This window comes from Mytilus edulis, chromosome 3 (assembly GCF_963676685.1).
Source record: "Mytilus edulis chromosome 3, xbMytEdul2.2, whole genome shotgun sequence".
NCBI lineage: Eukaryota > Metazoa > Mollusca > Bivalvia > Mytilida > Mytilidae > Mytilus > Mytilus edulis.
Genome location: NC_092346.1, coordinates 64,735,973 through 64,808,061, shown reverse-complemented (window position 1 = coordinate 64,808,061; position 72,089 = coordinate 64,735,973). Strand labels below are relative to the sequence as shown.

At 32.2% G+C, this 72,089-nt stretch overlaps 1 protein-coding gene across 1 annotated transcript; it reads right to left on the bottom strand.

Annotated features, from left to right (window-relative positions):
* Positions 1-17,314: 17,314 nt before the first annotated feature.
* On the bottom strand, positions 17,315-48,939 carry LOC139517122 (protein Wnt-11-like). The gene is made up of 5 exons (XM_071307829.1): positions 48,506-48,939; positions 25,709-25,941; positions 21,619-21,899; positions 19,752-20,044; positions 17,315-18,731 (listed from the first exon to the last, which is right to left on the bottom strand). The coding sequence occupies exons 1-5, from the start codon at positions 48,604-48,606 to the stop codon at positions 18,557-18,559; spliced, it is 1,083 nt and encodes a 360-aa protein (XP_071163930.1). The 5' UTR covers positions 48,607-48,939; the 3' UTR covers positions 17,315-18,556.
* Between the last annotated feature and the right edge of the window lie 23,150 nt (positions 48,940-72,089).

The window sequence follows — 72,089 nt, the reverse complement described above, 5'->3', positions numbered from 1 at the left end:
GATCCGGTGTCTGACTTGCAAAAAACATATCTGGACTTTATTTTAACCCTTCAGAATTTTTTTCCACAGCTATTCTAGTGATGCGTATTTTTGACATTAAATAAAAATGGCTAAATAGGTCAGTTTTATTTAATTTGTTCTAACGTCTTTAAAAAGCGACGTTGAATATGTTTTAAATATATCAAGTTGTAGTAGTGTTGTTGTTCTAAATATAGAAACAGAAAAACATGCCACAATGTACGCGTATGCAGTCGAAACCGACGAAATGTGGTTGATACGAAAACATATGACATACGAAAACATATGACACGACGATAATTATATTGATGTGCCATTTGTATGCAAGAGTGACATTCCGTTGTATTATGTGCCAATTCGAAAAAGTTATGCGAGTATTGTCTCCCTTTAACAAGTTCATTATTTTTTAATTAAGTTTAGGTTTCTGATATAAATTGGAATAGTTACAAAATGTATCAATTCAATATATTTCAGTTTTTGTTATTGGTGTATCAAAAACATTGATGTACGAATATAATTTCATAAATTTGAAACGTTTAAAATGATTACATACCAATATAAAGAACCGTTCATCATTTTTGAAAAAGACTATGATTGTAAATCGGCCGTGCATGGGCTGTATAGCCAGTCGAGGTCGTTAAACACTTCCATTTGTATTAATTATCTTCCATTAATGATAGATTGATTGGGAAATGAACCAAAGGTAATCACAGAGAGGGACTAGAAAACAATTTTTAATACAGTAGTTCAGGGAAAGCTTGTTCGCGACCTAGAATTCTGAGTGTGTCAAGCGTTTAATTAAAACTCATGCGAGAATATACGAGATTTGGTTGAACTGGGGGCAAAGTCATATATGGTACACATCAATATTCGGTGTTTAATATTTCCCGTTTACCTGTGAAGTCGTTGAGTGTCATCTGTTTATTGTTTGTTTATGTTTATGTGTAATAAAGTAAAATAAGTAATATTTTGAAAAATTTCGGGACATAGTGTTTAAAAATTACGGGAGAAAATTGGAAAAGAAAATTGAAATTACTCAGCTTGCAAAAAAACAAAACGAAATGTTTGATAAAGAAGGAACGAGGTCCTTCAAGTCCCTGGAAGCTGTTAAGAACTTTGAAGAAGTTTATGTGCAGAAATATAATTTTTTGTTGATTGAGAATAATTTTCAGAAACATGCTGGCGTAATGGCATTAATTGCCAAAACAGTATAGCATACAATGGTGACACTACATAATTTATTCTCTTTAGCCTTTTTTCGGGAGAATATAGATAAACAATCTAAACCATATGATTGTCATGTAAGACGGAGTTTTTTGAAAAGTTTTTGCTGGTCATAACACATAGTCGTAATGAATGATATTATGCGATGTATTCAATAAAAAATAAACATCATGGCTTCATAAATGTTATGTTTTCAATATTGTATAAATAATCTGACCGTTAAACCTTGGTACAGTATATACGTTCCTTGTTCAAACCATAATAAAAATATAAAGTTCCCATAAAATCAACTTGAACAGCTACAGATCGTCATATTGAATTAAAATCTTAGCAAAAAGCCGCACCCACTTATAAGATATATAAATGTCTTTACTCTGACTGTAGTGCATTTTGAACACACGAGTGAAAGTCCAGCGCAATATAGAACAAAATAGTTTCAACATTCATATATCATTATCATGATCTTGACCTGCATGAATATGCATTTAACTTGCAACTGGACGATTAAACAAAACGGTTATTGACGACTGCAAGAAAACCTTTACTTCAGACAAAACATGAAATTAACTGTTCATGAAAAACGAAGTCCATCTAGTAGTAAACTACGGAAAAATGAAAATAAATATTTGCAAAATTTTGCCCTGGATACTGTATTTTGGACAGAAAGAAGCTCCAAATTTCCCGAAATTCCATTATGTTTGACAACGATTTTGATGTAAAACAAAACTTTAACCACAGACTGAACCTAAATGCTGAATTAGTCGGCGTGAATGCTGACGACGGGACCTAGCATCGCTAAGTATCGCTTTCGTGAAACTTGTCAAAAAGAAGGATGTTTGTCAAAATATCCAAGTAGGCAGCTATTTCACTCATAAATCTTAAAGACCTCCTTGCTTTCGACAAGACGACAATAATTGTTTTCTTTTTGTCTAAGGGGGGGGTGGTATTTTACCTACTTAGTACTAACGTGAATTTTCTGACACAAAGATAAATATACGACAGTACTGTGCATTAAAAGTATGTAATCAAATGCCAAACTATATATATATATATATATATAATATTATATATATAAGTGTCTAAGAATGTAACTTTAACACACTAATGAGTGTTATAAAATTAGTTTGTTATATTTTATATATTATTCACGCAATATTTCACTAAACAAATTATATTATTAGTTTCATTGGGCGTGTGCATCTATCTAGGTGAAATCGGATGCATGACAAAAAATATCTTTGTAGCTTGACGGCTACACAAAATTTGTGTAAAAGTTTAACATATTGATTGATGGGGTATATAAAACATATTTTTGCCGTTTATTGTACATAACAATTTTTAAATCTAAACAAATAGTTGTTTTAGTTAAATAGAATGAAATTCATGATTCCTTTGTTTTTGGGTAGAACTCTCACATTAAGTACGTAGCTGATGCATTCAGAACCTTTCTCTCTGTTTACTCCTTTCGGAGTCCCAATTTTGATTTACCTCAATTATTTGAAAGGTGATATTATCAAAAGTATGTCCTATTCTTAAGAGGTGTCTCGTAATTGGACAGTTTCTTCCTTTTGTATAGAACGACCGGTGATTGTTAAGTCTGATGTTGAATATAGTTTCTGTTTCACCAACATACTGCAGCTTACAAGTTCCACAAGTAAGAATATAAATACTATTTTCTGTTTTGCAATTAGATGTAACATAGATGTTGTATCGCTGCTTTGTTACTGTGCTGCTGAAAGAGTGGTCAGTGTTGGCGGCTTTACAGCACTTACAATTGCTTCTACCGCATTGTTTGTAACACCCAAATTTAGAAGTTTCTTGTTTCTTTACTTTTGATGTCACAAGTATGTCTTTGAGATTTTTGGGTCTGCGATAGGCAATAACAGGAGGTGATGGAAAAATTTCTTTTAAGGAAGAGTCATTTTCGATAAGACGCCAGTGCTTTCGGATAGTAGATGAAATATTTGTCAAATCGGGATGGAAGGTTACAACAAACGGAATTCTATCTGCACGGGTCGTCTTATCTTTGTATTCCATGAGGCTAGCTCGATCTTTTTTTTGGGCTTTATCAAAAGCGTCTGTGATGTTTTTGGTTTTATATCCTCTTGATTTCAGCTGTGTTTTTAGTTGTCCCAAACGATAGTTCAGTTTGGATTCCGAGGAGCAAAATGCTATTTTTAGACTATATATTATTACAGTCTCCGTTTCTATTTCTTTACCTTACTCATCTCTAAAATAAATCTGTTGAATATAACAATTTAAATTGCTTAATTTTTTGAGGCATGTATAAGTACCAAGCCACGTCCAACTATTTTACTTTAGTCAAAATTTGTTATTATATTTTAACGGCCGTTTGTTTTAAACATCGCAGACTCTAATGTAACTACACTACAGTTGTCAAATCTGAAATATTTAGAAATTTAGACCGTTCAGTGCTGTTTATTTGGAATTCTTATTGACGCAATCTTTCTTGTAACATCTTAATATCGACACCGTTAAAGCTTTAAAATTGTGCTAGTTCACATCGCACATTATTATTTTTATTTAAAGCATATATGTGAACTCTCTGATGTAATTAGTCATATAACCTATGTCATATTCAACAAATTTTTAGAATGGTGCAAGCGTCTTAACTGATGTTCGGTTTGCATTTTTTATTGTATAAATTTCAAGATTTAGTAAAAGTTTAATCTAAGAAGACTTAAAGATGATTCATTTAACATCAGAATCTGACTGACGAAGGATATCTGTTATCCGAAATATTTATAAATAATAACATTTATAGTTCCTTTTTATATCATTGGTGTTGTTATGTACACTTTTTAGGCGTTTATATAATTTATTTTATTGTGTACATGTATCGTTACTTGTAACGATCCAGCTCCCACGTGGGAAAAATCGTTGACTATTATTCAGACGTTTGATATATATTTATATATACATTATGTACACAGCCATGTATCACCATCATTGATGGCGATCCGATGGATACATCTGTTGTAGGGTTGTCACTGACTCAGACGTACTTATGAATATAATTATTTTCTGTGACTGTATCTTACATTAATTTGTAGGATCCTTTACTATAGATAATTTAGCTGATCTGTAACAATAACATCTTCATGCCTTATATATCATGTACTGTAGTACGCCGCTAGATTAAAACTGACGTGGAAAGGTAACACATGCCCACCGAAAGCTCTTTTTTTGAGAGCCCAGGTGGTCGTGTGGTCTAGCGGGACGGCTGCAGTGCAGGCGATTTGGTGTCACGATATCACAGTAGCATGGGTTCGAATCCCGGCGAGGGAAGAACCAAAAATTTGCGAAAGCAAATTTACAGATCTAACATTGTTGGGTTGATGTTTAGACGAGTTGTATATACATTATGTACACAGCCATGTATCACCATCATTGATGGCGATCCGATGGATACATCTGTTGTAGGGTTGTCACTGACTCAGACGTACTTATGAATATAATTATTTTCTGTGACTGTATCTTACATTAATTTGTAGGATCCTTTACTATAGATAATTTAGCTGATCTGTAACAATAACATCTTCATGCCTTATATATCATGTACTGTAGTACGCCGCTAGATTAAAACTGACGTGGAAAGGTAACACATGCCCACCGAAAGCTCTTTTTTTGAGAGCCCAGGTGGTCGTGTGGTCTAGCGGGACGGCTGCAGTGCAGGCGATTTGGTGTCACGATATCACAGTAGCATGGGTTCGAATCCCGGCGAGGGAAGAACCAAAAATTTGCGAAAGCAAATTTACAGATCTAACATTGTTGGGTTGATGTTTAGACGAGTTATATATATATATATATATATATATATATATATATATATATATATATATTATGTACACAGCCATGTATCACCATCATTGATGGCGATCCGATGGATACATCTGTTGTAGAGTTGTCACTGACTCAGACGTACTTATATATATATATATTGAAATTAACTAGATTTTCTGTATACAATATTATGTATGCTTCACAATATATCAAAATAAAATGCTGAACGACCCATCTCCCCCTCCTTTCAAAAATTGTCAATATCCGATGCATTTGAATTAAGCACAAAACATTTATGTAAATACACGCATGCAATCAGGGCTAGCATTTTGAACATATATTTTAATGGTACCTAACTGTCAGAACATGATTACGATATATCAGGCTGAACCCAAGCAACTCCTCCTTGATATACTTCTCTTTTGATGTGCTCTGGAAAAGAACCTCTTGTAGGCGGAATTGCATCACAATGCCGCTGCTTCCTGGCAAACAATTCACATCGTGCCTCGCTCCATACTTAGGCCTAAAAATCATCCTTTACATCTGGAAAACCTTCCATTGTTAGCCAAGCTGACCTTTTGCCTTTCTCATGACAATTCGACAAAGTGCCACATCCACTAAATGCATGGACGAAAGGAAAAGCAGCAACACAAGGACCAAACGCATTTGATATGTCACGTGCAGGAAGTCATCAAAAGTCGTTATTCCTTGCATAACCTATACACCATTTGTTCTACCTAATTTTGCGATTGCTGCAATTCTTGATACTATTACATCTGTGTCAGTACTACCTAAAATTACATTTTACAACGCTTTTCATAATCATGCCGAACATGGACAAACATTCGTGTATCTGCTTCTTCATGATTACAAGGGGATAGATAGCAAGTATCTTTATTGAAATTGCAAAGAATATTTTCACCATGAGTAACATACACATTTGTATTAGTCTCTTAAGAAGCAATTTTGTCAGAAAGAAACTTGAACAATTTCGTTTTGTTGTCATCTTCACAGAGAAAACTACTCCATACCTTTGGTGTTCTACCAGAACCAACACCTTTCCATCTGGCACAAGAACATTGCATTTGTCTTGTCACAGCCTTTAAATAATTCATTTAGTAAACATCAAATACAATGTCTACTTTTGAATACTTATCGATGCAAGATTTTACATAAGGCAGTATGACATCATTAGCATAATCATCAAATATTTTTGCCCAACTTTGTGACCTGGAAATAACCATTGCTGCCCCACCAACGATAAATGCGTCCGAATTCGGATCAGCAAATCGCAGAATGTTTCAAGTAAACCCATTTGCAGCGATTTAATACCACTATTTCAAGTGACATCCTGATGATAAAGACGGAGGAGCAGTTTGGTTTCAATGGATAACGAAATATTCCAAGTAGAACTGTCTACTGTGACAAGAAATGGAAAGTCTGGAAAAGATATCGCAATCATTTTTAAGGTTCTCTAGCTTTGTTTTTGACAAAGACGTGTCCAGTTTCATTTTGCGGCCAAAATAGGAAGTTGTTCTTTTTTATTTGGTTATAAAAAGCAGGTTTTCCTTCGTTTTGCATTTGCTTCAAAAGATCTTCGTATTGTTTGGACCAATATCTTGGAGTTTATTTACATATCTTACCTGTTTCCGAATCAACAATTTCCTAAATGAAGTATTTTTTTTACAAATCTGACGACTCTTCTAGAAATGAATTTCCAAACTCGTTCATACTTGCAAAACCTTTAAAGCTGTTTAAAGAAATCTTTTTGTGTTTTCGTAGAGTCTTCATTATGTCGGTCGTCTGTTTTAGAATGACCCAAACCACTGGATCTTTCAAATTAATCTTCTAGTATACTGACACCTGGTCCAGCTACCACTCTATTTGTCAAAATGGGATCTTCGGTTAATCCTATGGCACCAATATCGCCCTTCACAATTGCATTATTCTGTTTTTGTGCCTGATCAATTGTGTTACAAGAAAGAAATTTACGTACAGTGAAATTATCATTTTCAAATTCCATTGCCACCTGTGGGTGATGTTCGGGAAGGGAAGTCATATCTCGGAGATGAGTCGGTAACGATCGAGCATAATTTACACGATCAAGACCTTTAACAATACGCGATCATGCTTTATATGGACTGTCTAACTCATGAAATGAGCATAATACCAAAATCATAGAAGAAGTTCTTAATTCATAATTGAACGCAAGGAATTAAACTGTGGTCGAGATGACTCTATTTCCTTACAGCAGTAGTCTTTGAAATCATTGAACGTCACAGAGTCATGACATAATTATATATTCTGAATTTAGCTTTCATAATCTGAAATTAACAATTTTTAAGCAAAATACATGCAGTTGTCTGATGCGCCTGTCTAGTCCTAGGTACATTTGAACATACATAAAAAGAATCTGCCGTTCTTGGTGTTGCAATATTGGCTTCAGTAAGACAACATGTCTATCCCCTATCACGCAATATATCACCCGCGGAGTTTTATAACAAGTCATTTCAATGTGCAATCCACCAAACATGACGATACACTTATATTTTCCTTACAAATCAGGCCATTCCCACTGAATTTGCTTAGGCATTTCCAAAAGGGGCTGATCTACAGTTACATTCTATGTTTCTCCAGATTAACTACATTTTCGCCTTAACCATCGAATACCTGAGAATTGCCTGGTAGAGCTTACAAATTGCTCTTGATGTCTATAAATAGTTTGCACATACGCAAAAGTATGAAACACATGTGTATCATAACCTTGAAAAATGTTATTAAACCAATTCATAATATCATTAAAAATCCAAAAACACTAAATATATAGTAAATAGTTCAAATGTTTTTGAAAGAATTTTGTTACATTTTCGCGCATGTGCAAATACTGGATATGTCAAATATTCATTTTTAATAAATACGTGATGTAAGGAAGGTAGCCACCGAACCTGGTAATTGGTTTTTACTAAAAGAAGTTCAAAGAAAAGTTTTCCAGAAAAATCAGTATTTTCAAACTAAAGAAAACAGCCATTTTAGAAAATGGCCGTGGCCATCTTGAAAAAAAAAATTGTTTTTAATGGTCAGCAGTTATTTCTTACAAAGTATATGATAATGATGCTGTGTGGTAATTTCCATGCTTGTATCATCATTTGCACAATTCCCTCGATTTTGCTTGCTAATATCTTCCACTATATGTGAAAGAAAATTAAACGAAAAAACTAATGGTCTATTTTACAAACAAAAAAAATATGACACATATGTATACAACGACAACAATTGAACTTCATGCTCCTGACTTGGGGCAGGTACATAAAGAAAGTGCACGTGGCGGAGTTTAACATGTATGTGAGCGAACATCGGACTGTAACAGTAGTGTAACAGCACAACACAGGAAAAAATGTAAACTAGACAAAGTGATGCCCCCGCACTCAACTCATTTAACCGCTTATACCCCAAAAAGGACAAAGTTCAATACATCAAAAGAAAAAACCCTTACCACATGCACACCTTCAACACATGTACAAACAGCTAGCAGAGTGATAAACTCCTAGCATTCAAACTGTAGGAGTTTTGTTTTAGTTAAATAAAACCGAATTAAACTGTTTTGACATGATAAATTTATTATCTCCATGAAGTGTTTTAAAACTTGTATAGGAGTTTTTCCTCAATATCAAGAAAAAGCATCTACAGAAAAACATTTTTTATTATTTTTTTTGACCGATGAATGTACAGCCGATCAATATTACGCTTTTACACAGAAAGTAGCAATATCAGGCGAGACACAGCGTTCCGTGGACTATTTTACAAATTTATTATAATACTGCTTCTATTTGAGAACTTCGGATCAAATAACAGGACCAAGTGGTTTGGGGATATCCCAATTATGTCCGAAATACTGTAAAATTTTTAGGATCTTATTTTTGTATTATTTTCTGCCGTTTCCCTTTTTCATACCAAATAACTCTGAACAACCACTCGAACTTTAATTTGAACTTTAATACCGGCGTCACACATCGGCGTATAGCTCCGACGTACACCGGGCGTGTTAAAAAATCTTATACGCTGCCAACATGCTAGTAATTGTGGATGCATTCAACCTGTCAATCATATCTGTAACATGTGCACAAGCACAACGAGCTTTAAGCGTGTATTTGGCGAACGATAAGCGTACCTAAGCGTTTATCGGGCGTTCATGAAACGTATGTTGGCGTATGTCTGGCGTTTGTCTAACGTAGATGGAATACACGCTACGAAGCAAAAAAGTTCCTTGAACGTATTTGAGTCGCGTCCCGGTCGTATCTTGGACATTATAGAGTGTTTGTTACAAACACACCCGCATACGTTTTAGTTGAAGTCGAACGACTTTGAAGCGTATACAACGTGCCCTAAACGTGTCTCAAACTTATCTGTAGCGTTTTCAACGCGCTTGTATCGTATGTATTACGTGCGTGTAGCGTACAGGTATACGCTAGACACACGCTTGGGTTGGATGAACATTGTTATGCTGCTTAAAAAGTTCCTCGAGTTGTAGCGTTCATCAAGCGTACAACTTTGTATTTCGACGTATTTAAACTTAAGCAACGCGCGATTGCTTAGCGTTCCTCTGGCGTGCAACTAATGTATACCGATTTTGTCAATTTTCTCTGTACGTTTGGTGCACGCCGGTCTATACGCCAATGTGTGACGCCGGCATAACTTTGGCGATACCCATCCAAAGCACATTAAACAAACGACATATTGAAATCTGTTAAAAAATAGATTTTTTTTTCACATAGTGCATGATGGCCTTTGTAGCTGACTATACGGAGTGTTGAAGGCTGTACGGTTGCCTATATATGATTTCTTAAATCCACTGCATTTAAACTCTGGTGGATAGTTGTCTCATTGGCAATCACACCAAATCTAACTTTATTTCAACTCCTATGTTGCGCTTTGTATACGGCAACATTGTTTATTTAGTACGCATATCACAGAGCCCTCTTTTCGGAAGCCCGAGCAAAAGCCCTTGTTTCGCGTGAGAAAATTTAATTACGAACTCAAAAAGACATATAAAATATCTCGAATTTCAACGCGAAATCTTAATTAATCTAAATGACCCTTTAATTCGAATCTTATTCAAATTCTACCTCAAGAAGTGACTCAAATTCAAAGTTGTAACTAGAATTTTGCCTTTAAATGTGACTCAAACTCGAAGTCCAAGTCGAAACTCAATGCTATCTAGAACTTTAATTCTAAGCATGACTTGAAATTCGAAAACTAACTCAAAGTTTAACAGCAACCCGAACTTTAATTTAAACACTAATAAGATGGAAATCTATCTAAAAATAGAACAGGTTTTTCCGAATTGGTCACGTGGTTTTACCTCATCAAGTAATGAGATAACCACATCAAAGAATGACAGGACCACATCAAAGAATGACAGGACCACATCAAAGAATGACAAGACCACATCAAGTAATGAAACAAACACATCAAGTAGTGTAAAATCGTCAAATTTTGAAACATCATTACGTAATGTTAAAACCATATAAAGAATAGACAAATCATCATTACGAAATAACAAAACCACAACATGTAATGAAACAACTATATTACGTTAAGTCACATACACATCAAGTAATGTTAAAACCACATTGACTAATGACACAACCATATTAAATAATGGTGAAACCACATCGAGTTATGACAAAACCATATTGAGTAATGACAAAACTATATCAAGTCAATACGAAACCATATCGTGTAATATCGAAATATCACTAAGTAATGACAATTCCATATTGAGTTATATTAAAACATCATTACGTAATGTCAAAACCATATTAAGTAAAGACAAAATATTATTAAGTAATATTAAGACAACATAAAGTAATATCAGAGTTCCACATAAGACAGCTGTGGCGTTCCATACGTAACGGACACAAAACGGAAACGAAACGGACGAGTACCGTACATAACGGACGCCTACCGGACGTTCAACGGACATTTCATCCGTTGGACGTCCGTTCAAAGTTTTGAACATGCTCAAAAATTTCCACCGGACAGAACGGACGTCAACGGATAAAACGTACGCTAAACGGACATGCAACGGATATGGACGGACGTCTAACGGATAAGAACGGACGTCTAACGGACATGAACGGATTAAGAAAAAAAGTTATCCGTTAGGCATCCGTTTGAGCAATCCGTTAAGGTGTGACCGAGGCTTATAGGATCATGAATTCTAATTATTCATAATCGATATTAGAGTAAGGGCACGTCTTCACAATCAAGCAGCTCTTATTCAGACCAAACACTGCCCTTTGGCGGCATTTTGAAGAACAAACCAAAACCAGTTACACAGAAACATTTGAATATTTATGCGACTTACATGTATTATCATGAGGGTGGTAATGCCCTTTACCGTCAGGCGGCAAACGGTCATTTTCGGCTACCGTTAGCGTCAAATTGGTTAACATTTTACCGTGATTCGTCAAAATATCCTTATCGTGATTCGTCAGATGTCTCAAATAATTATCATTACCGTTAATTTTTGAAACAAAATAGCGTGATTCGTCAAATTCAGCTGGGTTTTTTTTTTTCGTCTTAAAGAAAATGTACATTTTACCGTCTTGCACGAAACATTACCGTATACGTCATTTGGTAATACTATTTACCGTTATACATCACGAAGGTACCCCCATTACTACCCTCTATCATTGTCGCCTTTAATTTTTCCGTATATCTTGTTCGTCCGTTTTATCCGGTACGCTTCCGTTAGGTGTCCGTTTTATGCGGTACTCGTCCGTTGGATGTACGTTCGACATCCGTTCTGTCCGTTACGTTTCCGTTTCTCGTACGTTGCATATCCGGTGTGTGTCCGTTATGCATTCGTTACGCGTCCGTTTTATTTGGTCAGAACATCAACGGACTCCCAACGGATAACAATTTTGTCAACGGACAACATCTATTTTCATCCGTTAGGCGTCCGTTCGCGCTATCCGACAAGGTGTGACCGATGCTTTTGTAGCTGAACAATACCTATCAAGCATCTCTTTTATATGACCTCACACCTCTAACTGTTTTGGCAGAACAAAAATAACAATTTATATATTCGTAGTAGGTTTTATCTTATCACATAAGTGAGAGATGTGATTCTGATAAGAATGCGAGTTTTTTTTTGTGAAATAAAGCAAATGTTTTGTTTTGTCATATTAGAGGGAAATTTTGTTCTGTTCTGTGAAAGGGGTATTTTGTGCTTTTATATTATAACACAACTTCTAACTTAAATAACATACTTAACCTTTCGCTTACATGACTGAACTAGACCTCTCTCTTGTATAACAAAACAAAATTCTCAATTACATGACAGAACAAAACCTGCCGAACCAAATCGCTCGCTTACATGACAACACACACACCTCTCACTTTTATAATCTACTCCCGATTGTTCCGTTTTGACTGAGTACGGATTCTCATGGCGCGTGATGCGTGCAAAGCAGGAGACGCTTAGTCTGTCAACGCACCGATGGGTATCCCTTTTGAACTGAACGCGATTCTCTCAGTGATTGTTTTTACCATGACTATAAAACCAAGTTAAATCCACCATTTTCTACTCAAGAAAATGTCTGTACCAAGACAGGAATATGACAGTTGTTATCCATTCGTTTGATGTGTTTGAGCTTTTGTTTTTGTCATTTGATTAGGTCCTTTCTGTTTTGAATTTTCCTCGGTTTTCAGTATTTTTGTGAGTTTACTTTTTGTATCTTCTTAATATAATAAATAGGAAATTTGATCATATGTAAACAATTGTTGCCTTACATTTATTAGTGCAAACAACCTCACACTTAGATGACATAACAAAACCTAAAATGCATATGACAGTTGGAAGTGTTTTTCTGTTTATAGTATATAAGTGATAGGTTATGTCATGTCATATCAGTAAGTGGTCTTGATCTTACATATAAGTTATAAACAAAAGACAAATTTGTTGAGTGAGGAGCACAGATGGTTCTTATTATAATACAATATTTCCTACCGTTCTGGATGCTAATTTTCAATATAATTAGTATCAATGCAATGACCTCACAACCTTAACCCATTCGGAAAGAATGACTCTGTCTTCTTTTTTTCGTTTAGTTCAATGACGGAATAATTATCAACTGAATTAATTAGTATTTAGAAGATAGTTTGATTTCAAATTGATGAATTCAGGCGAACAATTATAGTTCTGAACTTTATATAACACATTTGCAGAGATATCTTATTCATGACAGACACATAACAAGATACAGGTGATAAACATGCTATGTTGCTTAACCTTACACTGAGCTTAAACTTAAACAGTGGAGTAATAACACATCATAAAAACTAAATTAAGTTGTACAAATCACTGTAAAAGAAATATGCTAGCACGATTGGCAATAAACACAAAACCAAATAAACAAAAGACAAACAATACAAAGTAATGACCCAAGAATATTGAAATTTAGAATGGTGATATGGAATGTGTCAAAGAGACAACTACTAAAAGAAGTTATTATCCCCGGCTTAGTATATATCTAGGGTTTTGATTAGTTAACGCACGTCGTTACAAAACCCATAGCCCCTGGGTGTTGCTAACCCATATCCCCGGACGTTGCTAACCATTATCCCGGGGAACTTCACGCAAGTTTTCCTTAGTTCCATGATTGCTCCTTGTGAAATATTGAATTCTGTAGATTATCCATGATGTTTGTAACTAAATATTTAATTCATTAACGATTTTGTCCTATTATGCCGATCATATACACTCATTTCATTAAATGCATCACTTGACTGCCACATTTTCAAGGAATGGGACTACTGACCTAGCTATGCAAATGACCCACATTGACGTCACACCATCTATGACGTAACTCTCACAACATTGAGCGCCAAATTTGACTCAATCCAGTTTCTCTGTCTTCGTATTAAAAACGTCTTATATTTGACTACCTGTAGGGTTCTACCAAAGGTAGTACCCTACATCCCGTAAAAAATATGTAAAATTTCCAAATTTGAATAAAAAAAAATTAGATAATGAAAAAAACGTTGTTTTCACGTTACACTTTGTACCCGAATTTCCATAAAACTTGCCCGATTCGGACTAAGACCGGGGATAAATTCGTTATCTACGTTCATATCTGTAGATATGGATATGAACGTAGATAACTTATAATATACTGCAAGAAAATTATAAGCCCAATTTGACCTAAAAATAAATCATGTCACATTTAAGCTAAATTTAAAAGAACGTTTGTTAAATCAATAGCTTTCATCAGATACTGATATGTATGTACTAACGGTGAACGTACTAACATCAATAATTCGTAATAACTTTAAAACAATTAGATATGAACATTATTATGTGCCTTTCATATTAAGCCGGAATCTGTTCTTCATCAGTTAAGTATTGTGTATTAAATAATGGTTAAAATAATGTCTTTTGTAACAATTTCTAATCTTTCATTATATCTTTCTCCTAAGAGAATGTTTAATGAGAACGTTCCTTTATTGATTAATAACGTATGTGTGTATCTTATACTGTATATTCAAGTGTTGATAATGTTTATTAAAATAAATAAGTTCTACAAAAAATGAGATGTCTGCGCTTTGTTAACAAGACTTTGTGTGATTTATGTCCAAAAAAAGAGGTAACGGCCTTGTCATTCTGCATCACTTTTTGTTATGGATTTATTTTAATTTAAGATATAAATGCAGACATTGTCTCATACACACAATGCATTAACATATTCAACATGAAGAATAAGAATTGCGCCTTCAAGTACAAAATGTAAATGATTTAATAATGCAATGAACTTTCGAAGCTTGTATCACGTATTGATAAAAATTAGTATGCAAGAATTACTGTACATAAGTTTCAGTAAGAAAGGCATGTCCACAAAATAAATAAGTGCGGCAGATTTTACTTTTTTCCATCGTAAATCTGCCCTTTTATGTTATTCTAGATGGCACACATAACCCCTTAATAAAGGCAACAGTAGTATACCTCTGTTCGAAGTCGTAAATCGATTGTGATAAAACACATTCGGGTTACAAACTTAAACTGAGGGAAACACATCAAACATAAGAGGAAAATAACGAAACATCAGAAATACTTAAGTGCAACAAAAAACCAAACGACAATGCAACACACACAGAAACGAACTATAAGAAAACAGTTGCCATAAATGATTTTTCTGACTTGGTACCGGACATTTTAAGAAAAAAAATGGTGGGTTGAACCTCGTGGTGGGGCTGGCTAAAGCTCTCGCTTGTACAAAAGCACAAATACTCCCACGTATGTGACAGACAAGATTATCCCACTTATGTGACAGCACAAATAAAGGCAACAGTAGTATGTCTTAAATCGATTGGAAGAAAACAATTCCGGGTTTATAGAACCGAGGGAACGCCGAAGTGCTATTAAAACAAACGCAAATATACATAGAAACGATATATTTGATAACAACTGCCACATTCCTGCCTTGGTACAAAAAAGAGGGTTGAACCTGGTTTCATGGCAAGCCAAACAAAACCTCACTTTAATTATCGTACAAAACAACTCACTTAGATTGCATAATATAACCTGCCAATTTGTATAATAGGACAAAACCTAATTATATGAAAGCTTTCACTTTTATCACTGAATAATTTATACCTCTCTTTAATATGGCATTACTAAATATCTCGTACAAACGTCTGCACAACACCTCTCACTGTTTTGGCAGAACAAAAGTACAATTTATGTTATTGATGGTGTTTTTTATTCTTTCACATACGTGAGAGGTTTTTGGGTTTTGTTATAAGGATATGAGTTGGTTTTTTTTCTGTATTATATATGCAATATTTTGTGCTTTTATACTAATATAACAACACAACCGTAAACTAATATAACATTCTAAACACTTCATTGTCATTACCTCTCTCATTTATTTTAAGACAAAAATACACGAAAAAACAAAACCTGTCGCAACAAGCATCTCGCATACATGACAGCACAAAAACTTCTCACTTATATAATTTTTTCCAGATTGTTCCATTTTGACTGAGTATGGATTTGCATTGCACATGATGCGTGCATAGCAAGAAACACTTAGTGTGTCAACGCACCTTTTGGCTATCCTTTTAGGAGTGTATGCGATTCCTTCAATGTTTGCTTTGCCATAATTTGTATCTCCTTAATAAAATTAATCTGAAATTTTATTGTCTGTAAACAATTGTTGTCTAATCTATATGACCGCAAAAAAATCACACTTAGATGACAAAGCAAACCCTAAAATTTAGATGTAGGTTTTATCCTGTTCATAGTATGAGTGAGAGGTTAAGTAATGTCATATAAGTAAGTGGTCTTGATCTTAGATATAAGTGAGATGTTTTGTACTGTCTGAAAGGTGAGGTGTTTGATGCATTCGTATTAATGAAACATTTTGTTCTGTTATATGTATATAAGTTGGATTTTGATGTTTCATGTGAAATAACAAAACCTCGTTCATATGTGAAAGCACCAGGCCTCTCATTTATATAACTGATAAAACAAAATTATGTCTTATACTATAGAGAGGTTTAGCTAGCTATAAAACCAGGTTCAATCCACCATTTTCTACTTTAGAAAATGCCTGTACCAAGTAAGGAATATGACAGTTGTTAATCATTTGGTTGATGTGTTTGAGCTTTTGATTTTACCATTTGATTCGGTACTTTCCGTTTCAGTAATTTTGTGATTTTACTATTTTTATTACAGCACTTTACCTCCCACCGTCATATGAATGGAAGTTTTTTGTTTTGTCATCTCAAAACTTTGTGGTCAAGTAAATTAGGAGGAACATTAGTTTTCCTACGATCAAATATCACAAATCCATTAAGAATATGCAAATATCCCTCTAATATGACTGCACCAAACTTTTCCTTTATATTACACAAGAAAACGTCCCAATTATAAAGCAGAATATCTCAATTATATGACAAAACAAAACTTTTCACTTTTATAACCGAACAAAACCTCTCTCGCTTAAGGCCTTATGTTGTTTTTATCTGTAGTATGGTCGTCTCTAGTTCAACTAAATATATAACCAACAAATTTGTTGTGTGAGGAGCACAGATAGTTCTCATTATATTTCCTTATTTCCTACAGTTCTGGATGCTGATCCCGTGGTAAAGTGAAAACGCTGTCATAAGTAGATTTTATTTTCCGTTAATTTCACATTAGTGAAACATACAAAGCCTGTTTTTTTCCCTCTAAAAACGAAAATTCAAATAAATTTTAACAATATTTTCACAACAATTTTATTGACATGTTTAAATATTTACATACATTTTAATGAAAAGAAAGTCATGATATACAAATAACATCAATAGTAAACATTGCCAAATTTGTTAAAAATCTATATACAAAACAAAAACAAAACAAACAGCACGTGTTGTAAAACAAATGTATATTGTAATATAATTATGCCCCGTGGAAGCAGTGAGGCCCTCTAAAATAAATAACTTACCATAAACAGACATACCAACTTATTAACAATTACAATCTCATTGATTAAGTAGGAAGATTATTAATTGCGGAAGTGAACCAAGTCATTATGACTTAACTCATTAAAATTTATAATGAACTTTGACTTTTATTAACAAATCCAGGATGAACTTTAACAACACTTACTATATTCGAACCCAATTTGGGTGAGCACAAGTGGTGTTCAGTTATACATCTTCTAAGTATCAGAGACACCAGGAGTAGCAACAAAATGTAGACTTCACTTAAATAACAGACGTATGAGACATACACAGAAGGCATGCAATATAGTTTATTTTGTAAAACTTTTTTCTGGACTACGGGAGATAATTCAACTTAAAAGCTGTAAAATCGCCTACAATCTCATTTTAATTGACAGATATCCTGTGTCTAAGCCTTGAAAATTACCTGAAAACGCTCGGTTCTACTTTATGATTAAAATATCTTTCACAATCCTCCGTTTTGTCTAATTTATACACACCTTGAAAAAATGTTAAAGCTGTACCTTCATTGGCTGATGTAATAGTTACCCAAAAAAAGAAATTAAAACGGCGGGAGCGTTTCAGACACTTGTAAGCAAAGCTTGGACACAGGACCGGTGTTTTAATCGTATCGCCTATGCTTCTCTGATACCAATACTCGCGATTACTTACAAGTAAGGTGACTTTTCTATAAATCTATATAACGTGTAAAAGAAATGAAAAATATGAGTTTATATCATATACGGATTTCATAATATTTTTCTAAAAGGAACCGTCTAATTGAGAGAAAAAAATCATAGTAGAAAATAAAATAACATGATTCATTTAAAATAATGCACAAATCTGTCGTTGATCCCATGCACTGATGCAGTAATCCGGGACTTTTGAGTCACACATCACCATGTAAGTGCTGGACAGTTCAGACGTTTAGTTGTCTCTCTTTTTACTAATTGTTACACGAACAAATATTAGTTTCCATCGAGATTCATAGAAAATATATAAAAACAACAATTGAGGTATTTTATCGACACACATTTAAGTGAAGTGTTTTGGAACATTCTTTACATTTGACATAACAACACCAATAGTATTTACATTCACATCTTTCCACAATTTCTCTTGTGAAACTTTTATAACCTCTGCCACAACAAAGGATATCACAGCCTCCCCAACCTTGACTACCTTTATCGCAGTATCTAAAAAAAAAAAAAAAATATTGTATAATCAGAACAAAAACTTTCACTTGTTTCTGTGTTTTTATTGTTTTTTTTTATAATTACATAAGATGTATGTTTCATTATAATACGTTATTCTGATTGGCAAACTAGCAATCTCATGATATTCCTTCATCAATTGCATTACACAATGCAACTTTTCATTCATGATGACACGAGGTCACACAATAAAGTGCAAAGGTAAATGAAATAAAAACTTGACAAAAGGCGTGTTTTCATGATCCTATAGGTAAAAATGTAATTATAAGTATTGAATGCTTTTTTTTTGTAACTTTATAGGGTTGTAAAAGCGTTGACCGTGCGCACATTTTTAGTATGAAGTGCTTCCGCGCTTCATACAAAATGTACTTCGGTCAACGCTTTTACACCCCAATAAATTTACAAAAAAGAGCATTCAATTCTTAAATAAAGAAATTAAAATCTTTTTCTGGACTGAATTTTAATGTCAGTTTTTATTTTGCTTAAGATAAGGCAAATAAATGGTCAAAAACCTGAAATTGTCTTTTAATTTTTATCCTTGAACAGGGAATGTGCACGTGGTTTTCATGACATACCTTTAATAGTCTATTTTAATTTTAATCACTGATATTCTAGATCACAAGCTCGAAGTATAATTATAGGAACTTGTTTATTGGTATGTAATAATTCAAATTGTTTAATAGAAAAAAAAGTATTGACTTCCACCTTGATTTTAAACTTTATTGTAACCAGCAACTTTTATCGGGAACAATTCTGATAGAAAAAAACATGTTCTGACATATATAAATTCAATTTAGAGATACATATTATACTAAATATGTAGGTGCAGTTATGATATTGCTGCATACAATGTATCAATGCAATTTTACATATAACAAAATGAAGTAACATCACTATTCGTTGTTTTGTATTTAACTTGCCTCTCCGTAATATTAGAGTGTAGGAAAACGTAAGAAGCAGGTATATATCTTAGACTATGAAAATTGTTCAAGAGACACTTACCTCCCCTCTGTACCCTCTGCCCCCGTTTTGGGGTCGCGACTGCAGTAATCAGGAGATTTTGTATAATAAATTAACGTGTTTGTTGTAACACTTTGTCTATGTGGAAATAATGGTACAAAAACTTTCTTTGATTTTTTTCTTTTTCTTTTTGCTTCAACAGCGGCAATATATTTGTCTTTTAACATCAGCCCTACAGCTGAAAAGTTTGGCATTGATCGGAAGCATGTCTTTATTGCGCATGATCCTGAAACTCCATGACACTTGCACGCTATCTTCAAACTATCGGAAACTATCTGAAATTTAAAGTTTACAATTTAACAATGAGTTGTCTCATTAGCAATCATACCACATCTTCTTTTTTTTATATTTATTGAAGATAATCGGGAGACTCGTGTTCTTGGTGAGATAGTGCTGCTAAACCTTTGACTTTCTGTGTAACATTTTGATGACTATTGTTTTTGTTTCGACTTGTAGCTTTTGAATGCACGCTTTAACCTTTACCACTGATCCTCTATCCTTCGTTTTGAGTTGTTTAAAATATTTCCTACCGTATAAATCTACATACGCTCTTATAACACTCCATTATTTCCTCAAGTATTGCAGAGATTTTTAGTTGAAAAAAATGGGAACACACACACATGGCTATTAACCAAATTGTTATATTTTTTGCTATCAAATTTCATTTTTTTCACTGTGAAGTCGGACCATATTTCATAACCAGTAAAATTTAAAGAAAAAATAAAATACTTCCCAATGTTTTAATTAACGTTTCAATTTGACGCTTAAATCTGCAAATTGTATATAAAAACATGTGTTTTATATTAATAAGAAAAGAGCAACTCTTATCCTTTTCATACTATATAATTCACTATAACATGTCATAAGTGTTTGATACAAAAAAGTAAAAACACAAAAATACTGAACTCCGAGGAAAATTCAAAAAGGAAAATCAAAAATCAAAAGGCAAAATCAATGGTTTAAAATGGTTTACCTATTATTCTTTTGTAACTTTAAAACTTTTATAATTCAGCTGAAGAATACAATCTGTTTAGGAATATTATTACACCTCATCGCAGCAAATTTTAGTAAATGTTAATACATATTTTATCTATAGATTGACTATTTTAACAGATTAAATTTTGAAATTTTCAAGAAGAAAAGACAGAATTTGATATGCCGTAATTTGAGATTGGGTTAATTCCCTTGCTCGATATTTTGGCGGGATAAATGATTGATTTCCTGTATGAATATCAACATTGAAACACGTTGTACAAACAAGTCTCATTTAAATATCATTGTTAGATCGTAGACTAGTGATTAATTAAGCAAGGCTAAAAGAACCTAAAAAATGTTCGGATCGCAACCTTTTCTAAAGCTAGAAGTCTGTATAACAAGTTGAATTTGGCTGATTTAAGAACCAATTTGTGCATGTACACCTTCAACATGGCGACAAAAAGGGAAATAACATTTGTAAAAGTCAATAAAAACCTATCTTTAGTTACGTACCAAGTTTCGACATCAAAAAACGCGTAACGCTATATATAAGAAGGAGGAAACAGAAAACCTAGTAGAAATCTCAAAGCTATTGTTCTGCTATGGAAAATCTCAGGTTAAAGTGTAGATCAGAAATGAAATTGGAAATGCATTTTGACATCTGTAAAAAAAAAAGAGTCAGTGTGTTTTATATTATATGTTCTATGTTGTATGATTACAATTTTTAAGGGTACACGTTTATATGAAAAGGGTTTGTTTTGTATAATCAATTAATAAGGTTCATAGATCCGAACTAAAATTGATATGAACATGTGGTAATGTCGCAATTTTTCTCGTAACATTGATGATAATGACGTCTACACGTGTAGAATACCTGTGCTCCAGCTCCATTGTTATGTCGGTTCATGTCCGCTTTCTTTGATGTTTTTGGTTTTCCTTTCCGTGTAAGTGAAGCCTCTGTGAAACTCGTCGTTAAATATACACCATATCTCACATTATCACTACACCCTCCCCATTTATGTTGATCGTCAGGTGGTTTGTCAGGGAGTGATCCACAACTACATTTTGTGGTTACACCCAAACTACATGCACGTGCAATGGAATGTACTAATGCAGAAGATGCTATTGCATAAACGTAGGACTGTTCTCGTGTACCTTAAATATAAATAAGGGTTTGCATTCAATAAATTACCAACATTAAAAGTTAACAGTGTCATAGTATTCATACCTTTAACGATTTTCTTGATTCTTAAAGGTAACAATAAAATTCACAGCTTGATATTGTTATCTGACAAAGTTTTTCAATAAATGATGGAGTTAAACAAGGAATTCTATTGTCAACATGAATAGCTACATATATTGAAATGACTAAACCTGACAGAATTTTATGATTGATATTGTTCGAATTCAGGGAGGTCTGAAATACGATTTTTATATCTTTGCGTTAATTTTTACGTTTGGAGTTGGTGATATCATTTCGCATGGTAATAAAATAAATTTTTCACTCCTGGCGACCTCAATTTGGCGACATAAGATTTTACGATGTTCGTCTATTCACAAATACAGCCTTGATTACATGTAATGATATTAAACACTTCGTTGAATTTATTTCTTTATTTTGGTGAAATTTGGAGACAAGACACGTTTAAATGGGATGTAAACCTTATATCACTGAAATTTACGAACTGTCAACCCATTTTAAATTGTATGTACTTTTTAAATTGTAATTTTAAAAATGTTCGTTCTTAAAGGACACTCTAAACAAGGTCACACTCATCACTTTATTTTTAAAAACGTTGATGGTTTGTATACATGCATACACTTACATTTGTTCGAAATTAAATATGCTATGACGACATGTGAAATAGCCAGCTCGCTTTCGCTGACTTAAATATATAAGACGAATTCTAGCCTCTTCAAAAACTTAAGGAATCCTGGCTTTAACTTGGTTGACGTCCAGTATCATTTAAAGAGTTTTATATTTATTACAATGTACTAGTTTTGTACAAAGAAAAAAAAATATAACGAATAATACCCACTTTATCTATGTTGAGAGACAGGCACAGAAAAATGTGCAAGGGGAAAAGGAGGGTGGGTATAATCGTTTTTATTGTGATCTAAATCTTCTCCCATTTTAATTGATTTCTTTAAAGGTGTAATATGCTTTCAGGACTATATCTTCCTATATCTATATATGTCAACCTTTATCGTCATCGTATAACAGAATCCATAATGAAAGATATGCCAGTATGTATGCAAGATATGTGAAAATATGTTTCAACATAGATGAATAGGAAGACAAATTCCTACAGTAGACGAATGAAAATATATGGATGCAAGTCAAGAAAACATATTGATGTCGTGTTTTTTTTTTTTTTGTAGAGAAAATATTTGAATGCAGATGCGAAATGTAGTAGTGAAGATCTATTAAAATGTCATCAATAAGAAGTAAAACTTTTAAAAAAAATTTATAGCTCGCATTAGATTTCAAGTCTGTCAAACCTATATCAGATTGACAGGAAAAAATACTGAAATTGTATCGTTATCAATATTTAAGGTTGTAAATTAAAAAAAAAAATAGAAGGTTTTTATGTTTACGAGTATTGTATACTATAGTTCAAATATATTCGTGTTGATTTGAACGGTTTCTATATGATTAAATACATTTTTTTGTGACTTTGGCGAAAAGAAATTAATGCCATGAGAAAGGAGTGTTTACACCATGCTCAGATACATTGCTGACAACCAATGCATGGGCATTCAAAATAAGGCTATGACATAACCCAGCTTCTGATCATAATGATTCTACAATTCAGCAAAGCAAAATATCATTCTTCTCATCAGGCCAGTGACTACTAGAATGAATATAACAAAAATATCATAAAACTATAAATATTAATTTTGCATTTTAACCATTTCCCATAAAATTAGAAAATCTGAAATTAAGAAGACTACCGTAATGTTTTGCTTCTGAAATTTTCGCTTTATTTGCAATGGCCAAAATATTTTTGATTTATAAAAGAGCATGAAATTATATATCGAAAATTTAACCCTTTCTTCTTCAGTAAATCACAGACGATATGAAAATTTAATGTGTTACGGTTTAAATGAGAGATTCGACTTAAACCTTGATTATTGAACTCCAATATTTCTTCTTCTGACTAACAAACGTTAGAGCATGTTTTGGAAGAAAGAACGTAGTTATATAAGCACAGCTTACATGTACATAAAGATCAAGACACACACCAATGGTTAGAGTTTAGTAATGCACTTAAAGCACATGTGAGTGCATTGTATTCGTATTTGTAACAATAACAAATATCGTTACACTGACGTCACGGAAATGTCAAATAGCTACAAGGGACCGTAGTACATTTTGTAACATCGACAAAAGGTGGAAAGTGGATTCTGGTACGTAGAAATGGAAAGTTCACAATTTGGAAACCGAAATGATTTTATCGTCGTAAAGTTTTGTCCTCAAACGACCCTCATTGTCAATTGCTACATGAAAGTTAGATATGACGTAGACTTAATTGTATCTGTTGTATCCTTTATTGAAAGTTTGAAGCGGTCAAAATAGTCACCACACTTTGAATTATTTCGTGAGAGGACATCATCTATATAGCTGAATGTGAAATTAAAAGGATACTGCTAAGAGTCGGCCTTGTACGAATTAATTCGATAAAAAGTGGAACACAGTTAGTTTTCATGGGAATGCCAATGGTTTGTTTTAAAAACACGTCCTCCAAATGCAACAATTGTGTTGTCAATCAAGAAAAGAATCTTGATAATGTCAGTTTCTTATCATACATATAAAAAAAAGAAGATGTGGTATGATTGCCAATAAGACAACTCTCCACAAGAGACCAAAATGATACAGAAACTAACAACTATAGGTCACCGTACGGCCTTCAACAATGAGCAAAGCCCAAACCGAATAGTCAGCTATAAAAGACCCCGAAATGACAATCTAAAACAATTCAAACGAGAAAACTAACGGCCTTATATAGTGGATTTATACAAAGTGTTTAAAAAGCTGCAAAAAAAATGCTTCTAGCAAATGTTCCACTTAAAGCTAATTGGTATTTAGTTTTGTTATGATGATTATGTTAATAGATGTTTTGATTATTATAGACTATTCAGATTCATTGAATAGCTTGCACAAGCTACTTTTAGGGCCAATGTCTTACAACAGATGGGTATGGCGTGTCTCTTCTTACGATAATATTACCATCATAAATAAAAAAAAAAATCGTATAGTCTTTCAGTAATATTTATTTCTGTGATATTGCTTATGTTAATAGATTTATTGATTAGTATAGACTATTAATCATTCGATGCCTTGCATAAGCCGCTTTTAAGGCCAATGTCTCACGCGTAAAGATGGGATGGGTATAATGTGTCTTTTCTAAAGATGATGTTAGCATTATAAACATTTCTCTTTTTTTTCGAATAGTCTTTCAGTAATATTTTGTTTTGTAATAATGCTTATTTTAATAGATATATAGATTATTATAGACAATTAAGATTCATTCGATGTCTTGCATTAGCTGCTTTTAGAACCAATGTGTCACGAAAAGTGGGCATGGTGTGTCTATTCTATAGAAGATGTTACCTTTATAAATTATAAACATATTTTGTTTCGTATAGTCTTTTGGTTAATTGTAATTACTGCACATGTTAAGGTCGTAGAAATTCCTATTCAAATGATAAAGCATAGCAGAAGTTGCTTAACTCACTTAAATTAAATGAACATTGAGTTTAGATAGAGATGCTTACAAATAAAATCATTTGAGAGGTTTAACTTCCAGACTTTTGAACAATGTCATCTTTTTCACCATGATATACAAGGTTAAATGTACTTGTACTTATCTTCACATTATTTATATTTCTATTTGTATCACATCATGTTGTAGTCTCTTTCTGAAACAGGTTATTCTGGCACAAAAACTAAACGAACTTACCTCGAGATAAATCACGTGATAATTTTGGTACTTTGAGCAGAGAGGAACAATTCCATCGTCTATCGGCAAATTGTTCTTGGCATGTTTTACTAGCTATATATGCTGCATGTGAAAATGTTCTCATTAAATCTAAATTAGTTCTACATAATTTCACTTGTTTCTTAACTAGTCCTAATGATTTTGAACAGTTCTGATATGTATTCCACTCGGAAAATCTTTTTTCATGCATTGCTCTGAAAATAGAAAGAAAACCAACAATGTCATGCATAATCAAATTAAATTATTATGTATACATAAAAACAAGTTTTACAATAACTAAGTGGTGATAAATTCGTTCCTGCCTATTTGGATTATTTTCTGATATTATACATACCTAATTGAATTCTTGATCAAACTATTCTAACAAAACGGTGACACAACACCTCAACCTGGTATCTACGATAAGTTTATATTCAGTATACTTGCGACCATTAGTGAATTCCAACTGTATCGAACAACTTCCGACCTGTCATGCTCCTTTATTAGTCTTTCTATTATAATTTTCAACATTATTACCAACACTTCTTAAATTCGAAAAAAAGAAATCCTCCATGCAACCACCTCTCAATGGCATTTAATTAATGGTGTCAGCTATATATCAGCATTTTTTTTCATAACTTCATCAGCTGATCTCTTTCGCTGTGTATCTATTGCAGTCTCAGATTAATATAAAAAAATGTCTGAACTGATAAAAAAAAGTTATTTAATGACAATTACTGATATAAGAATTAGTTTTACTATTTTATGTACAAATAGAGAGTGGAAATATTTGGCAATTTGAACATTTTGAAATTTATGATTGATTTTGCAGTTATTGAAAAATTACCTGCATTTTAACATTCCTACGTTCTATTTTTATTCAGAGCAGGATGGCCAATGAACGGGAATAAAATTAGCAAATTTGAAGCGAGATACCAATTAGAAATATAAGATTTTAAAAAAAATATGGTTTTGTAGTTTTGAATGGAAGGTCGATGGCGGACGTCAGGTGTCAGAAAGGGTCATATTGGCCTACAGCCACATAACATTTCGCAAGAAAACAATTATATATATATATAAATATTTGTTTGTACAAAAAACGTATCTGTTGTCTGGTGAAAATATATATATAAATATCATTCCACTTGCAACATTAATGTTTACGAGGGGATGATTCATTTAAATATTTAAGGTGCTTGAAATAGTATATAGGTATATAATGTGATATCTTTCATGAATAAGTATTGTAACTGTTACACAATAGAAGTAACATAAAACAGTTTAACATTTTGAGTGACAATCGCGATCAACAATTTGCTATCAGATCTCGGTAATGACGAAACCACGCGAGATAACAATCGTTATGTCTAACCTTGCTGTCAAACATATATGCACATTTACGAGATGTGCACGAGACTTCACAGAAGTGACAAGATTTTGGCATCGAAACAATAAATGTAATGAGATTGTCGTTGAAAAATAGTATCTAAAAGTTTATTCATCTCATAACGTTATTTTATATATTTTATGTGACATTTATTGCTGTTCATTGCATCGTCTGCCAAAATAACTGGAATTCAAATGTTCAGTTATCTTCCAATTTTTATTAGGCAACTTTTATCTTTTTATCTCACCTAACATAATATTTTAATCATTATTTCACTCAGTCGTCCATCGATCCAAAATAAGTCACAAGCCAATTGAGACCAAACTTGACAAGAAGGAACTGTATGCACTGAAATGCACTTTAATTTTTTTTTCATGCCAACTTATGTGAACTGTTTTTGACACATTTAAATGAACAACATTTTATAAAAATGTCAAAATAGTTCTGCATGTAATATAGGTAGACGCTCAAAGCACTAAGATCTATATTTCATTTACCAAATTTCATAAAACAAGAAAATATTTCTCCATGACCCTTAGGTTTCCTAATTAACTCTCACTGAAGCTGATTCTGATCGAATGTAGAATCAAAAAAATCAAAATGATTAAATTAATAATGAAAAAAGTCCTCAGAATTACGTCCCTTTTAGTATGTCTCTCCCAAAACATATATATATATATATATAAGCACTTTCAATTGAACGTCTTTTTTGTGCAAGTGGAAGAAAATCTAAAACGTAACACTGAATCATTCATCAATTTTTTTTGGAAAATACATTATATATTATATTTATGCAATACTTAAAGCCAATCTGGTTTTCATACGTGTTTTATAAACACTTTCAGTAATTGCATTATTTAACTCTACGTACATAACCTTGTTGTTATCAACGCATTTCATGCTATTACACTTCTCTTTTGTGCTTTATATGAATGTGTTTTAAAATTTGGAAGACTTTCAAGCTTCTTTCTTATACTAGTAAACAATTCCGAAATTAATTATTTATCCAATGGTATGCCTCATAAGAAAATACTGAAAATAAAATTATGAACTTGCAGTATCAACTTGCATTAACCGCTTTGAACTCTTTATTATTTTTGATTATTGGTTTGCATAAGTTGCAAACCAGCGTATAGTCCATCTTATTGAGCTGATTGTTTGATTTAGTTATAGGCTTACTTTTGTCCTTGTTAACTCAAGATATCATTAGCAATGGCTTCACACATGATTAAAGGTTTGCCACTATGTTGTATAGTATCCACATTGTTAACCCAGTAATGAAATAACGTCCATTATCACTACTAGTATACACATTTTTTAAGGGGCCAGCTGAAGGACGCCCACGGGTGCGGGAGTTTCTCGCTACATTGAAGACCCATTGGTGGCCTTCGGCTGTTGTCTGCTCTATGGTCGGATTGTTGTCGCTTTGACACATTCCCCATTTCCTTTCTCAATTTTATTCATAGATATAGGAAGATGTGGTATGAGTGCCAATGAGACAACTCTCCATCTTAGTAACACTCATATAAAAGTAAACCATTATAGGTCAAGGTACGGCCTTCAACGCAGAGCTTTTGCAGTTCGTTTTATTTTTCAGAAATTTAATGTATTCTTTCTATGAAAACAACAAAACGGATTAAGTCGAAATCAGTTTAATTTTCATCGGCAACATTTTTCAAAAATATCAACTTTCAAGTCTAAAAAAAAAACATAACTGTAACCTTTAATTTACAAACTGTAGACTATTTAATCTTTTATAAACTACGCTTTATCTTGCTTTTGTTTATTTATATGTTTCGTTTTCTGGAAAATCACAAGAGCCTTCATAAATTGAACAACTATGGTTTTAACTGGGTTTTTCATCGTAACTTACAAAAATTGAGAACAAACATGCTAACATCCCGTAGTAAAATGATAAAATCTCGATGATTTGGACAAAGTGGCAAATAACAAATACAGAAATCCCTTGAGAGTCAAATACTTTATTTGTGACAAGATTTTATCATAATTTAGAAAATTATATTGAACAAAAACAAGTAGTTTAATTAAAAATTAAAATTTCAATTCAAAACTTACTTGAAACTAACTTCAAAACATATCCTATACATCGTACAAAAAACTTTCAATATGCATTTCAGGCTTAGGTATACAAACAATGACCAGCTATTATAAAAGAAATTCGAAAGAAACACAAGGGGGTCGAAAACAAACTGACAATGCAAAGTTAAAAACTAAAACAAATCCAAAAGGTAAACAACAGTATACAAAAACACAACATAAAAACTGAAGACAGGTCTTCACTAACCCCCCCCCCCCCCCCAAAAAAAAGGGGATGATCTCAGGTGCTCCGGAAAGGAAGCATATCCTGTTTCAGATGTGACATCTGTTGTGTTAGGCATGAACACAACACGCTTTGATTGACACATTCCCCATTTCCATTCTCAGTTTTATACACATGCATAAAGAAGTAAACTCTCTCAAATTGAACTGTATGACAGTGCATATCTTTATTCAAAGATAGTATATCCTTGTTTTTTAATGCATATTATGTTGGTTACCAACATTCATCATGACTATATATACAGCTTTAACAATTTGAAGTAGATGTAGTAAAAACTACAATAAATATTCAAGCAGAAATGAAATCATACAAATGAATAAAATGTTTGAAATAGTGTTCATTGAATTACTAGTAACTTGATTCGCTTTTTAAATTTTTAATTGAAAGTTTAAAAAAATAATTATGTAATTTTGAAAGACGTATTTATATGTATATGCATATACAATTCTATATTTGATCACCTGGCTCATCGTTCATCTACTCTCTTAGTTTCCGTTATATATTTGACTTTTTCGACACAAGATATCATGCAATTAATATGTATATTCACAGCACCTATACCACAAAGTCTTAAATATCATAATAACATTGTGCGCTTAATAGCCATTAAGTCAAAATAGGACAAAAATCTAACATTATGACTCTGCAAATTTAATAAATAAAACTTCGCTTTGACGCCATGTTGAATGTACATACTGACTGCCAAGTTCGGACCCACCAAGTTGTACGGACGAGAAAATATCTGCACATCATTATATTGGTGACATCCTTTTGATATAAAGACAAAAGTTCTGTTTATTTTTATGCGGTCATTAGTAAAAGATAGTCGAAAAGTCCCACAATACACCACCCCTACCAAAGATCCCGATTAAAGACAATGGTCAAACTTCATTATAGTATTTTGATAAGTGTTTAAATGAAATGTAAGCGGTTTGGTTTCACCTTAAAGGTCTATTAGTCAGATTCACAAGGGATATCTATTACAATAATCAGTGAACTTTTGTTATGAAAGATTTGTAAATTGATAACTAGAAAAATAGTTTATTGCACTGTGTAAAGTGATAAGGAGAGAAGTAATCGAGCATTCCCTTCGTTACACTATCATTGTACGTAGTAATCTTCCTGTTTAAAATGTTTAATTTGTCGTGCAAACCTCCCTCTTTCATCTTTCCGACATCTGGCTTTATATATTTTTGTATGGTAAATTACAAATTGTCTGACTTGGTTAATTACCGATGTATAACAGTTTCATCATTTGTTCTAACACATTTTATAATTTTACAAGAAGTGGCAGATTAAAAGCGTCTCATAAAAATTACACTTTAAGTAGAAGATTCTGTTGTTAATCTTCTAAAACTGATATACACACAAATTTAAAAGACAGAGAACACCAAAACCAATCAAAGGCGGTTTAAGGGGTTAGGCTGGCCGGTGGGTCCCTTCTTATGAAAATTTCTGGATCCGCCTAATGAAAAACAATGTATCAAACAGATAGAGAAAATGAACAGCAAAAACTCAATGTTAAACGTTAAGCTAAAATCAGAAACAGGATTGGTGTAAAAGTCGCAGGAAGCGCAAGTATTGTATCATGTTCTAACTGAAACACTCGTGTCAGCATATTTCGAGAGGTAAGCCGCTGATAGTATAGGATAGATAGTATATAAGATCGACAAAGTCAGGTGAAACATTCAGGGAACTATATCTTCAGCATATATAACAACATCTAAAACATAAACCAATGCGTGATGGCTACCGTATATTTTTATCGTGATTAAATCATTCACTGAACAATTTATGTGACAGTGAGTGTGCATTTTAAAGAAAAATAATATGTATCATTCATTGTATTCAATTAATAGCATTTAATCTTATTTTCTCTCTCAAAATCAACTGAATTGCAAGTTTAAAGATTTTGGCTTAACTTAACATCCAATGGCAAAATTGTTATGCTTTTTCATGGAGATCGTTGTTTCTGAATTAAAGGATTCAAAATTCTTCGATTAAACGACGTAACATGTATGTCTGTACGTGTTCATGGCACTAAAAGTGTTGTTTTTTTTTACAAAAATAAAGTGAAATCCAACCTAATCAAACCTGTATTTTGGAATGGACTTTTCAGACATTACGTTATTAATTTGACACGTTATGATTAATTTTTTTGTTGTATATATTGTAAAAGGTTACAACATATAGACACAATACAGTACATCAAATGAAATATTGCAAACAAATGCCTAAATATGTGAATCTTTTCCACTGGGTAAAAAACAAATTTACATGTGCTTGCCGGGCTTTTTCTCTTTCAGTGATGCCACTAGTTTCACTTTTTGATCATACTGAGGTCTCATTTCTATCGAAGACTGCAATAGTTCACTTGTTTATCACAACTATTCGTACAGTTCCTTTGGTTTTATGCTCAATCAGTCTATCTTCCAAACATAGGACCACTTACACTTTTTGAATGCAATCAACCGTGTCGTGTGTACTGCAAAGTCTGTTAATAAACTATTGAATCTGAATCAAAGGACCACATATTCTGAATGATAATTCAACACACACTTGTCGTGGGCATCATGTGTCGCGTGCATAGACATCTGTATGACGTTGTTTATAAAGTACTACTGATGCTGCGATAGGTGGTTTTTTTTTTTTAAATAATGGCACAGAAATTCTATCTTAACTTTATATAGGATTATTCGCACAAACATTCGGTTTTACTTTATTAAATGTGGTCCTGTTTTTTTCTTTGATGGCTATTCACAACACGTCCTATTGGCATAGAAATTCGTATCATACCTTTCTATAGAACCATGGATTATTTTGAGTGTTCTAGAAACTAAACAGTGAGATTCGTAACGTACAGATGACGTCGCGCATAATGGCATTTAATAGGTTTGTCTAATTTGCATATACAGACCATTTCAGGTACGCCGTTTTCTACTATGAAGTGTAATTCGTTTTCGGGGTATTTATTATTACCGAGTGCATAAAGGTTAATGCATAAGTGCCAATCGTTAGACATAGTTATCTACCGGAGCTCTTTGAAATTGTTTTTGTGAATATTTACGATTGACGTTAATAATTAAGATAGGTTTTGATTTTATAAAAAAAATCGCTAAGATAAAAGCCACGAAGGAACGTGAACCTATTAACGAGCAAACATTATTTCATATATCAAAATATAAAGAATTTGCCAAATAGCGGTGGTTCTTTAACATATATACAGATGCAACACGCTTGTTATGCAATTAGCAAAGAAACATATTAAGTAGGGTCTAGATTATATTTTGATTATACACGATCCGAAACGGCTGCAAAGTATTAAGAATATGTTATGTAAATATCTCTTGAACATTACAAAGAAAACCGTGATTTTCATGTTGTCATTTTCATGTTATTAACTGATGCATGAATTAGAAAAATGAAAGAAAGCTACATTTATATCAAAGAACTGTAAAAAAAAACCTATTTTTAATTACGTTCTATATCTTACCTGTGCATATCATCTTCTTACAATAAGAATGGGGGAAATTTACTTCAATAATCAGATCATCTCAAATAAGTCGGTAAGACTGTGTTTGAACATCTTTTTCTTTCATTCCTTTTTATATACGGCATAAACTAAATTGTCTGGGGTTTATTGATGTGCATTAAAATGTCCATATGTATTTTTATCTGTGTGCCTATTTCATTTTAAATGGGAAGTTGGAACGATCTCGAATCTCTTCTGGAAACGAAACTTTAGTGTGTTTATTATTTTTGCAGAAGTTCAATGTTTGACCATTACAAAATGTATATCTCGGATAATTGTGTCCAGTTCTCACACCTTAACATTAACCAGTATTATGCACGAAGATAATATTAAGCGTTTTATGTATCCTGCTGGTGAATCATCTTCTTTTATCCATAACCAGTCCACGAGAGTACCATTTGTCTAGTAGCCAATGCTTAATTATGTCTTGACACGATTTTAAAATTTATTCTGAATCTTTTTGTTTAAGAATTTATAAAAATTTGCTAAGGATTGCAACCATGAATGGTGATCAACCATCTTGTTTACCTTTATGACTTTTCTGTTTAAGCCGTTTTGGTTTTTTATGAGTTATAATGTTTCATATTCTTGTAGATTTTTCCAGAAACACGCGTCTGTTGCACATAAATCATCATACCATATGTGTTTACTATCGCAATGTCGGTACTGCAGCAAATGGTCTATTCATGCCCGAAGGTATAACATTTGCTCAGAAGCTAGTATACTAGTACATGTATATATATGTAATTCTCAAAATTGACCTTGAACGATTATGCATGGTTGTTCCATACTGGATACTGTTGTTTTTACGCTCACAAAATGTTTGATATTTCTTAAGCTTTCCGTACGTTTAGTTTCAATTGTACCTGATAAAGGAATTTAAAAAAAACACGAGTTCCAGCATCGAAATCATGCGACTAGTGTTGCACAAGAAGCAGGATGTAGCAACAATCTTATACGCCTGATATTTCGACATCAATTGTACGGGACTCAAAAGAGATCTAAAGTGGTGATACATGTAAATATTACAATTTTGTTACTCTGTAAACTATAAACTATTTCTGCCTTACTATGTCAAGCACAATAATGTGTTCACTCTTGCTTAATCAAGTATGTCGATTTAACCAACATGAAGATTTGAAGGACACATTCTTAAATGTATTAATATGGTCAACATAAAAAGCTGGGTCTGAAATACCACCTATATTGCATTCCTCAAGTGGAATCATATTCCCATATCAAACGGTACCCTTATATTTGAATAATATTTAGAACAAAATTTGATCAATCTCAATAACGATAAATTATCACAGTTTCAGAAGATTTTAAATAATGAAAATATTAACTTTCTTAAATAAACAACGTCACTTCGTGTGAGCATATTTAAGGAAAAACATTCTTTTTCAGATAGACTTTTATGCAAACATACGCAAATCGATAGATTGATTGGCTGTTGCTTGTTTGAAATCTTGTTCAGTGACAAATGTTTCATGCATATTCAAGACGAGATCAAGTTAACCATCAGTTCGTTATAAGTGACTTCTGCAAGGTAAGTCGACCGGGAGGACAGGCGAGAAAGGTTGACTACGACTGAGAAAAATGGAATATGTTTGATAGTAACAGAACAGCTACTGACCCTTAAGACAGTTGTGTAAGGCTTTTGTTATGTGCCGAGAGTGGCATTCTGCCTACATGAGGTATCGAATTAAACGTCCCTATTCTGACCGGACATGGCTGCAATGTTATCCATCTCGCACACCTTAACAGATACTTTAGAAAGAGTTTTACTGCTGTTATTGTGGAGAAATCTAGGTATGATTATATATCGATAGTCAATCCTTGGCGGTTTTGCGCATATCAAGCCAACCAAGTAATGTACACAACATGAGGAGACAATTGGACGTCGTCATTAAGGAGGGGGAAAATAAGGGGAAAAAAAGGAAAGTTGCCTCTATGCCACCAATAAGAATGGCAAAGGCGGGTCCAGGGGGGTCCAGACCCCCCCCTTTTCTTAGGTAAAATTTGGTTGATTATATAGGGATACCTGAAGCATGACAGAAGCGCCCCCTTTTTTATGAAAAGTTCCGGATCCGCCACTGAATGGACATATGTCATTACAACCTAATGCATTATTTAACAAGTTTAGTTGTTCGAATTTGGTTGGCATTTTAGAAACATCTTTTATATATATAGAGGCTGTATTGGAGTCCTAAAGCATTCCCATAATAATTATCGCGATCAGTGGCAAAACAATGAGTATGTTAAGTATTTTAGTACAGGCAATAAAATTCAAACTATACAAAGCATCCAGTTTTATTTAATAGTATGTGCATCTGCATTGCACTTCGAGGACTATCATTATAATGTGACACAGAAAAGCCTTCACCATATAACCTAGTATTACAGGTGATAGGCCGACTTAATAACACAGATATTGACATAAATTTCGAACATAAAGCCTAATTATATAAAAAAAAATGTTGCACATCGAAATGTGCATATAATTTGTATCAGAATATAGAATTTCTTAAAACTATAATTTATTATCTTGAACACTTAATAATTTTCAAACGAGAATATCGAAATAGTTTTTATCATAATTTGATTTGTAGCACATAATATATGCTAAATACATATTTTTATGTACTCCGTTTTCAGAAAAATTCAATGGCAATTTCTGATTTATGACAAGTGTTGATTTAAAAGATCAAAAGTCTAGTTTCAATGACATTTAATTTTGTTTGGACAAAATCATATCTTCGTGTTTATCTGTGTGCATATAAACATTAGCATTAACTTGAAATATACATCTGAAATTTACTACCTCCAAACTTTAAATGTTTTACTATTTTCTTTATCCTTAAACATAATCACTTATCATAAATTACCATTCTTTTGATACACCTTGGAGAACGCCACTCGAAGTTTCTGAATGAAAATGGGTATAAAACTTCAAAGGGTGTAGATTGTCGACAATACTCTATAGTTCATATTTATTTGTAATCTTAGTGTGCAGAACAGTCTTGTTTATAGCGTCTTAAGCGAAGTGATCTTTTCAACAACTTGAAATTTTCTTAAGTTTATTTAGTATGTTTCAATTGTACAACAGATTAGCCTCATAGTATGCATAGTTTTACCATAGCAAGTTGGCATTCTACAAATAAATGGCGTGTATACCTTTGATTTGTCCTCGTGAAAACACAAATTTTATAACCCAATACAATAAATCTTTGGTGTAAATACATATCGTGTTGTTTATGATCTTATTGATTACTCACATAGAAGACGACTATGCTAAGTCTTAAAACTGCATTCTTTTTTAAACTTGAAGCATTGATCAATTGTAGTTTTAAATATCTGTAACAAATTGAATGCATAAGACAACTTCCCCATTTTTACAGCCATAAACTGCGTGTAAGGGAAAGACAAAAAATCACATGTAGCTGTATCATAAGGACAATGTGTTCGTGATACCGAGTAACAAGATCGTGCTAATTGATATAGATTTACAAAAAAAACCAAAGTATTGCTCTCTTGCATAACATTACCAAGATGAAAATCTAAAGTATGAAACTTTTATTGCTTTGGGTGCAACACTGCAGATTTCTGCTAAGATCTGAACCATGAATGCAAAATATTGCAGATTACTGCTAATGATATATCTTAATAGTTAAGCGTCAGATTGAAAGATTATAAAAATCAGAAGTAAAAGATGCGCTTCAATATAAAATCATGTTGCATGCTTCTTAACACCAAGTACAAATAATCAGGGTTTTAAACCATTAAAACTCACTATCTGGATGCATATCAATTAAAACAGATTAATATGTTAAATAAAAAAAAAAGAGAATAGGGGTAACCAATGAACTAAACTTTTGAAAAAAAGTACATTTAAATCCTAACCTCTCACTTATTTTCAAATTGGGTATTGCTTCAGAACTGAACGTCTACAATCAAACATGAACCCCGCCACATTATTTATGTATGTGCCTGTCCCAAGTCAGAAGCCTGTAATTCAGTGGTTGTCGTTTGTTTATGTGTTACATATTTGTTTTTCGTTCATTTTTTTTACATAAATAAGGCCGTTAGTTTTCTCTTTTGAATTGTTTTACATTGTCTTATCGGGGCCATAATAGCTGACTATGCGGTATGGGCTTTGCTCATTGTTGAAGGCCGTACGGTGACATATAGTTGTTAATGTCTGTGTCATTTTGGTCTTTTGTGGATAGTTGTCTCATTGGCAAGCATACCACATCTTCTTTTTTATATGACTGTTTGTTCATTCATTTTATACAGTCAGAACGAACACACGTAGATTGGTGTTTAATTTATTTTAATATCCTGTATAGACATACACAAAGGTACACGCCTCAACGAGATTAAAAGGGTTTTTATGCGTCCAGAGAGTACGGACACTTTCGAATAAAAGTAGCGAAGAGCTAAGTTGTACAGCGCAGCACACCTCCATTATTATGACAGGTATTACATAACGTCAATGTCAACTATAAGACTTGGTTGTAAGCTTAATCGTGCTGCACAGACAAAACGCGCGGGGTTACGATTTCATACATCTTTCTGTCCCTTTCTGCCCCTAAGCCACTATAATTTTCCTGGACTCTTGCTTCCTCATGTTTTTCATTTATTGTTTTATACATAATTCATACCTTTAGTTTTCTTTTTTGAATTGTTTAACAGTTGGCATGTCGGGTCCTTTTATAGCTAGCTATGTTGTATGAGTTTTGTTCACTGTTGAGCACCGTATGGTAATTTTGTAACCTATTGTTCCTAACCTTCTATGTAATTTGGTCTCTGTTTGAGAGTTGTCTCGTTGATCAACCGCGCATATTTTCTATACGCAGTGTTTAAAATGTATAGTCAGCTAAAGCTATCATTTATTTTAAAAGAGACTGAATGATGAACTATCTCATAACTAGGACACATAAAACTTAAGAAAAAATACAGTACTCATGAAGAAACTTGCCTCCTAACTCTTCAGATAGCTATAACAAAACCTCTCAGAATACACAGTATGTTGGATGGACAATATTGTATTTTACACAGCTAGTTTTGCATAGGTACTATTTCTGTACTTAAATCTGTGGTACTGGAAATTTACTTTTAATATTTAGTACTATTTCTTTACTTTATAATTATTGTAATATTTAGGTACTTGTATTTTCCAGTACTTGATTTGTACTTAAAATATTGGTACAAAATTAATACCAACAAAAATCACTGTATTCCATGTTTGAACATCATAACTTCATGAAATTTGAAAAAGACAAACTTCAAATTGCTGAAAATGAAACCGTGCAACCAAAAATCTATAGCACTTAAATTTCAAGTACAAATCAAGTACTGTAAAATACAGGTACCTAAATATTATTACAATAATTTTAAAGTAACAAAATAGTACTGAATATCTAAAGTAGATTTCAAGTACTACAGATTTTTGGTACAGAAATAGTACCTATGCAAAAGGAGCTGTGTACATAGAAAACTTAACGCTGTATTCATATTAATCAAGAGATGACTTTTAAAAAAAAATGCTTTAGAAGTAGAAAAATTAAATAAACATGAATCTATCTTATCTGTCGGTAGAATATGAGATTGTTTATGTTTTGATATATATCTGAGGAATTAGATGTTTTATTTTGTTTTTAGCTTTTTCTCTCAGCCTTGTACAGGTAATTGCTTTCCACAGAATTTAGTATGATGAGCTTTATCGAAGATTTATGATAAATGTCATTCTGTAATGTGATTTTCTTGGTCTGTGTTTTTTGACGTTTTGTCTGTCGAATTCAAAAATAAGTTTGCTCACTCCCTTGCAAAATCATTTTTCAAACTGTTACACATGAATTTTGCTTATACAAATATATTTCTAACAATGCAATCTTTTCTTCTGTAGGAATTCGGTTACTGACGATGCCAAAATGAAATTTAAATGTGTATAAAAATACCTTTGTGATCAGACAAAACTTAAACAACAACGCTTTTATTTCTTGCCCTTCGTCTGAACCTCAATAGAAGGCACCATCACGAAGGAAAGCCTTACTCCTCAAAATAACATCTAGTAGATGTGTTTCAATTTCAAAACATATGTCATTTATTATACTAGTATACGTATAAATAAATTTTAAGCAAAGTAAGCCAAAATTCTGAAATCAAGCTTATATGTGTTGTACTCAGAGGCAAAACAAAATCTTTCAAATTGAACCATTAATTCATGATGTTTTTCCCCTCCCAAATGTAACTTTTATTTTGTAATGAAGCTTGAACTTGCATCTTATTCTTACTGCAACTATACCACGTTCTAATTTGGATTGTATTGAATGACCAATTAGAATTCCGTCAGGGAAATGGTTCAAAACTAGAATATGGTTAAAGTTCACATACGAAGAGTGTAAAATTTCAACAAGAGTTTCAATAAAATTGAGTTGAAAAAAATGAATGTTCCGTATGTATTATGATATAAATAATAAAAGAATTGGGGAATTCGTCAAAAAGAAAGCAATGCATCCTACGTGACATCTAGAGGTCAACATAAGTATGTCGACCTCTTGCTTCATTGATGATTCTGTAATTGCTTAGGCTCAATTACAAATAACATGCATTACAATCATGTTTAATTAAATAAACGTTAAATCAAACATTAAATCAAACAAAATTCTTTTCAATAATAAGGTTGCTGATTCGAGATAATTTGATTTTCAACATCATTAGTTTTATATTAGGAAGATACCTGCTTTGGATCTTTTTAATTCAATTCAAAACTACATCAAACATTAAAGAATAACTATCTAATAAACTTGAAATAATGAAACAATTTTCTTTGAAAAGCCCTGATTAAACCATCCCCTACCTAGAAACAATCCCGAACATGCAGTATTGTTAATATGAAATTCCTGAGACTGATGATTGTTTCCGTATTTAAGACGGTATTTTATCACCAAGTTATATCATACTGTAATATTTTTATGTTGTTCTGGGGTGTAATGATCAAATTGCTACAAGCAATTATTACTAACAAGACTTGCCGTCATACAGTGACATTATAACAGGAATGCAATGTTCTCAACTTATCGGGTTGTAACCGTTATCTGTACTGACTTTTATATCGAACATTTGGTCGGAGCACGTGTACAATTCGGATACAGGATTGTCGTTTCTTTGATTTTCGTACTTAATATCAAATACAATAATGTGTTACTTTATTGTATAGGTCAATTGTGTGAATCTTAACCCTAAAACACACTGAATTAGTTATAACATTGTCCTTATCACATAAAATCTAGCTGTGTTCATTATATCACTTCTGGCATCAGGTAAAGACGAGAGTTCAAAGAAAGCTTAGTTGCAACTAAAAAAAATATATATCGACAAGACTCCATGATTCTACGGCAAAAAAAATTTAACTGAGTCTTTGGGTGATGTTCTCATTGACAACATACATATAAGATTCGGTTATACAGTTTTTCGGCAGGTTTCAATTTTCCTTTAATTGAAAAAAGCACAACGAAACTTAAAATAACATTACCGGGCATCATTTCATGTTAATGATTCAAAAGAATAGTAGCTGCGACTGTCATATTTGGAATAAAGACTGTGTTAGCCGAGATGCAACAAAATTAAAGTCGGCTCATTACACGAAGGTAACTGCCCTAATATCCACTAGCGTAGACGTTCTTGGTTTCGGGATAAAAATCTTTTGAGCCATGAACGATATATTTACCAAACTGAATGGAATGAGGGAGGACCTTATTGCTTTTTAATTCAAAAAGTAGAAGCTTAAGGTCTGGCTAAGAAGCAATTGAACCCATTAGCTAACATTCCCTCAACTTAGCTGGAACATATCTGACATTAGAAAAAAATAAGAAAATGCATCATCAAAACCCTAAATATAAGTGTAGCCGCCTAAAAAAATGTGTTTCTTTAACAAATCCAAGACGATCGCAACTCGATTGATGCACCAACGGTGCTTCTAGATTTTGTTAAATACTAGTTTTATTTACTATATAGAATGAAATTCAAAACAGTGTGGCTGTGGCCATTGATTGACACATTAAATTCATCCATTGACTGGGACAATTTACGTGCACGTTTGTCTGTAACGACCACTGTTCACGACGTACCTACGATAGACATTTAAACTGTGGGGTCACCAAAGGTTTCTTAACGCCTTTAATTATAAAATAATTCGAAAAATTAATCAGGAATAACCTTTCTGTTTTGATTTATATAATTGATATAAATCAAAACATCGTGTTATTTCTGATTAATTTTTCGAATTACTTTATTAAGGTGTTGAGAACCTTTGGTGACCCCATAGTTTAAGTGTCTTTAAAAAGTACATAGTGAGCAGTGGTCGTTACATACAAACGTTCACATAAATTGTCCCAGTCAATGGATGAATTTAATGTGTCAATCAATGGCCACAGCCACACTGTTTTGAATTTCATTCTAACATATTGTAATGTTTTAAATGAAAGCATGCAAACTTGAATTATGTACAATGCACTGTATGTGAACGAATAGTTTACCAAAGGACCGCATAAATTACGTCCTCGATTAAACAATTACTTTTATGAATCAATTATATACTTAAAAATATGTAGGCTATGGGGACATTCGTCCTTTTAACAAATGAATCAAAACCTTACGAAAAGTACTAATGTATTCATTATACGTGCTTGAGGCGGTTTTAAACATTATGGAAAGCTGCTTGTGTTCTTTGGCGTTCTTATCTTCTCTCCTTTTCGTTGGTAAATTAAAACATTCCTGTCTTTTATCATAGTTCCTATTCAAAACTATCTGCTGTTCTAAATGTTTGACTACATGAAGTGTAATTAACTGTCCGTTTTGATATAATATAACCAGACCATTCAATACACATTAAGCAAATGTTCTGAATTAAAAATATAAGTGAAGTCTTACCACACTCCTTCAATAGCGTTTGATTTTACGCTGAATTTGAAAATAATGGTTAGTAATTTGTTGTAAGTTAAGTCGAGACATCAAAGTGAAATGGTGCACTTTGATTTGTAGCCTGTTGTTGAGGGAAGCATTGTGATTACAACTTTTTTGGTCAAGGACTAACTGAGTTCTTGCATCTTATTTTTTTTTTGTAAAATAATTCTAAAAGTACATGTGGTTTTCAAACGTTTAAAAGGAATAAAAGAAAAATGTAAAAGCAGTAATTATAATAAAACAATTCGAAATTTATGCTATTCTATCAATTCGAATGACATTTCTAATTAATCTTTCTGCCAAAAGTTTCAGCTTATGTAAACAACATAACTTTTAATTCCAGATATCAGTGGTATTTATTTTTTCTCTTCAGTTCAAAAACTATAGTAATTACATCGCTTTGGTATATTCCAAATTTCACAAAATTTCTTCACATTATGTGATATTTAGGTAAATCGAAAAAAAGACAGACAAATCTGATCTTTACATTCCGTTTGTAGCTTTAGTGCCTATGATTTCAAATTTATCAAATTTTCATTACCCGCATTGAATTCTGCAAAAATCCAAACAATACCTGGAAAACAAAGTTTTTAGATGTTTCCAAATAATTTACATTGTTTTGAACGTCAGTATACAAAACTGAACCTCGAATTTTACCTTTGAAGTTATTATTCTGTTCTCACAATACTTTTTTATCTGACAAAAGAAGTTGAAATTGTGCGATTGGAACTCTCCATGCGACCTATTCTGTTTGGGTAAGTATTCACCTTGATTGTTTTGTTTGTCAATGTTCAGCAGGGATTGTGATAAATGAACGAAGATTACCAACAAATCACTTCAATTTATACACGGAGATTGATAAATTTCAAAAGCAAACAGCTGGCTTCTCCTATGATGGAGAACTTGAGATGAACTTTTTTTGAAAACATATATCACTGTTATTTTGCAAACATAAAATAGGTAATACACAAAACATCTGGAGATCATTGGTATCTTATATCCCCAAACAGGTGAATTCATTCTTTCTATGTATACCTATTCTTTATTACTTCCTTAGTCAGCGTTTACATATTCAGTATACATACAGAAATACGTAACTTTTAACGCAATTGCATGGACAATGTATTTACGCCCTTTATCAAATTCAAAAAGTAAGTTTGCTTCAAATTCAGAGAATTGTATACAAACGCTGTTAAATGCAGTATTCCGTGTGCCATATTTTGACTGCAAAATTCTGTAGAACCGGTAAAATTGTACACTATTAGTTTTATATAGCTGATGGCAGTTACGGGAATCTTCAGAGCGACCTTGCGAGGGCTGTATAGCAAGTCAAGGTCGTTACAAACTCCCATCATCAGAATCTTCGGACTGGCCAGTACTCACTGATACTCAAAAACTTATTCATGTTATGCAAATTAATGTTGTCTAAATGTACAACGGCGCGTGACTTTTTGTACAGCATCATAATTCTCAATTTAAAAATATGAGCATTTGGCACTCGCATGAGGTTCTTTTTAATATTTATCCATATTGAATGATGAAACTTCAGTTTTACATCTGCTATTTTTTTTACACGCAATATACAATCTTTCAGAATGTACTCATATGAAGCTTATACTTATTTCAAAGAATTACACCATATGTTTCATTTCAGATCGAGTCGAGTTTTGTATTACATGAAATATCTACCTTCCAATAAGGCAAAAGCCTGGGAGTGGACGACACAGAGGAGAGAGTCAAACACCACATACAAGCGGAAGAACAACAGACACCACCATAGTTCAAAGGACAAAACAAACCTGTAGAAAAACATAAGCTCTACCAACATTTATTGTATTGTATTGTGAAAAAAAAATTCACATGCGCTGTGATTACGATGAGATTTCAAAAAAAATATGTTGCCTTTACTTTTTTAATTTTTTTAACTTTGGAGTTGTTTATACTTTTACACTTCAATTATAATTTTTTTAAAAGAAACGGTATGCTCATTTGACTTTTACAATTCTTTAATCAATTTGTAGATATTTACCTATTTTCCGTCTTTATATCTATTGTGAAATGCGACGGGTGTATCGTGTGAAGCAGGATTGTTATATACATGTATTTGCTCTTTAATTTTGGTATCATAAGCTTTTTTCCTCGACGTTTTCTCTTTCAGCACACACCTTATCTTAATTGCATTTATTCATGTCTGCTTTTGTTTGACTCGTTCGTGTTTTGTATCTGTTTATATTTTCTTCAGTTAAACGCGGTTGCTTGGTTAGTGTATATACTTATTATTGAAAACAATACGTGCATTGGTCTTGTTGTTTGACGTCACTTCTTTATACCGTACATAAAATTGTCAGAATATTAAATAATTGTACCCCCTGCATATATTGTAAACTTTCCGCCTAGATAATCATATAATTGTAATTCCTTATTAATAAAAATGGCATTTTCCATTCATTTGAAGCAGGTTTGTCGGATGTCTAGTTGGTATTCGCGTCTATTGACGATCCCTGTTCTCCACTTGAACTCCAACTTTATTTGAATGGACGAAAACATCGCGGTTTTCGTAATTGCTCGATAATTGTTTCAGTTGTATTATTATCATTTTAATGTCCCCTTTTATTGTATAGCAATTCACACCTTCACAATGTTTGATACCTTTAATCTCGAAATCAAATCTGAACAATCAAAATTGAATTTATGACATTGATATTGCCCCCGCGGGGTACAAAAAGCCTTTTTATTTCGGACGCTATTACCCTAATGCGAAACAATTTCAAGCAATAAAATAACTTGTACCCAAGTTAGAGCCATAAAAGGCGTGTGTTTGTCTAAACACTTTCGTGAACAAAAGAAACAAATGAAGGATAATAGTATGTTTGGTCAACTTCACCTACGGGTATTAATGTTGTTGAAAATGTGCGGGTCGATGAATGTATCCGATTCTTGCTATTTGGCTCGTTAATTGCCACATTCTGGAACTTTGTCGAATTTTTTGTCTGAATGTGCATTCTACTATAGACAATTTTTGGGGGAAAACATTTATTTCTGATTAAAAGGGGGAAATGCCATGGCAGAAATGTATTTTTCGAAGATTGGATACAGTTGGTCAATCCTATAAACAAACTTCAATATTAAATTTTAAGAAAGTATTATTATTGGATTTTAAAAGCATATTCTAAATATAATCTAATGTGTTTTATATTTCAATATAAATTAGTAATCATAATTGGTAAATCGTTGATGATTATTTCTAGTTTAGCTATCGGAATAAGTTTATAATAATCAAAGTGGAATCCACCATGTCCACAAAATAAACGTTAAAATCCAAGAATGACAGAATATCGAAATATGAATGAAGAACGACAAAAATTATATTTTATCTTTATAAAGAATTTGAAGTCCAAAATCAAACTCTAGACTGCTATGCTCATGGTCCCCATACTCTAGTCGTTCTAGAAATTTTCAAACATTTTATAGAATTTAAATATTTCGTAACTACATCAGTTATGTAATCGATTAAATATTTTCTATATACTACATTGAAATGTATAAATGTGCCTATTTTAATATACCTAACAATAAGTAACACCACGAAACGTCACTGTCTTTTATCAGCGTCGGATTCTTCTCAACAAATCCTGTCTATAGTTTGTACAATGAAAATTGAAAATAATTTCATTATCTGCCCTCAACTTTTTCACAAGTCAGACAAGGCCCTCGGAATGAACTTTATTATTTGGACAAACAAAATACCTTTTTCTCAAGTAGGGAACAAGTGTTTTAAATCTTGTCGTGCAAATATTCAGTGAGATAATTAAACAGTCTAAGTGCTTCAATTTAACGAATTTTTCCTCATTACTTATAACGGAATACTGTGATGTTCGTTTCCTTTTCAGGCTGACTCCTCCCCTTTCTGTTATATCCCATTGATTTTCATCTCTTCTATTTTTTCCTCACTATGGTTTGAATTAATGTACCCTGACTGATTTTGAAGGCAAAACAAATTAGCTTTGACAAAAGATCAAAGGATGGTTCATTTCTGAGGTTGTACAATGGGTAAAGACTTTATAATACAACTGCATATTTATCATATGCTGTAATTTATATGATGTCACGTTAAATTGCTTTGGAAAAGAACGGTTTTAATTTCCTTTCAAAAGAATGTCTCAGAGATCTTCAATTTTCGTTTAATTTGAAAAGCATCACTATTTAACTTCTTTAATTTACTAAAAATGTCATTACCTCAATAATCAACAGCTTGTGATGAGAAATGTGGACACTTCTATTTTTTCGTCAGTAAACGAGATCTGATGTCGATTTGGGTACAAAGGGTGTTGAAATTTCGCCCTTGCAGAACATGTCGATATTAGGCTTTCAGTATGCATAAGTTTAAACCAGGAGAAAAGTTAACCTTATTAACGAGGTATGATGCTTATGTTAACATTTTCCTGGATACAAAGCTGTTAATTCCCTAATTCTATTTCTTGAGAGAAAATGTTTGATTCCTTTTTGTATCGATTTTTTTTATATAAAAACATTCATTCAACAGTTTTCATTATGATGACATTACAGCTTTATATATTTTAAAATATCTAGTTATTGTTTTGTGCTTAGATTTGCTTAGCTAGTCAAGCTTTACCGTTAACTTTGCTGCATTTCTTGTTAAAGCAGATAACAAATAGACAATTATAAAAATGCAGAGACCAGACCATGACAAACGGAAGTCTGGAGTAACAGTATTAAAATGCATCTACAAAGTTTTCCCCCTGTCATGTCTAGATTTAATTCCACTCTGCTGTCATAAAGTAATTACATTTTCCAAATAATGCAGTTAGGTTTTCTAATGCTTTTAATACATGTAATACCACTGGAGATTTAAGGCCTGAACCCCAGTTGGTATCGCATATTTTGATCAAATTGGTGAAGTACATGTATTTTGTGGTCACTAACAAGATAACATCAGCTCAGTGAATTAACATTTCTGGTGATGTACGAAACAACAATACTAAAACTTGTCACAAATATTATACATGTATTGATTTTTATTATAAATGACTTCAATATTTTATTTTCTAAATAGTTAAACATTTTAAATTACACGGCAACGAAACATTTTCAATCTCTTAAACAAATTATTAAACATCTTTTTAAGGTCATAGGAGCATTATAATTAGTATTATCTCTGCAGTAGGGTCTACTTGTCAAAAAAGATTTTCCTGATAAAAAGAGTTATTTTCATATTATTTAAATTTACCGTTTATTTGTAAGTCTATATTATTTTTTGGACAATATAGGACCAATGCAATCTCAAAACCATTGATGATATATAAAGAAACCGTATCATTTTTTTGTCTGTTGTTCTTCGTTTGGTTTGTTTGTATTAAATTTCAAATATACATTTTTTAATATTCATTTCAGGTACTTTTATATATATCACTGTTATCATATATATCCTTACACTGCCCATGATCTACGTTTCGTGAAATAAACAATAGAAAAGCTATTAACCACATCTATGACATGATTTTAAGGAACCTTACATGAACATGTAGATACATGTATTAATAAAGAACAAGGGGATATCAAATAAAAAACGAAGCAAAAATATGATTACATGTATGCAGTTGTTCCACTAAAACTCGTTAAAGATAGCATAACCATGGCATTCGATGTTTCTTTTTTAAAGCAATAAGACTGAAATGTTTTCTCTTTTTAAAGCTTGCAGTAGTTGGTTATGTACCACAAAATTTCCATGTTTCATCCTCCGATTTTTTATTATAACTGCTCACATATAGATCAGATGACCTAGCAACAATGAATTAGCGGTCAAATCAATTTTTCGATCGTGTGTAATTAATTAATGATCCAAACTTGCAGATTGTCATCTTCGAGGTAACGGGTTGTCGAGATAAGAAGATTTACACTAGAATTAAACAAGTGATAACATTTGGTATCTGGACTTAAGTTTATGTTGTTTTTTAAATGTTTTAAATTTCGAAGGAATTCATATGCTTAGTTGCACTGTTAATTTGTTCAGCGCTGACAAAATTAAGTCCATCATTAAAACAAACGTTTTATCAGTTGTAAGTTGTATAAAAAGCTGAAAATTTATTGTAAACCACGTTGTTTAAATCATAATTAAATCCCTATTAAGATTAGATAATTTTGATTTACGAATATTATGAATTATTTCAATTAAATTAAGATTAACTATTTGAAAATTTCAAGTCGCCACTGAAACTGATGAGAGCAATATACCTGCACATTTTTCATTAGAAAAGTATATTTATTTAAAAATACTTCTTGCAAAAGTGTTTATTTATTCATTGACAACCGTTATTGTGTAATTTTATTTAACATGCGTATGAAAATGAAGAAGTGAAAACTACTGAATTCTTAGAATTATAGTATAACTCTTATTCTAAACAAAATGAACGTAAATATGACGTTTATATTGTATCTTTCTGGGTATTCTGAAACACCTTTGAACTACCAGAACAGGTCTCATCATTATAGAAATAATAATTGGAGCAATGTAATTTAAAATGTTCTACTTACAACCATTTTACTCCGACCGAGTTTTGCGTCTGTACTAAAATCAGAATGAGAGTTGGAACGACTATAAATCCCGTCCGGATAACTCCATCACTATTCCTCATCCTTGGCAGAATCTGACGTAATGACGTCACAAACACATAAATTTTCCACAAAATAACTCAATTTGAAACAAAATCAGCACTCCGATCATCTGCTATTTTAAATCCATCGTTTTCCATTTTTTTCTTATTTCATGGTTATTTCTTCATCGTGTGATCGTATTAATATTTTTTGGAAACTTCACTATGTTTTGTTGTACTATGCTATGCACAAAATCAGGAAAAATCGTATTACACCATTTTTTAAAATTCTACAGCAAAGTTGGTATATCCAGTCAAAATTGAATTTCACGATAAAATTTCGAACGTTTTCTAGACTGAAACAAGAAAAGGTATAAACATAATACTGTCATGATCAGCCAATCAAACACCTCTCTCTGTTCGTCTATTCATACCAACACAGCAATAAAATACGGATATAATTTATTGCCACAAATCAGAAATCTTCCATACACTTCGATATCTCAATGTAACATTTTACATTCTAAATGTGTTTTGCAAATGAAACAAATGACAATTCCCTATAAACTTTTTTTAAATGGAGAATGTCGTTATGTTCATCGGTAACTGACGACGTGATCTGAACGACTAAAATTCTTAGTGTGTACTTTGTTCAGAATTAAAACTCATTTGTACCAGCCCACTTAAGATTTACAATCGAATTTTACTGACACAGTTAAATTGGAAGTTTTCGCGACTCACTACTGCAGATAAAATAAATCCCCGTGCCTTCTTTTAAACTATCAATTTTCTCATTGTAATTGTTTGCAACTGCTTATTTCTTCCGATGCAAACAAAATGAGTTGGCAAAGGTTGGTTTAATACCGAAACTTGATGATACGTGTGCAATTTATCAAATAAATTTGGCCATTATTCTTACGAGTAAATGATTTATTGACAAATTTGTTCTCGATTATTACCGCAGCATTATATAAATAAAAAAGATGATACAATTATATCTGTATAATGCAGTTTTTTAATATTTGAATGTGTTTCGGGTTAATATAGAAAACTCCATCAAATTATAAAATACAGATATACCTGACATAAAGAATTAATATTTTCAAGTGCATTCTTTAAAAAAAATTCGTAGTGATAATAATCGAATAATAAACATAACATTGACATTAATCTAAATGTTTGAAATAAAAGAAAAACACCTAGTAAACGCTTAGCGAATGTAATATAAAACAAGTAATATTTCAAATCTTTTTTAGAAAGTTACAAATCTATATGCAACAGCTTTTCATCAACCTCTTGAAAATATGTATTTTGACTACCATATTATTTTTAAAGATGGTGTCGAGATTACAGCCTTACCTGAACTTTATGAAAACAAAGTCGAAATACAATGGATGATGGGAAAGAGAAAAAAAAGTTAAAGACTGAACAAAATAGGTGTTTTTAGTAAATTTGTTTTTGCCTATAGACATTTGTAACACACTCCAACTGTTTTATTACCCGATTTTCCAATTATCTATTTATTTGGAAATAGAAAATCAGAAAGGTTTCATTACAAAACGAAATATTAACATTATATTGTTGATAACACGTTATCAATTAGCACGCCTTCGGGGTACCTGTTAAAGTCATTTGCACAAATTTGATTGTCACCTTTTTACAATTACTGTCAAGGAATTTTTTAGATTAGCAGTTAAATACGTTACGGCAATGAAATTTGACATAGGAAATGAAAACAAACAATACTAAGGTGTTAAAATTATGTATGCGATATCTTAAACTTGTCAATTTAGATTACAGACAAACTTTTATTTACCACGGTATTAAATAATTTACATATATTGTTCAAGATTTTGTTACATGTATCTCAGACCAAGAAATTAAATAGATTTTTTAGTGAAAATGTATACCTATTAAAAAGTTTAATTTAGAACACTTTAAAAAAATAAAGTACACCTAGAAGGTTGAAAAAGTGATGTGTCAAACATTATGACAAACGAAAGAAAGGAATTTGACAATAGTGCAGAATATTTGTTTTTAAGCGTTTTGTTTTGGCTGTTAACGTGCCTTGATCGTGTCTGTTATGTTGGGAACAGTTGAAAGTGTGAGAAATGATGACGAGAGCGTCCACTATTTCCATAGACATATATGTAACCTCGACGTCTTTTGTTTGTAGCTTAATTAAACTTTGAAGAAAATTAATGAACCCACAAAAAAAAATGGGGAAAAAATCCCAGAAACTGTTGGTCCCCCTCCTTGTAATAATATTGATTACACCCAAACTTAATCCCAGCTGTCCTTAAGTTGTATGAAACCTTGTAGTACAATTTTATAGAGATCCATACACTTAAACACAAGTTATTGTTTGGGCTTTAGAAAAGTGCCTGTTTTGGCCCCTTTCTTTCCCCTAACTCCTAAACGTTTGGGGGGATAATCCATTATTCCAAACTCAATCCCAACCTTTCCTTTATGATATGGAACCTTGTGGTACAATTTCATAGAGATCCTTATACGTACACATAAGTTATTGGTATCATAACCTTGAAAATCAATCCCAACCTTCCTTTTATGGTATTAAACATTCTTGTGAAATTTAATAGAGATCCATTCACTTAAACTAAAGTTCTTGTCCGGAAACCAAATGTGTCTTCGGACGACGACGCCGCCGCCGACCATACGAACGCAAAATAGCCTTTTGCGATAGCATAATAAAATTGAAAAGGAAAAATGGATAAGCATAATAAAATTGAGAAAGGAAAAATGGATTTGAAAGACTTTTACATCGGTAAATTACCTTCATTTTTTTCAGGCATTGTAATGGTAAAAATTCTATCTGGTCAAGAAAGCTTAATACATGTCAAAAATGGACAAAGCAATAACTGTGGTTATAAAACAAATGAAACATGAAATAGAAGATGTACTCTATATAACATACGATTTTCCTGCTGTGACGATGAGATAAAAATAGAAATGACTGGCAAACGATATAAAAATGAACAATGATATTGCAACTATTAAACCGTGACATATTTCAGGTTTAGCAATTGAGAGGCAAAGGTGATTGCTTGATTGATTGTTGATTGTTTAACGTCGTAAAAATCGGTAATGATCAATCCTGAACCAACTTACAAAAACACAAAGGTTACATATCAAATTTGTTTGTCCATGTTTGTTTCTAAATGTGTTTTTGCAGCTTATGGTGTTTGATTGCATTGGTAATTCATTTTCAAATGTTATATCAAAAAAATAATAATTAAAGAATATCAAAAAGTCAATTTTAAGTGTGTTTTTTTCTGTTCTTTTTATTCGAATTGCGTGAAGATTTGAATTTTTTTTGTAATTTCTGTTGTTGAGTTGCTGTCTCATTAAATTATACACTTACTCTTATTTTAAACATTCCTATTTTCTTGTATATACATGGTTAAAGGTTCACGATATACATATAGTCGTTATGCATTATCAGCAAAACAGAAAAAAATGCCATCACAAACGGAACCGTTTCTGAGTTGATAATTAGAGATGCGAAAGATACCAGAGGAACATTCATTCAAACTCATATATGTTAACCTGATTTAAAAAAAAATCACTGAAATCTTCGGCCAAGTTTAACTTTTCGTTAGTCGAAAATAAATTAGACAACGGCAAAAAGGGAAACAGACAAAAAGAATAACACACACAAAACACAGTATAGTAGACCAAAGACTGAGCAACACAAATCCCACAAAAAAATGAAGAAAAAATAATTAAGTTTGTTTTTTTACAATTCAATAATTTAAATGATCTTCCATCGATTAAGACAGTCATGTTAACATGGACAAACCAGTTTGGAAAGAATTTTTTGGGAAAGTCGGGAAAATAGCTGTTTCTCCAATTGAAGTTTTTTCCACACTTTTTCAAAAAATATTTTGTGCAAAAGATATTCAAAACTTTCGGCTTATACAAAAAAGGTGAGATAATACCACAAAGAAAAACCCAAAACCACAAGTCTAAAAATCGGAGTATTTTTGTTTACCAGTATAAATTATACCTGTTAATACATTTATCAAAATTTTGTAAAGTTTTATATTTGAACTGCAATTTTAAACAAACATATATCACTTTTTTCTAATAGATTTTTTTCTCTATAGAAATGGCTCAAATAAAACCGACGGATAACATCGCAATTAGCATTGCATTAGTGTCTTGTCAAGTCTATAATGTGATTTTACATACAAGATATTTGAGGAGTTCGTTCGACGCCGGACTTTTTTTAATTCCAACTTATTGTATATTTAGATAAATCATATTCTTATCCTCATAGTATGTTATAAATGACCCCGAACTGTAATTATCAACACCATGAGCATTTATAGGAAATTTAAAATACATTAACACTATAACAAATCACATATTAATGATATACGATTTACATTATCAAAACATTTTTTTCTTACTTTATATCAAGCAGGAGACTTATATACTAGATATAATTTGAACAAGATTACAATATACTTGTTAAATGATGTACATGCTTATTTTTACGACGCTTAAAACGCTTCTAAAATAATGAGGGAACGAATTTGCTGATGGAAAACTTGAGCTGACACTTAGAGGTATAAATCTTGATGGTACAAGTTGTTCTCGAATTTGTAACTTCCTCTTTCATTTGTAAAGTATTTTTTTTAGTTTATTAGCAAAAGCACTTTCAATGGGGAATGTTCTATTCAGTGAAAAAGTATTCACACAAATACCAAACTCACGAAAGTAAATTAAAAAGAGGGGGGGGGGGACTCCATGCAATCTGACAAAATCAAACGATCGACTATATCAACCAACGGATCAAATGGAAATTAATTTAACGTGGTATGATACAGGCAAGTGGTGGGTTAAACAGGGTTTTGTAGCTAGCTCAACACACTAAAAAAACATTTTAGAATTTTATGACGTCAATTAATACTAGGTACTTTGCAAAGGTGTTTTTATACATATCGTGTATGAAATTGCAGTGAATACGTTAATTAATGTTCTTTATACATTAAACCTCGCTCTCTATAAGAATTGGCATTAAAGGAATAACAAAAATTCCCCCCAAAAATACCCATAATTGAGCAAAACGCATCAAAATAAAAACTGTGAAAAAACTGTACACCCTTATATATTTCACAGGTAGATTTTGTTCTTGTGATAGAGCTATCTGTATATTCCATTACATTAATGTTGTTTTATTTTATAGTATTCAATTTCTATGGCATTCGGACTCTTGTGGAGATTTGTCTCATTGGCAATCATACCGCATCTTTTTATTTTTATATCAGATGCTCAGGAAATGGAACCAATTCCTGTTCCACTTGTGACAATCGGCATGTCGCTCATGGTAGTTAGAAATCCGTTGTCGAGTCGTGTTTTAGTGACTAGAAATTTAAACGCTGCTTCTTTGTGTGTATTGATGCAGCGAATGTTGTCATATCTTAGTCATAATTGATATAGATATTCCTTCACGGTCAACCAATGCATAAGGGGTCCGCAATTTTTTACATCTTACCATTCGTAACCCTTTTTAGTAGCGTTCTTGTGTGCAGAAACCCTCTATCAGTGAAATTCTGACAGAAAACACAAGCTCTAAAATGAATAACGAGTTTTTTAAATGGATGTCTCACCAATTGACAGATAACATGTACACGTATACGCAGCTGGAATAAGCTACACAGAAATGGCAAGTTGACAGTTGGAAAACCGTGAAGTTTAGATCATTCTTTTTCACTATCGATTTGTAGTTGACATTTACAAACCTGCGAAACAACCAATATTGTGTCTTGAGAAACGGGCCAGAGAACGAATCGACAAACCTGCGAAACAACCAATATTGTGTCTTGAGAAACGGGCCAGAGAACGAATCGAGAGGAATATACACGGAATAAAAAAATCGTCTCTTTGTCGTAAATTTAAGTATTTAGGAAACCGGAATATTCAAATAATGAACATGACAATTATCGCTGTTCATATCAAATTCACTTTAAGGAATTTCACTGAATCAATTTTTTTGCAGTATAATTGCAATTTTTAAGAGCAAAGATATCATCAATTTTAAGCAATGATTAAGACTGATATGATTGGCTATAAACTGATACATAACAGTAAAAGAACAAGATTGTTATTAAATAGGCTAGGTTGTTGCCCATAGGAATTCATTTATACCTACAACCTGTCGATAAATTGTATTGCCAAAACGTATATAGGTGTTATCAAGGACAAAATGTACAGATTCAATCATTTCATCACAGCACAAGTAAGTGTATCTGGCATAGTTTTGTTTTATTACAGAAGGAGGTATGGGGACTGCACATTAAGGATGTCCACTATTTGACTCACCGTGGAGCGCACGGCGTTGATTATTTTCAAAGAGTTGCTTGAAATATTATGCTTGATACATTTTGTTCCAATTTTTAAAACAATTTTAATGAGTGAGACGAATTTATCAACGAATAAAAGTTTTTATTTGACTGACAAATCTTTACACTGTCCAAAATTTAATAAAAACCATGAGAAAACATATTCTTACAAAACTGGTTAAGCTTCCATAGTGAACCAACCTTTAATTATTTAACTAAATCACAATCAAATGCAAAAACATTTAGAATACTAGTACTCCACACAATATCTAACCAAACACTTTCCTGTTTATTTATCTAAGGCTTACTGATGAATCTAAAAAAGATAAGTTAATGAGCCAAGACTTCGTGTTGAAGACTGTACCTTTACCTATTACGGTTTACTTGTCAAAATTCATGAATTTGTTGCTCAGATGGAGAGTTGTCTCGTTTGCACTCATACCACACCTTCTTATATCTATCAAGTTAATCCATTGGTAACAGAACTGTATTTATTTCTTTCCTTTTTTGTGCATTTTGTTCTTATATTTCAAACTTCAAGATGTGTCAAATAATTAATCAAACATTAAAAGAACTGTAAGTTAAATAACAATTTTAATAAGATTTGTGTTGTTGATAGCTGTTATGACTTGTTAGATATGCCAAAGTGTGTTTCATATTCATCTATGCAGCTCTGATAAGTTATATAACCTTGGAAGATAAAAAACAACCGAAATATCTTTTTATGACCAATTACGCAAAATTGACGATGAAAATTGTAACATTTTCATTGTTTTAAACTCAAAACATGATTAGATATGATAAAATGTCGACAATAAACACGAAAAGCGTGAAAATTACCGCATCTGAAACAGATACAACTTCTGAAAGTTTTTGTTTTTGATATGAAGTTTATTTTATTAACTTGTTGACACCTTCATGAGAAGATCATTATAAATTAGAACTAAAAATACCCAAAGTGAAGACTCAATGTCTTGATGTAAATTTAAGACTTTTCTACTACAGTGAAGTTTATTTTCTTTTTCACTTCAAAGGGACCTACTGCAACGTTCTTACAGCATTTCTTTATAATGTATAACTGTTGGAAAAAAAAGTGAGTTAACAAAGACTTTTCCTTAAATTGTGCATATAAAAGAAGGTGCACAGTAAATGGAACATACCAAAAGAGTTCACCGACTTCTTAACCGGCTTAGCAGCAACAAAACAAAAGGTTTTATCATTTACATCTCCCATTAATAAGTGTTGTGTTCCAACAAAAATGAAAAACATATCGATCAATTAGTTGAAGGAGACGACATTCAATATAACACTTTTGCTATTTAACTGTGGACGAGGACATTTTTTTTTTTATAAAAATCAAATAACGTATTTAGAGTTAGTTTTGATCGCGATCGGTCTTAGATGTGGCAGTTAATTCTTGGCTGTTTTCATTATCATTAATTGCGTTCATGGCCTTGCAAAATGTATTTTATAAATGAATAGCAAGACCGTTCGCATAGTGTAAATTTAGATGTCTACCACAAAAAATCAAACGTAAATTATTCACATGCAAAAATTTCCTGATATATGATTTCTTTTAATTAATACCATACATTAGTAATTACTTATTCAAGAAAGCTGCCAGTGCATTCAATACTAAAAGCTATAAAAACAAAGATGCAACCAAATATACAGGATGATTCCCCTTTCACAAGCGAACAGCTCTTAACTGTAAAATATAAAGGCATAAACCACAAGGACGGGGAGACATTTGTTGCATCGCGTAATACACGAGTAGCCAACCCTGTGTGTTTGATTAGATTGCAGTATATTATCACAACTTTGGTAGTGAATCTAGGGATAATTGTCTTTTTTTTTAGACTTTTCTTTGAAGTCTAGATGTCTAGTTCCAGTACAAATTGATATCTAGAAAAACTGTTAAAAGTGCAACAATCGCTTGTTATCCTATGTAAACAGCTATCAAAAGTAATTTTATGGTGCATGAAATTAAGAAAATCTCAGCAGTCATAAAAAAGCTATAAAACGCATGTAAAACTTGATTATTCATATAGATAGTATTATAGAATTTTCCTGAAGTCTTATACTTCGTTTGTTATGTAATAATTCATGCTAACGAGAGTCACTTAAGATTTGAAAGCACTTCAAAAGTAATGGTTAAAAGTGACGTATGTATATTGTGTAGCAAAAGCTTGTATTTTAGTTAATCTTTTAAGTATTTAATACAGTTTATCTCATATCTATCCGAGTTCACATCATTGATCGAGGGTAAAGGGGAATTTTACAACACTCAGTTTATCTACAGGGGAATCTTACAATACTTAGTTTATATAAAGCAATAATTCTTTGTTTGTACTGCATATGAACAAAGGAAGAAAATCAAGGGGTTCAATAAATTGAGAGAGGTTACATTCCACCTAAGCAATATGTATTAATTGAATCTCTCAATGAATTTATTATTATATAAAAGATGTTGAACAATTGCTACAAATCAACTGAAGTTAGGTTTCTCCCCTACATTGCAATATCTTCAATAAAATAAAAGAAAAATGTGTCTGAAAACGCGAATCCCCTGCTCAAGCTTTGCAATTTTCCAACCTAAAGAGGGCCATCAGTCTAGAACGATTATTGACTCGCTGTCCAAATTCGAACTCTGTTTGCAAGTTGTTGTTTTCAGCATTGTGAATGAGTTTCATAATATTTGGATGAGTAAACTTAAGTTATAGTGCGGAAACGAAAAAGAAATACAATCTTCAAAATTATAAAGCTTTGGTTATGAGCATTGTGTTTGAAGTTCATAAATTTTGAATGAAGAGAACTTAAGTAAATGTGCGGAAACGAAAACGGAGACGGAGCACAGACGGTTAAGGATAACACTTAATGTCCCCGCCGCTTCGGCGGCTGCGCCGGGGGACATATGATACAAAAAGAAGCTATGAACCAATGAAACAGCTGTTCACTAGAGACCAAACGTGCCCGACCAAATAACAAGGCATAATCGCCAATGAGGGCACTAGTATGACTAGTATATAATAGAAACAAAATGACGAGGTATGATTGTCAATGAGACATCTATCAACCAGAGACGAAAAAAAGATGTACGAAGTCAAATGAGATGACTTTCCACCAGAGACTTAATTGCGATGAATAATTGCCTTTGCATTTTTAAAACTATCGACCAGAGACCAAATGACGAGGTATGATTGGTATTTTAGAGTATGACCTTAAAAATTCGAGTAACTACATAATATAACTCACATCTATGCACTTTTAACAATATCTTTATTTTTGTTGATTTTTAACTTTGATTGAGGAAGAAATATTAATTGTTATAATTTTAATGTTCTCCCAACTGATATTGTATCTTTTGGCTGCAGAGCTGAATCTTCCTTGACTATACAACCAAGGCTTTGGTTGTTGAACTATAAACCTCAATTGCATGATACCTCTGTGGGTTTTCGCTTATGATGTATGTTTTTTCATTGATTTATATGGTCTCACTGGGCAAACAGAGTTTGGTTTAAGATATTTGTGTCCGCATCCATTATTTTGCAACATAACTACAGAATGCTTCTCATTGAAGTCCCATAAAGTGACACACTTCCTGGTTCTCACTCAAAGTTGTTCTTAAAGAACTCTGAATTCGATTTGATTTGAATGAGATTGTGGGAAATATTAAAGACATTGTTCATAAACCTTTAAAAAGAATGAGGGAATTATAGTTTAAGACGGTTAATGTTTAATAAATAGAGAGGCTACGTTCCGATCGTAGCTTCTGGTAAGGTGCAGGTGTCTACTTAGTGAGTAAAATATGACACCCCCCATAAAACTAGTCTCACAACTTTTGACAGTGACGCAAATGCTATGGTTATCTGACAATGATTCCTTTTGATTCTGACATTGATAGTGCATCATATGCACTTGCAAATGCATTTCGATAATATATATACGATACTAAATCATTCCACTTTTATTGAAGAATGCAACGTCTGCTCTTAAAGCCAAAAAAATAATGCCATAATAAAATCATGAGGAAAATATAGTTAGCATTCCAGATGAAATACACATCACACTTTCAAATGATTTTTTATTCGAAAAAAAAGAAGAAGCATATTGGTTTTTGTACCGGATAATAAAATGTCTTATCCATAATTGCATTTCTTCAAAAGATCGACTTTTGTCATAGTTTTGGCATAAATCTGCAAGTTGAAGTGACGTTTACAACTATCTGGTTATATTTATTAGAGTAGGTTAAGACAGATTGTAGTATCCTTTTAAGAACGTTAGATAAAATGACAGTAAAAGAATTCATTATCAACATAGCATTCCGAGAGTTCATTTTATGATATCCCTTCTGAACTCATCGAGTTTAATGGTTGAAACTTTTCGTAAAGATACCGGAAATGCTCAAACTGGCAGAAATTTCTCTTCAGGAATACTGAACTATTATGCACGTCAATTTACTATTACAGATTTTTTTAAATCTTTAAAACTAGATGGTTGGTAAAATTCTGCGAACATTCTACTTTCATAACACGTTTTGAAAGTCTAATGGCCGAAATTCACTAAAAGTAGAATTTACAAAGTGAATAGATAAAACCATCGAAACAAAAACAAAAACAAACACACCAAAACTTAACAAAAATAAACTAAAAACCAAAGCCAAACAACTAAGCAATGTTCGTCGCGAATAAAGTTCTCAAGATATTTCTATGTTGTAGCATCAATTATCATTACTGTACCAACTTTACTATAAATAGGACTGAGAGGTGAGACATTTGTTAAAGGTTCTTGACTATTATGATTCTAATACAAGGATAGATGAAGACTGGTACTCTCTATTTCATGATACATATACAAAACACATAGATGTTGTATAATTACCAATCCATTAAAGACAAATATGTGAACAATTAAGGCTACCCATGTGGCACTAATGTATGAGCAGAACCCATCAGGTATAATTTTATTAGCTATGAAAATCCCCGATATGACGACAAAATGGAAAACCAATGGTCTAATTTATGCAAAAATGAACGTAAAACAAATTATAAAAGACAACAACCACTGTCTTACAGGTTCCTGACTATAGACAGGCACACGTTTTAGTTTTTGATTTAACATGAAAGTGAGCGTCCATCTCTAACCTGGGACAGCGATATAACAATACAGTGTATAAACAAAATGTATCGATCAGTTTGAAAAGACATGTTTCGGTAGAAGATCGGTACTGATCACACAAGCAATAAACTGTTTACACAGAGATATGTCTCGTCTATATGTAATCTGGTATCATATTGCAAATGTTGAAATTAAATGAATCATAATGCAAATTGGAACAACCACAATTGAAATGAAAATGCCAATACAGCCCGTAACAGAGAAGTGATCGAATTGATGTTTCTTTACCGTCAAAATTAGCTACGTTATCGACAAACTTAATTGAGTAGTGACCGAACTATTGGTACTTTAACGTTAAAAAGATTGACAATGCTGACAAACTTTCATGCGTCGATAATCAAGTTTAATACCGATAATATTGAAAATAATTCTAATAATATGAAACAAAATATGTCCATGCACCATTTCGATTGGGCGAAAAATAGTCATTTCTTCAAAGTCAGAACAGAAAAATAAGATTTATGGAAGGACGTCTTGATAGTAATATTTCCTTTACAATTTTACCCAAAACAAAAAGAAATATACTGGTAAACAATTAAAAAGGTGTTTGATAGGAATGAAGTCCTTTATTTTTTCGGACTACAATGTGTACCGTATGTGTGATGGATTTGAATTCAATCAATAACTTGAAATGTTTTCTCATATGTATACACAAAAGGGAGGACTGGTATTTGTACAATGTACTTCTGTTAGAATATGTCTTCGTCCGTTTCACATGCCAAATTTTTTTCTAGTACAGTTTAAACGGGAAAATTTTGTTGAGAATTTTTTTTAATATGACAAAATAACGAGCAAAACTATTTCTTGCAATGGCACACACAGAGAATATTTTTTTTTAGTAAAAATCAGTAAAAAAATATACCATGGCCAGGACCTGACAGTTTTTAGCAGTTTACAAATAAAAATCGTCCGGAAAACTGCGCTTGCTGTCATTTTGAGGGATCATGCAACATTTCACCTATTACCCATAAACAACATAGGTTCTCAATTACTAAAACAAGTTCTAAAAGATAATTTCAAATCAGAGTAAACATATTAACTTCCTTATATCCAGTCGAATTTGTCTATAGGTTACACAAAGCTGGTTCTTAAAACGTTTGTATCAGGGAAAACATTTTTCTTTGACTTTTAAAACATGTAGGGCAAACAGATTTCCTAACCATTCACATATAATATTCCGTATTTTTGATTTTTTGTTCGATAACGTAAATTAAAATTAAAAATCTAGAGGTCTCCACAAGGCTTTCAACAAGGGTGGAATCTCACTCCTTCTGAAAAGCTCTAAATCGCCCCAACGTGTACATACGTTTGGTCATGAAGAGATTCTGGTTTCTCTTTTTGTGTTTCATAAACATTCGGATTTGAATTTAATTTACCGAAACATTTCCGTACATTAAATCTTAAGACGGTCAGAACATTTTAAGGACGCAACAGATCAAAGTAGTACATAGATGTGCAATAATTCAGCTTCCTGTACATTTTCATGAAGTTCTAAATTTTGAATGTTGATTTCTTTAAAAAAAAACAAACATTTTTTACAATAAAAAAATCTCAAATGTCCGTTAACAATGAAAAAGTTTGACCATGAAAAATCACATATCTAAGAAAAGCAGTCGATTAATTGATTATAAGAAAGTTTCAGTATATCATGTCAAATTTCTTTAATTTGAGAGTTTTCCTTTAGTTACAAATGTAGCTCCATGTCTGATGGTGAAATAAAAATGAATGTCTCAGAAAGTGGTGAATTAGTTTCTATAAATGACAGATGAATCGGGCCAAGCTTAGTAACTTACAGTAAACAGACTACAGTCACTGTAACAATGACGCACACGTCGGACTGTTTAAAAGATTTGTGTTTATGACCAAAAATTTATATACAACTTCATTTATAAATTAATCTGAATTTCATAGCGTCACAATAATAAAAGTTATAAAAAAAATCTATAACCAGCAGATCTATACTTCTATAAAGAAAGTATTCTTGTACAAAAGGGTATTTATTATAAAATGGTCCTAACTATAGAATAGATAGTTTACCACAGAAATCTTAAACGGAAGTTTTGACAATTTTAAACAGAAGAGATTTGAAAATAAATTTAACCTGAAATAAACACTGAAATAATTTTAATACCTCGAAGGTGTAAAGAATAAACCAACAATCTCAATCTTTAAAAGTGTCTTCATTGCACTAACCGACGAGTTCACGTTTAAAGTAGAAACAGTGGATGTGACTCCAATAAATTAATTCATTATCATTGTAGTCATGAATATTTATCGCTTATGTTAAATTGATAAAGATTTTATCGAGGTCGCACCAACTGTTTTACAGCTAAGATCAGTTACATCAGTTCGAAAGTATTTGATCATTTCAACTCCTTTGTATTTCATAATATGTGTCATTAACAAAGACATATGTTCGATTGAATAATGATTTCCTCGTAACAAATGATAGAAATTTCGGAGATCCCGTATTTGATCCTTTACGTTAAAATGAAAATGCCAATGACAGAGGTTGATTATAAAAAATGTTTTACTTTATTAAAAAAACTTCGACTTAAACAGTGAAAACTTACACGTTGGACATGAAATATTTTGTCGATGAAGAAAATTAAATTATGTCACTTCTGAAATAAGTTTGTCGATAATATACAATTATTGACTTTTGATGAGGTTGATACAATGATTTATCAACCCCAGAGATGTGATATTCACCAAGGCCAACGGCCGAGGTGAATATCACATCTGGGGTTGATAAATCATTGTATCAACTAATATCAAAAGTCAACAATTGCTTTATTATATGACTCTTTAGTTCTTAGTGTCATTTTCATATTTTTAGATTGTGAAATATATCCTTGGTTAGATGGTATTTTGCCTAGACTGTTTTTATTTTATGCTTGGGTTTGATTTTAAGGCATACTTAATTCTGCATAATTAAAACTAGAAGAATATTGTATCATTTCAATTTTTAAAGAACAAAACATGAACAATATTGAATACAACAGAATAAAAAAACTAGATACATGTACATGTACGCTAGAATCTGTTGATCGGCGAGTATTTTTAGAATCCTTCTCTATCAAAATCTTCTTAATTTCCTCATTATTTAACGATGGAAAGCGTTTTTCAGTAGCTACTTCTGCTGCTCCAGCCATACTTTGTTGCCGGAAACATGTAACTGTCGTCTGTTAGATCGAAACGATTTTATGTCGAGAGCGCTAATTGGTTGATATTTATTCGGTCGTCCAATTAAAAACCATTTTATTTATACATCCCTTAAATAGCTAACAAGAATTCCCCGTTTCTATATTTAGGTACACGGACGCTGTTCCAAATCTTATATTAACCTCTCGTGATTTTTGACGCGGTGAATATAATGTTTTGTCAAAGAGGATTTCCTATGCTTTTAGCCAATGAGAAAACAGAAAATTTATAGTCATATAATAACGTAACTTATTCTAACGGTAAAGAAACGCGAATTCGATCACTACTCTGTTAAGGGCTGTACCAATGTTTATAAATCTGCATGCATATGAAATACTAATGAAAATAAAAACCACAAAAATACTGAACTCCGAGGAAATTTCAAAAAGGAAAGTCCCTAATCAAATTACAAAATCTAAAGCTCAAACACATGAAAAGAATGAATAACAACTGTCATATTCCTGACTTGATACAGGCATATGCTGGATTAAACCTGGTTTTAAAGTTAGTTTAACCTCCAACTTCTATGACAGTCGCATCAAATTGTATTGACAAATGTGAACAAAACAAACAGACATAACAGGTATAAATGTCAAAAATAGGGACACAGCAGTAAACATTGTGTTAATATAATCTTAATCAATATAAAAACAAACAAACATGTAACAAAGAATCACAGAGTGGCATACAGACTAAGTACATTAGCAAAAATTAAAGACAAGAATATACAAATTTACCATAATTCATTAACAGTTGTAATGACGGGATGTATAAGTACAGAGCCACGTCATATATGTATAAAAGAAACATAAAAAGGCACATAGACAAAGAACACTAGCAAAAATGAAAGACAAGAATATGAAACGTTTTACAATAGCACAGTAAGGATACGAGATTTATAATAGACCAATAACACAATGACGGGATGTACAAGTACCGAGCCACATCAAATGAATATCAATAAAAACAGACTAAACAGTAAAAGTAATATTGTTAAAGACAAATAAAAGAATAATTTAACATGTTAGTAAGATGATAAACAATGTCAGTACCCAGAATCTATACTTCAAGACCATTGTGTATTATTTGTGAGGTTGATACAGAATATTTACCAATAAAGTCTTGGTACTTTCCGATGATTTTTTTTAAAGAAAAATGACCAGACGTTCTTCGCAATACCCCTACTTTCTGCTCAGAGACTAGTGACGTTTTATACAGTCTGAGTAGGAGCTGCAAGCTCTTGAATACCGAATAAGCTGGATGTGTATTTCCTTTATGCAGATGAAGTTGGTATATTGCTACTTAGGTGGAAGAAATTGATAACTTCAAAACTAAAATCTCATTTGTCATAGATTCTGGTACTGAGATGATCGTGTGTGTCAAATTCGAAGTATAGGTATAAAAATGAGGCGGAGGAGCCGTGTCTGTTGTTTTTTAATTTTAAGTTATGGGGGATACATCAATTGAATCCAATCAGAAAAGTTCGGATTGTTAATTGAAAGAACATCGTCAATATATCTGAAAGTGAAATTAAATGAACTGGCTTTGGTCTTCTTGTTTTTGACAAGGGTAATTGTTTCAAGGGAAATGAGATATACAAGTTCTTACACAACTGCATATCAAATGTCATTGATCCTCCTCTAGCGGTTTCCAATAAACTGACATACTCAAAGACTAAAACTTGTAAATTAAGCAATAGTTTCAAAGTCAATAGACCATTACTGGTGGGTGGACAAGAAAAACTCCATGCATATATGATGTGCCATATCGAGAAGAGCATGACTTTATGCAATGCCAAAATAAATCAACCCATCATATTCGACATGATGCAATACCAGAAGTGTTAGTACCTAGATAGCAATGCATATATAAACTCTTTAAAATAAAATCGATGAAAGAAACCGACAAAGACAATATACAAAGTAATGATTACAATGCTAAATGTGTGAACTTGAAGAATGATTTAATAAGAATGGTGAGTTTAAACTTTTTTGACGAGATTGAAAATACATTGAACAGCGTTTTTATTCATATTTTTTTTAATGAGAAAATTACATAATTTTATTTGGATATTTCCCGAGCACCAGAGTATAGATATTTGAATGTTTTGTTAAATTACAATTTTATCGTCATGATTCAGCGTAGATCTACTTTGGAACACTGAATAAAAACTGACGTGTTTAATGGCGCGGACACGGTAGCGCCCAAAAAATATTTGTGTGAATGAAAATAAAAAAAACAAAAATAATAACAAATATTCCCACGTTGGTAGATGCTATAAGACGTTTATTTAATTTATCAAAAACATTTGCAATTTTAACTTCAAAGTTTGATAAGTTGACTTCATCAGTAATTTAAATAAATCAGCAATTAATTTTAAGAACCTTTAATGAAATCGACTAGCAATCTTTTGAAAAGAAAATAATCATTTTTTATATCCGTTAAGAGATAAAAGTCCAAGATAGGAGCTCATAATACGCCATAAAACATATTTTTACCTATTTAGCATTTTTAATTTCAAAATTAACTATGTGTAACCATCCATAAATATACAATATGTTTTATTAATGCAAATATAATAAATATAAATCTCGTATAAATATGTGGTGTTTTTTTTTTTTGTATTTTTTTTTTAGAAAGTCAAACCTATATTCTAATTACGTTTTCTACCCGAGAGAAAGTGATTTTTACACAATTAATGACTTGCGTCTTTTAAACTTTTGGTAGTTTTCGGTAAAAACTTTTAGAGTTCGTGTTTTCGAATTTCTTAAGCTATTTTATCGGGTAAAAAATCCACATTTTATCTAATGGGTTTATGTTTGTTTGATTAAAAGATACATATTAAAATGTGGATGCATTTTTCAATAATGCAACGAATAGAATTTCAAAATAATTCAGGCAAAGGGTCGTATATATTTGAACTATTTACTCAAAATATTTATATTAATAGAAATATGACTCTTAAAGAAAATACACAAAAACATGATACTGGTACCAGGACAATAACATAGGAAAAACAACAAGCAAGACAAGCTGTACACTAGGCTTCATGAGAAGAAACTTACGCCAGAGTCCCAAAGAGCGCAAAAGCTAGCCTACTTAGCCGTGGTAAGATCCGTACTAGAGTACGGTGCTGCCATCTTGGACCCATTCACCGTCAGGGAAATAGATAAGATAGAGAGCATACAGATCTAAGAGGCGCACGTTTCAACCAATATGATTACAACTATGCTTTCTAAGCTGAAACACAACCTCGCCAAGAACGAAGGAAACATCAGTGGCTGACTATGTTCTACAAAGTGGTTGAGGTATTGGAGCCTGCTATTGATCTAACTAACTACATACAAAAAATCAGAAACAAACTCCAAGTCAAAGCATAAAACTTTAGTGACTTACAATACACAAATATCGTTGAAATACAAGAAACCAGAAATATAGCAGATCATGCAATTGATTGACTACAAAATAGACATTAGAAGGAACTCTTTTTTCCCAAAAACAATAATACAATGGAACCATTGTTGCATGCCAGAAGACAGTTGAGGTTTTCACGGCTGTCATCCAACAGTTGGACAAACCAACCAGCTCTCCTTCTAGTGCGTATATATCTGCAATCGGATCCTGCACTGCGTAACGTACAGATACAGATAACCCCGTCCAGGAGTCGATGAACAATTTCAGTTATATTTGACTTATTTGGAAAAGAAGTAGTACGACGTTAGTCGTAACTTACATTTTTCTGAAATAGACTCACAATTTACCGAAAAGGATATTTCTGAGAAATCGCATATTCGTAAGAAAAAAACCGCATATAGCTAGAAAAGAAGTTAGATTGAATGGACATTTTTAATTGAAAACTAAGATAGCAATACTTTAGTATTCGTAAACTATCATACACATAGCTAACTTGACTAGCAACGAACATGGCACATTGTAATAGATTACTCAAGCGCTTGAGTAATTATTTTGCAACAGAAGTTTGTTTTCATGTCAATGATGATGTAATATCCTTCTTAAACCAGGAAAATACACCCATTGCTCCTTTAAGTATGTACAAGTGGTCATTTACAATTGCCCTGATATGATATTTAATGAAAGTTTTCTATTGATCTTGGTCCTATATGCCACAACCATTTTTTCCCGTGAAACCCTGTCTGAATATTTAGTCAATGTCTAGTGAAAGCTTCAAGTGTATTGACTGTCATCGTAACAGAAAGAAAATCTTTTAAACCGTCTATTTCCCCAGGTTTCTTTCTTGTTTTGTTTATTCGGATTTATCTTTTTCAATTGCACATAAATACATATCTGCATCTTATTATTACTTTACATGCCTTATATAGTAAAATAATTAAATCTAGACTATTCACTGCAGGTGTTACAAATGAAGTTGTGATGACAGTTGAATTAAAACCCACATTTAAGACTATAATTACAATTACAAAAGCATAAACTAACCTAACAGTAAATAGTTAAAACCCTGTACATTTGATATCCCTGTTTACATGACACAGAATCAATCAAATTGGGAGGCCACACAGTGTGAACCCAACAAATTAAGTGTCAGATCTCAATTTTTATTTGGTAATGGCTATATTCTATGTTGAACTTAGCCTACTCAAAATTATTTAACTGGAGTACCGTCAATCTTGGCATGAAAATTTAAAGTATTCTGTTTGGCACACTGTTTACGGGCATATCAACAGATATTTAAAATAACTGGTCGTTCATTCTATTCATTACAGTTGTATGTATAAGTCTTATCCATTTTTCGACCAATTTTTTTATATATCTACATATATTTGTAAGAAAAACATTGTTAGTGGATTGTGAAGCCTTATCCATGACTATAACTTATCTTTAGCAACACGATGATTGTCCCCTGTGAAGTTTCCATTGCCACCCCTTCTATAACCCATGAGTTCACCTCCCAGTTAATTGGTGGGATTGTGTGCTAAATCTTAAGTTTTCTTCTAGTGTATTGCTAACTGTTGTTTTGTCTTCACCGATACGACGTATGTTTCAGTATAATGTAACAATACCTTAAAGGAAAACCGGAATTAAGAAATCTGTAAAACTCTTGCTAAAGTGGGCGTTCGTTTGGACCTATGGGATATAAGAATACGTAGCCACGTCCAGTTCAACTGTGGACGTTTAATCCGATTCCTCGACTGAATGCGATAGCCACAATCTCTGTAGATTAAAACAACCCATGCAACAACTCTTTTAGGGGTTTATATGTAACTTGCTTCAAGGTAAAATGTCTGGTCTTAAACAAAATACTCTTATTTTCTAGTGCCAGTCGAAATTATTATCCTTTATTCTTTCATTTCGACTAACTTTACAGAATTACCAAATGCATTTTGATCGTTATATATAATATTTATGCTGAATATGAATGCCAAATTTGACATCAGACAGCTCATTCATCTTATGGTCAAAGGGTCGTGCAACAAAATAAAACAGAACTAGATACTACATATAAAGCTGGTATTTTGCCTAAGTCGACAGCCTTTCTTTCAATGTAAATGATCAAAAGGAGATGCTTGGTGTGGCCTGTATTGACGTTTTACTCATTTTTGAATGACGGTAAACGATTTAATTAAAATATGTTAGAAATATAGAAAATCATATGATTATGAAAATTAATGAAGATGACAACATACATCGATAGATGTGGATGGCTCATATGGTATGATTGCCAATGAGACAACTCTCCACAAGAGTCCAAAATGACACTGAAATTAACAATTATAGGTAACCGTATGGCCTTCAACAATGAAAAAAGCCGATACCGCATAGTCAGGTATAAAAAGCCCCGAAATTACAATGTTAAACAATTCAAACGAGAAAACTAACGGCCTTATTTATATAATTTTTTTTAACGAAAAACAAATATGTAACACATAAACATACGACAACCACTGAATTACAGGCTCCTGACTTGGGACAGGCACATACATACATGGTGTGGCAGGGTTAAACATGTTAGCGGGATCCCAGCCCTCCCCTAACCTGGGACAGTGGTATAACAGTACAACATAAGAACGAACTATACAAATCAGTTGAAAAGGGCTTAACTCATCAGATAGACAAAAATACAAGTGGACGTGGTCGGGTACTTGTACATCCCAACAACAAAAAGACACTAGGAACAGATCTGAGAGTACTCGCAGTTAAGTGACAGCTAGTTCAAAGCCACTAACAACTAATAAAAAAATCATGCATCTAAAACTAAATTATCAATCTTTACACATCCAACATCCAATGGATTTAGTGTATAGACGTCATAAAGAGTCAGAGAAAAAAACATGACCTTGTACAATGCCAAGATACAGTTATCGACAGATTGTAGATCCATGATGTGTATATGTATATAACATACTAGTAATATTTAATTTGCCTTTAATTTACTGATAACATAACCAATATTTATACCAATAAAAACAATATTCAATGATCTTATTAGTGTTGAATTGGTTATCTTTTAGAATAAGTTTATTTAAAGGAGCGATAAAATATAAAAAAAAATGTTTTGATGTTTGATGCTTTTTTTAAATGTTTTCATACGTTTTTCTGAATTTTCATTTCTTTAAATATAATACTAAAATTAAAATTGATTTTGAAAGGTTAAAAAGAAGGAGTTAGGAAGAAGAGGGACTAATAGTTCCAATGCCTCTATAGCTTGAAGTACTAACACGATATGTGGTAGGCCATTTTCAAAGGAAGGATGTGATAGCAATGAAATTAATGTTTTACCTGTTTACAGTAGGAAATGATAACAAGTGACAAATTACTATCTTTGTATATACACAGGACGAAATAAATTTAGAAATTTACGACAGAAAAATTTTAAATACGCAATTTAAATAAATGAAATATATGAATAAACACTTCTGTTTGATAATTTCGGTCTGATGTACAACATACTACGCAGATTGACTTCAATTGTCAGCATTATTATGGGGAATTCAGTGAATTAGTTTTCAGTTAAATTATTTAAAAGCATAAATATATTTGTGTTTATTTAGATAGTGTTGGATAATATGATGAAACTGTCTCGTCTTTATCTAGACATAAACACAGACGAACGACCGAGACCGTATTCGAAACGTTTTAACGTGCGAAAAACAAGTATTCTCTCATGAATAAATAATTCATACTTTAATTTGAATTTTGTATTGATAAATTGAATAGTTGGCTGGTTCCTAAGCTTTTCCTTCAAGACGAAAGTGAACTTACAACATAATCGTAATTAATAAATTAAAATTAAACACTAGTTTTAAACACAAACCAGTGAAAAATTTTGTAATTATCAGATTTCAGAAGAAGAAAAAAGGACAAATCGATATTTCCTGTGAAATCTTTGATAAGAAGTGTTATAATTTTTAGGACAATCATTAATAGTAAGTTCAAAGACTGGTTGTGGCAATAAAGCGACTTTAAAGGTGTAAGAATACCAATTCAAATCCTATCTATTCATCCAAATTTTGCAGTTTTTGCAGCTTTCTCAATATTTAATCTTATGTCTAACTTCCTAGAAACAGTGTATATCATGAATATACATGTATCACATTTCTACATGCAAATATTTTAAAACCAATGTATAAATATAAAAAAAGAACATGTAGTATAATTGCCAATGATACATATTTCCACAAGAGGCCAAATGACACAGAAATAACAATTATAGGTAACCATACGGCCTTCAACAATGACCAAATCCCTTACCGCATAGTCAGCTATAAAAGGCCGTCTTCTTACGAAGAGCTACCGTTCAGAAGCCAAGTAATACTGTTTTTTTTTTGTTTTTTTTTAGAAATTCTTAACTTAAAATTTTGTGGAGCGTATTTATCCTGAATTTTAATGCAAACTAATGGAAAAGTAAGTTTTAGAATAAAATAGTATGAATATATTTCTTTTTCATCAAAAGTTTCATTTCTTCAAACTGTTGTTTAGCTTAAGTAAACAATAACATCAAAAGTACTATTTTTGTCAGGGAAGGGTTACTTTTGCATACGTTCTAAATTGGAGTGTGTTAATTGGTGGTCTGACACATAAAGGAGTCGACTTGTCCTATCCTTACTGAAAATTCAGATTAAAAAATTAGTCTGTAGACAAATTTATTTTTATATAACAAATTTCAATTTGAAAAAAAGTTAAAACATCGTTTGAAAGACCTATTCGTAGTTTGGTCAAAATAACCATCTCACTTTAGCAGGAATCAAGATAAAATTATATTGATTTATATAAATTTTACATAAAAATAGAAGTCTTGGTTTATTTTTGATTTGTATTTATTTTGTGTGGTTGGGGTTATTTTGAGTTGGTTTTTGATTTGCTGCTTCATTGGCGTTTGCCCATATCTCCTTTTGTACAGATATATCAGGTAAAAGCATAAAGAATAAGAAAACAAGATGTACATCGCTGAGGTAAATACGACACTGACTTTTGTCAGTCAGTAATATCTACGGCATATTTATTATCAAAATGACAGAGAAACAGCGTGAGTGCATTAAAGATAAGTCAAAACCAGTGTGAAGTAGAGGCATTTGATTCCAATAACCTGTGCTTATAGACATTTGTGGTAGATATTTTAAGTTTATTAGGTGATAAATAAACATAAATTGGTAAAACCATGATTGAAATTTGCAATAAATATCTAGTTAGAATGGCAATCAACGCTTTTGGTGCAGACACGATGCAAAAATGCACCTGTGTATTGGCTACAAATTATATTTGAAAACTAATCTATATCAATCTGGAAATAATTCGGTA

Bases quoted from the DNA above. Each gene is read 5' to 3' on its own strand.
- LOC139517122 (XM_071307829.1), bottom strand. From the start codon at position 48,606: ATGAGGAATAGTGATGGAGTTATCCGGACGGGATTTATAGTCGTTCCA. The intron at 20,045-21,618 runs GTATTCTACACG...TTTAAATTTCAG, and splicing joins ACAATGGAGCTGGAGCACAG to ATAGTTTCCGATAGTTTGAA. The intron at 18,732-19,751 runs GTAAGTGTCTCT...TTTTTTTTTTAG, and splicing joins GCAGAGGGTACAGAGGGGAG to ATACTGCGATAAAGGTAGTC.